The sequence below is a fragment of the Papio anubis genome, chromosome 20 (genome assembly GCF_008728515.1).
Source record: "Papio anubis isolate 15944 chromosome 20, Panubis1.0, whole genome shotgun sequence".
Classification (NCBI taxonomy): Eukaryota; Metazoa; Chordata; class Mammalia; order Primates; family Cercopithecidae; genus Papio; species Papio anubis.
The window spans coordinates 38,267,145-38,336,371 of NC_044995.1; the positions used below are offsets into that span (position 1 = coordinate 38,267,145).

Here is a 69,227-nt window from a genome sequence, read left to right on the forward strand (position 1 = left end):
ATTTTTAGTAGAGACGGGGTTTCACCATGTTAGCCAGGATGGTCTCGATCTCCTGACCTCGTGATCCGCCCACCTCGGCCTCCCAAAGTGCTGGGATTACAGGCTTGAGCCACCGCGCCCGGCCTAGTTTTTGTATTTTTAATAGAGACGGGGTTTCACCCTGTTGGTCAGGCAGGTCTTGAACTCCTGACCTCATGATCTGCCTGCCTCAGGCTCCCAAAGTGCTGGGATTACAGGCGTGAGCCACTGCACCTGGTCTGGTCTGTGTCCATCTTTTAGCTATTGTGAGTAGTGCTGCTATTTACATGGATATGCAAATCTACAAGTGAACACACCTGTCTTCCATTCTTCTGGGAATACACCTAGGAGCGGAATTGCTGGGTCATATGGTAACTCCAGAATGAATTTACTGAAGAACTACTGAACTGTTTTTCCCCTTTAAATAAAAAAATAGCCTGTAATCCCAGCACTTTGGGAGGCTGTGGTGGGTGGGTCACTTGAGGTCAGGAGTTGAGACCAGTCTGGCCAACATGGTGAAACCCCATATCTACTAAAAATACAAAAATTAGCTGGGCGTGGTGGCGCATGCCTATAATCCCAGCTACTCAGGAGGCTGAGGTGTGAGGATCGCTTGAGTCTGGGAGGTGGGGGTAGCAGAGAGCCAAGATCATGCCACTGCACTCCAGCCTGGACTACACAGAGCAAGACTGTCTTAAAACAAACAAACAAACAAAAACAAGCAAAAAAAACCATTGTCAGTCTTGACCGTCACTGTGTGGAACCCAGAAAACACACTTGGGATGGGGTTTGGGGGCAGCTGCTGGTGACCCAGCACCTCTGTCTCCTTGGTAGGTGAGGTGGCCAGGAGAGGGTAAGATAGTAGGGAACCAGTCACCCTGCCCCATCTCAGGGTAGAAGCTGACTGTATGCACAGGTACCACTCCCCAAAGACAGCAGTTCAGTATCACCCTGACTACAGCCCATCTTTTCCCTGTGCTATGACCTTGACCTGGATCCAGCAGAGGGAGAAAAGGTCATCAGACCAGAGATCCCAGAATATTCCATAGGCACTGTGTGGCACAACAGACTCAAACTTTGGAGGTGGAGGAACCCCAGGATGGGCAGAAGTGAATTCTGCTCTTGTGACAGTGACAGGTAGCAGAGGGCCAGCTGAGAGCATGGATCGGGACTCTGCCACCTACAGGTTTAATTCTACTCTGGAATGTTATGCAGGACCTACACAGGGCATCCTGCTAGATGACATGTATAAAGCATTAGAACTGGTGGGGCGTGGTAGATCACACCTGTAATCTCAGCACTCCGGGAGGCCGAGGCAGAAGGATCGCTGGAGGCCACGAGGTTGAGACCAGCCTGGGCAACTTAGCAAGACCCCACCACTACAAAAAGCAATAAATCAGCTGGGCGTGGCAGTGCATGCCTGTAGTTCCAACTACTCGGGAGGCTGAGGTGGGAGGATCACTTGAGCCTGGGAGATGGAGGCTGCAGTGAGCTATGATTGTGCCACTGCACTCTAGCCTGGGCGATAGTGCGGCCTGGCTCACAGGTAGTGATACCGCTGGGTGTCCTGACTCCCTTACAGTTGGCACTTTTTTTTTTTTTTGAGACGGAGTCTCATGTCACCCAGGCTAGAGTGCAGTGGCTGGATCTCTGCTCACTGCAAGCTCCGCCTCCCGGGTTTACGCCATTCTCCTGCCTCAGCCTCCCGAGTAGCTGGGACTACAGGTGCCCGCCACCTTGCCCGGCTAGTTTTTTGTAATTTTTTTTAAGTAGAGACGGGGTTTCACTGTGTTAGCCAGGATGGTCTCGATCTCCTGACCTCATGATCTGCCCGTCTCAGCCTCCCAAAGTGCTGGCATGACAGGCTTGAGCCACTGCGCCCGGCCAGTTGGCACTCTTTATCCCGGTAGCACCACGTGGTTTCCAAATGCATTCCGGTTTAATCAGCACCTTGGTCCTGTGAGGTGGCATCTGACCTACTGATGTCCAGCTTGACTCTGGTTGTGTCCCCAGGGCTGAGGACTGGCCAGGAGGAGGGAGGGAGTCACCCGGGGTTAAATGGAGAAAAGACTCTTTCCCGGCTCTCAGGCTCAGGGCCGGGGGTGCAGAAGCCCAGCTGTCCCCTGGGCATGTGACTGCTAAAGGCGGTGGGGTGGGGTGGGGCACGCCGGGCCACGTCACTCATGGAGTCTTGTGGGCTCACCTGGCCTGCTCACCGGAACACAGGACTGCAAGAGGGATGACAACGCCAGGTTTATTGTTCTGGGTTAAACCTGTGGAGGCAGGACCTGGGAAGGGGCATGGGGACAGATGAAGTTGGTGACTGTATCTTCCTGGTCACTGCTGGGTTCTCAGCACCCTTGGCCCCCACTCAAGTTCTAGGTGAAGCCCAGTGCTGGGGGACGGGGTCCACTTCCTGACAGTGCATCCTGTGGGATCACTTGTAAGATCTCACATGGAGGTAGGGGGTGGGGTGTTGGCCTGCGCTGGGGCCAGCGTCCTCAGGAAGGTGTCTTGGAGGAGGTGGCAGCAGCCGCCCCATTCTTCTTGGCCGGGGCCTTCAACAGGGCCAGCTTCTTGGGCAGGCTGCTGCTGGCTTTCATCACCACGTCATGTTCGATCTTCTTCCGGATCCCGACTTCCAGGTTCTGAGGGACAAGCGCAGGGCAGTCAGACTGTGACCTGGGGCTGAGAGAGGGCCTGACCTGTCACCCTCTTCTCGGCTACAGCTCGCAGGCGGTTAGATCCGCAACTGTCCCCTCGAACTGCCCCGACTGTGGGTCTGGTGGCTGGGGTTTAAGTCCTGCATTCTCCGGGGCCTCCACTGACACACAAAAATCTTCACCTCTGCACCTTGACTTCTAAACCTCTGCTCATGCCCGTTTTATGGATGGGGAAGCAGTCTGCTGCAGCCAGGAGGCACTGCTTGCCCAGGTCCCTAAACCGGATGGGATCCAGCGCGCCCACAGCCTCTGGTCCCAGCCTTTAGGTGGGCGCCTCCTCTGCCCCAGGTCATCTCTGCTTTGCAGACAGCAAGCTGAGGATCTGAGGGGTGGGCAAGGGAACTGGCAAGTTAAGGCAAAGGCGTGGGACAAAACCAGCAGTGTGAACCCCAAACTAGTGGCTCAGTCTCCTTCCCCAGACTGCCCCTGCCCTGCCGCTATGAGTTCCAATGGGCTGGGTGTGGTGGCTCAAGCTTGTAATCTCAGCACTTTTCGAGGCCGAGGCAGGAAGATCACTTGAGCCCAGGAACTTGAGACCAGCCTGGGCAACATAGCGAGACCGCATCTGTACTAAAATAAAAAATTAGCACAGTGTGGTGGTGCGTGCCTGTTGTCTCAGCTATTTGGGTGGTCGAGTCCAGAAGGTCCAGGCCACAGTGAGCTATGATCGTTCCACTACACTGCGGACTGGGGGCCAGCGTGAGACCCTGTCTCAAAGAAAAAAAAAAAAGTTCCCGCTGGGTGCAGTGGCTGTAATCCCAGTACCTTGGGAGGCCACAGCGGGTGGATCACCTGAGGTCACGAGCTTGAGACCAGGCTGGCCAACACGGCGAAACCCAATCTCTACTAAAACACAGAAAGTACCCAGATGTGGTGGCAGGCGCCTGTAATCCCAGCTACTCGGGGGGCTGAGGCAGGAGAATTGCTTGAACCCAGGAGGCAGAGGTTGCAGTGAGCCCAGACCGCAGCACCAAACTCCAGCCTGGGCGATAAGAGCGAAACTCCATCTCAAAAAAAAAAAAAAAAAAAAAAAAGTTCCAATGACCACAATCACCAGCAATGAGACAGCTAACCAGGTACCTGGGCGCAGGGGTCATGGAGCCGGAAGTCAGTGCGTGTACCGGGACAACATAAGCGTCAGTGGCGTGATATGTTACACTGTTAAAGGATGGTAAGCGCTGCTATGGCAAAAAGGAAACAGGAGTGAGGAGGGATGGGTACAGGTCACCATCAAGGCAGAACTCTCTGAAGTGAGCTGGAAGAAGGCAGCAGTGTGGATCATTGGGAGAGGAATCCAGGCAGACGAAACAGCCAGTGCAAAAGTTCTGAGGTGGGACAAGGAGCCCAGGAAGGGCTCCGGGAGGGAGGAGCCAGGGGCCAGTAAGGCTAGAGGGAGTGAGCAGAGAGGGTGGAAGGAGACAAGGGCAGATTCTGCAGGGCTTTGGGGCTGAGTGAGGACTGGGCCTTTTTCCCGGGTGAGGTGGAAGCCATGGAGGATTCTGAGCCAAGGAGGGAAGGAGCCGACTCAGGTGCTCATGGGCACTCTCTGGCTTCTGTGAGAGGACCAGGTGGGATCCAGGAGACAAGAGAGAAGGTAGCTGCACTGGTCCAGGTGGGAAATGATGTGGGTGGGACCAGGTAGGGGCCAAGGAGGTGGGAGGCAGGTGGATTCCGGATTGATTCTAAGGGCAAAATAGGGGCGAGCCCAGTGGCTCATGCCTGTAATCCCAGCACTTTGGAAGTCCGAGGCGGGCAGATCATGAGGTCAGGAGTTCAAGACCAGCCTGGCCAACATGGTGGAACCCCATCTCTACTAAAAATGCAAAATAAATAAATAAATACATAAATAAAATAAAAATAAATTAGCCGGGCGTGGTGGTGCATGCCTGTAATCCCAGTTACCCGAGAGGCAGAGGCAGGAGAATGGCTTGAACCCAGGAGGCAGAGGTTGCACTAAGCCAAGATCACACCATTGCACTCCAGCCTGGGCGACAGACCGAGACTCCATCTCAAACAAAACAACAAAACAAAACAAAACAAAACAAAAACTAAGGGCAAAATGGATGGGATGAGACCGGGATGTGAGAGAAAGGAGGGATTCAAGGATGACCTATGGCATTTGGAAGGAAGTGATCACAGGTGGAGAAGGCCAGAATGGGAAGGGAGGATCAGGAACTTGGTTTTGGACATGTTGAGTATGAGGTTCTCCACCCCATGGAGGTAAGCGGGCCGCTGGGTACCCAGTTCTGAGGAAACCGACACTCTGGGGAGGCGAAACAATTTGCTCAAGATCACTGGGCGGTTTCAAACCAGTTTGAGTACAATTCAAACCCAGGTTTGACTCCCACCACAACCAGTTTTAAATCTCTTTCCAACTTCTTTACAAGTTCAACCTCACCCATCTACACATAAATGTTACACTTAAAAACCACCACAGGGTGGCTCACGCCTGTAATCCCAGCACTTTGGGAGGCAGAGGCAGGAGGATGGCTTGAGGCTAGGAGTTCAAGACCAGCCTGAGCAGCACAGTGAAACCTGTCTCTACGAAAAATACAAAACAAAATTAGCCGCATATTGGCGCGCACCTGCAATCCTACCTACTCGGGAGGCTGAGACGGAAAGATTGCTTGAGTCCAGGAGGTTGAGGCTGCAGTGAGCTATAATGGGGCCACTGCACTCCAGCCTGTACAACAATGAGATCCTGATTTAAAAAAAATTACGATAACCAACGCACCTCACACTTCTTTGAGCCCTCTGCTGTTCTTGGAGGTTTACAAAGCTGGGCTTTCAATTCCCTTCCCATGTCACCTCGCTCCCTTCCTGAGTTCCATTAAAGAAAACAGTAACAGCAAAAGGCTGACATTATTGGAACACTTTTTGCGCCGCAGGTCTTGCTTCTTTTTTTTTTGAGACGGAGTCTTGCTCTGTCGCCCCAGGCTGGAGTGCAGTGGCACAATCTCGGCTCACTGCAAGCTCCGCCTCCCGGGTTCACGCCATTCTTCTGCCTCAGCCTCCCGAGTAGCTGGGACTACAGGCGCCCGCCACTGCGCCCGGCTAATTTTTTCTATTTTTTTAGTAGAGACGGGGTTTCACCATGGTCTCGATCTCCTGACCTTGTGATCCGCCCGCCTCGGCCTCCCAAAGTGCTGGGATTACAGGCGTGAGCCACTGCGCCCGGCCAGGTCTTGCTTCTACGAGGCCCTGTTGAAACGGTAAGTGGTGTTCCTGCACCCCTTGCATAAGGAAGAAAAGAAAGGCTCACAGAGCTGGGAGTCCTCCAGGTTTCATCCCTTGCCCTTTGCCGATCCCTGTGCTCTTTCCCTTGCCAGGCCTCCAGGTTTCATCCCTCGTCCCTAGCACGTCCCCCAGCCCCTATCCCTTGCCAGCTTCCACCTCTTGCCCCCCTGCGCCCCGGGCTCCATCCTCCGCTCCTAACGCGGCCCCTGGCTCTATCCCTCGCTCCTAGCTCGTCCCCGGGATTCATCCTCTTTCCTCACCCACCCCCGGGCTCCACCCCTCGCCCCTCGCCGTCCTCCGGGCTCCACCCCTCGCTGCTCGCCGCCCTCCGGGATCCATCTCTCGCCCTGGCACACCTTCTTGAGCTTTTGCTGCTGCACGACGCGCGCCTTCTTGGGAGCGATAACACGACCTGGGGAAAGATGCGCTCACGTGAGGCCTGGAAGCCGCGGGTCCACCTCGCCCCCAAGTCCCCGGGCCGCTCCTTACCGCCTTTTCTCGGGCCCCGATTCTTTTCAGAGGCCGCCGCTGCTGTCTTGCTCTTTGCGGGCTTGTGCGCCTGGAACTTGCGCTGCCCCTGCGCCATGATCCGGCACGCAACGGAAGAGGCGTGGCAGTAGTAGCCGGAAGGCACAGGGAACCATGGGATACAGCGGGGCGGAAAAACGCAAGAACTCACGGGATACAATGTGGCACAGAGTTAAAGAGACAGTATCCCGTAATAGTAGTGGATCAGCCGGAGTTTTCAAACGTTACGAACAAAAAGGTGACAATGATAAAGCTAACGTTTATTGAGTGCTTATGTGTTTTAGAAAACTTACAACGTTTTATGATCTTTACACATAAAAACTCAGACTAGGTTTAGGGTGCGGCACTCACCTCTGGTGCGGAATTTAAGAAGGTCCAAAAACTTTGGTAATCGTAAACAATATTTTCAAGACTTAAAAAATATTTTAATATCCAAAATAATCAAATTGTCAAACTACATCCTGCAGACCGGCAGCATAATTGTGTAAATAAAATTAGAGTGGAACCAGGGTATTGAGGTCAGTAAGCTCAAGGCACAAGTGCAGGGTTCCAGCCTCTTCAAAATTTTATTTAGGCCGGGCTCGGTGGCTCATGCTTGTAATCCCAGCACTTTGGGAGGCCGCGGTGTGCGGATCACCCGGGGTCAGGAGTTCGAGACCAGCTATGACCAGTATGGTGAACCCGTCTCTAATAAAAATACAAAAATTAGCCGGGCATAGTGCCGGACTCTGTAATCCCAGCTACTCGGCAGGCTGAGGCAGGAGAATCGCTTGAACCCAGGAGGCGGAGGTTGCAGTCAGCCGAGATGGCGCCACTATACTCCAGCCTGGGTAACAGAGCAAGACGCTGTCTCAAAAAAATATCTTTTTTGTTTTGTTCATCATGGATTTTTCTTTTTTTTCAAAGAGATGGGGTCTCACTCTGTTGCCTAGAGTGAAGTGCAGTAGTGCAATCAAAGCACCCTGCATCCTTGAACTCCTGGGCTCAAGCCATCCTCCCACCTCAGCCTGAGTAGCTGGGGCTAGAGGTGTGAGCCACCATGCCCAGCTCATTTTTAAAAAAATTTTGTTTGTAGAGACAAGGTCTCGCTATGTTACCCAAACTGGTCTCAAACACCTGGGCTTAAGCAATCCTCCCACCTTGGCCTCCCAAAGTGCTGGAATTACAGGCATGAGCCACCAAGCCTGGCCTCATCATGAATTTTTGCATTAATTTTGATTTTTAAAAAATACTGCTATACGGTCAGGCGCAGTGGCTCATGCCTGTAGTCCCAGCACTTTGGGAGGCTGAGGTCGGGGGGGGGGGGGGAATCATTTGAGGTCAGGAGTTCGAGACCAGCCTGGCCGACATGGTGAAATCATGTCTCTACTAAAAATAAAAAAATTAGCTAGGCATGTTGGCGCATGCCTGTAATCCCAGCTACTCAGGAGGCTGAGGCAGGAGCATCTCTTGAACCAGGGAGGCAGAGGTTGCAATGAGCTGAGATCACGCCACTACACTCCAGCCTGGGCAACACAGTGATACTCCGTCTCAAAAAAAAAAAAACCAAAAACAAAATATTGCTTTAAAATATTTTTTATCTTGGTTGCTGAGCTTTTTTGGTGTCCTCTTAAAATTCTGCCCTGGAAGTGTCACCCTAGCTCCAGCTCTGACCTTAAGAGGGAGGTACTAGTGTTATCCACATTTATTTTTTATTTTTTAATTAATTAATTAATTCTTTTTTTTTTTTTTTTTTTTGAGACGGAGTCTCGCTCTGTCGCCCAGGCTGGAGTGCAGTGGCCGGATCTCAGCTCACTGCAAGCTCCGCCTCCCGGGTTCACGCCATTCTCCTGCCTCAGCCTCCAGAGTAGCTGGGACTACAGGCGCCTGCCACCTCGCCCGGCTAGTTTTTTGTATTTTTTAGTAGAGACGGGGTTTCACCGGGTTAGCCAGGATGGTCTCGATCTCCTGACCTTGTGATCCGCCCGTCTCGGCCTCCCAAAGTGCTGGGATTACAGGCTTGAGCCACCGCGCCCGGCAATTAATTAATTCTTTTCTTTTCTTTTTTTTTTTTTTTTGAGACGGAGTCTTGCTCTGTGGCCCAGGCTGGAATGCAGTGGCGCGATCTCGGCTCACTGCAAACTCCACCTCCCGGGTTCACGCCATTCTCCTGCCTCAGCCTCCCGAGTAGCTGGGACTACAGGCGCCTGCCACCACGCCCGGCTAATTTTTTGTATTTTTAGTAGAGACGGGGTTTCACCATGTTAGCCAGGATGGTCTCGATCTCCTGACCTCATGATCCGCCTGCCTCAGCCTCCCAAAGTGCTGGGATTACAGGCGTGAGTCACCACACCCAGCCTGTTATCCACATTTTATAAATTACGAAACCAAGGCACAGAGAGGCGAAGTGACTTGCCCAAGATCATATAGTGGAAAAAGTGGCAGAGTCAGGATTTGAATCTGGGCAGCCTGGCTCTAGATGCTGGGCTGTAGATGGAAGGCCCTGTCTGAGCTCCCTGCACTAGGAACAAGTGTGGTCAGGGGCAGGAAGGTCAGCTTTTGGGTAGCCATTCAAGAAATGTATTAAAAAACCTAGAGAGGCAGGCTAGGGAGAGCTGTGTTGGTTACATCTGGGGTCCATCTAGGGTTCCATTCCTGGAAGAGATGGTGGTGGTTAGGGCTGCCCGGAGCTCCTCAGGGGCAAAGACCCCCAGTTCTGTGATGATGCCGCCAGTGATGAGGTCATGGGGGGTGACATCGAAGGCAGGATTCCAAACTCCAATCCCTGCAGGGGAGAGAGGGGAGGCAAGGAGGCAGGAATTTGCTTCTGTGAAAGTTCTCAGGTTGTGGTCACCTGTTTCTATCACAGTGGTTCTTGGTATTAGGGAGTCCTTGAGAACCTAAGGATTCTCACCTCAAAAGTACATGCAGGCACGGACATTGTGTGCAATAGTAAGTTTAGATTCACCACCGCTCTTAGACTGTCACTCCCCAAGGAGAATTCACAGTCCTATACACATCTATCCCACTTATTTTTTTATTTTTTGTGAGATGTAGTTTTGCTCTTGTTGCCCAGGCTGGCGTGCACTGGCGCAATCTCGGCTCACCACAACCTCCACCTTCTGGGTGCAAGCGATTCTCCTGCCTCAGCCTCTTGAGTAGCTGGGATTACATGCATGCACCACTATGCCCTGCCACTATTTTTACTAGTCAGTCCATGTTGGTCAGGCTGGTCTCGAACTCTCGACCTCAGGTGATCTGCCCGCCTCGGCCTCTCAAAGTGCTGGGATTATAGGTGTGAGCCACCGTGCCTGGCCTATCCCACTTATTTTTTTAGTTTTATTTTTAATTATTATTATTGTTTTTTTTTTGAGACGGAGTCTCGCTCTGTAGCCCAGGCTGGAGTGCAGTGGCCGGATCTCAGCTCACTGCAAGCTCCACCTCCCGGGTTCACGCCATTCTCTGGCCTCAGCCTCCCGAGTAGCTGGGACTACAGGCGCCCGCCACCTCGCCCGGCTATTTTTTGTATTTCTTAGTAGAGACGGGGTTTCACCGTGTTAGCCAGGATGGTCTCGATCTCCTGACCTCGTGATCCGCCCATCTCGGCCTCCCAAAGTGCTGGGATTACAGGCTTGAGCCACTGCGCCCGGCCTATTATTGTTTTTTGAGACAGAGTCTCGTTGTGTCACCCAGGCTGGAGTACAGTGGTGTGATCTCGCCTTAGTGTAGTGTAACCTCTGCCTCCTAGGTTCAAGCGATTCTCCTGCCGCAGCCTCCTGAGCAGCTGGGACCACAGACGTCACCACCATGCCTGGCTGTTTTTTTGTTTTTTTGTTTTTTTTGAGATGGAGTTTTGCTGTTATCACCTAGGCTGGAGTGCAGTGACATGATCTCAACTCACTGCAACCTGTGTCTCCCAGGTTCAAGATATTCTCCTGCCTCAGCCTTCCAGGTAGTTGGGATTACAGGTTCTTGCCATCTCGCCCGGCCAATGTTTTTTTGTATTTTTAGTAGAGACGGGGCTTCACCACATTGGCCAGGCTGGTCTCGAACCCCTGACCTCAGGTGATCCGCCCACCTCAGCCTCCCAAAGTGTTGGGATTACAGGCGTGAGCCACTGTGCCCGGCCTTTTTTTTTTTTTTTTTTTTTTTTTGGTGAGACAGAGTCTTCCTCTGTTGCCCGGGCTGGAGTGCAGTGGCGCAATCTCAGCTCACTGCAAGCCCCGCCTCCCAGGTTCACACCATTCTCCTGCCTCAGCCTCCCGAGTAGCAGGGACTACAGGTGCCTGCCACAACGCCCAGCGAGTTTTCTGTATTTTTAGTAGAGACGGGGCTTCACCGTGTTAGCTGGGATGGTCTCGATCTGCTGACCTCGTGATCTGCCCGCCTCGGCCTCCCAAAGTGCTGGGATTACAGGCGTGAGCCACCACATTCGGCAATTTTTGTATGTTTTTAATAGAGACGTGGTGTCGCTCTGTTGGCTAGACTGGTCTGGAACGCTGACCTCAAGTGATCTGCCAGCCTCTGCCTCCCAAAGTGTTGGGATTATAGGCATAAGACACTGCATCCGGGTGCATGGACTAATATTTAAAGGGCCAGTCATTGATCTAAACGTCCTGTGGGTTAATTCACTGATGGCCGTTGGGTTTATGCAGCAGGTTCTAGCCAAAGCCCATTTTACAGATAGAATCAGTGAGGATCTCAGGGAATTAGAGAATTTAGGGAACTTGCTAATGGTTGCACAGCCAGGAAGTATAGGCAGCTAAGAAAAGTCTTGCAGCAAGGCATGGTAGCTCACGCCTGTAATCTCAGTGCTTTGGGAGGCTGAGGCAGGAGGATCGCTTGAGGTCAGGAGTTCGAGACCAGCCTGGGGAACACAGCGACACCCTATCTCTATGAAAATAAACAAATAAAAATAAAAATAAGTCTAGAAATATCTTGTTTTTTCTTTTTTTTCTTTTCTTTTTTTTTTTTTTTGAGACAGAGTCTCACTCTGTTGCCCAGGCTGGAGTGCAGTGGCGCAATCTCAGCTCACCACAACCTCCGCCTCTCAGGTTCAAGTGAGTCTCCTGCCTCAGCCTCCTGAGTAGCTGGGATCACAGGCGGATGCCACCATGCCCAGCTAATTTTTGTATTTTTAGTAGAGATGGGGTTTCACTATGTTGACCAGACTGGTCTCGAACTCCTGACTTTGCGATCTCCCTGCCTCGGCCTCCCAAAGTGCTGGGATTACAGGTGTGAGCCACCTCGCCTGGCCGTCTTGGTTTTTCTTTACCAACACGTGGCCAGGCAGATATTCTTATTTCCTCTTAAGAAAACCTAAGTGGAGATTAGCAAGACAGTCGTTCAAGACCATTCATATAACGGGTTAGTTGTAAATTCTGATGTTGGATCTGACCTCCAGGATGCAACTGTTAGAAGAAGCGGCTTGGGCCAGGCACGGTGGCTCACACCTGTAGTCCTAGCGCTTTGGGAGGCAGAAGCAGACTGATTGCTTGAGGTCAGTAGTTTATAACTAGCCTGGTCAACATGTTGAAACCCCATCTCTACTAAAAATACGAAAATTAACCGGGTGTGGTGGCGCCCACCTGTAGTCCCAGCTACTCAGGAGGCTGAGGCAGGAGGATTGCTTGAACCTAGGAGGTGGAGGTTGCAGTGAGCTGAGATCACACCACTGTACTCTAGCCTGAGGGACAGAGCAAGACTCCATCTGAAAAAAAATAAAAAGAAGAAAAAGTGGCTTGTAGGAGCTGTGTATGTTCCAGAAGGATGACAAGGCCCTGCATATCACCTGCCTCCATGAAGTGCCCAGAAGCTGGGGTGTGGCCTTTCTGAGGGGGTGGCTTACCGGGTGCCGCAATCCGGACCCCATTAACATCAGTCAGCTCCTGGGCTGGTCGCTCTTCAATAATGATCTCCTTGCCGGTCTCCAGACGGAGGTCACATGAGGAGCTGGGGGCAGCCACGTAGAAGGGAATGCCGTGGTGCTTGGCGACAATGGCCAGCTGGTAGGTGCCCACCTTGTTGGCTGTGTCACCGTTGGCAACCACGCGGTCAGCTCCCACGACCACGGCTGGGGAGGGGGTGCATGAGAAGTTGGGGGTCATTACCTGGCCCCATGCCCCAGAGCCCCGCCCCCAGGCCTTACCCCCCAGGACTTACTGTCTGCTTACCTGACACGCCCCTATGGGCCATGGCAGCAGCCACCATGCTGTCGGCGATAAGGGTGGCAGGGATCTGCTCATAGACCAGCTCAAAGGCCGTCAGCCGGGCTCCCTGGTTGTAGGGCCGGGTCTCTGTGCAGAAGGCATGCTCCAGGCGGCCCAGGCTGTGCAGTGAGCGGATCACACCTGCGGGGGCCCCGCACACCAGGAGAGGGCCCCGGGGAGGGGCAAACAGACAAGGTGGTTCCATTGGTTAGGGGTGCAGGCTCCTAGACTAGGCGTGGATTGCCCAAGGCTTACCGAGCACAGTCCCACCCAGGGGCCTTCGCAGTGGCAGTTCTCTCTGCCTGGTATGCTCTTCCCAATGCTCACATACCTCTGTTTCACGTCTGTTTAAAGGACACCTTCTCGGTGAAGCGTTCTCTGATCTCTCGGTTTTGCATAGCAATCCCCACACTTCCAGCGTCCTGCTCTCTGTCCTTAGCATTTATCACTTTTTTTTTTTTTTTGAGATGGAGTCTCACTTTGTCACCCGGGCTGGAGTGCAGTGGCACAATCTCTGCTCACTGCAAGCTCTGCCTCCCGGGTTCATACCATTCTCCTGCCTCAGCCTCCCGAGTAGCTGGGACTACAGGCGCCCGCCACCACGCTGAGCTAATTTTTTGCATTTTTAGTAGAGACGGGGTTTCACCACGTTAGCCAGGATGGTCTTGGTCTCCTGACCTCGTGATCCACCCACCTCGGCCTCCCAAAGTGCTGGGATTACAGGCGTGAGTCACCACACCCGGCCCCAGCATTTATCACCTTCTAACACCTCATGTGTACAGGCAGTCCCCCTTTTCTGTGGGTTCTCCATCCATGGACTCAACTACGTGGACTGAAAATATTTGAAAAGAATCGCTGGAACCCAGGAAGCAGAGGTTTCAGTGAGCCGAGGTCGTGCCATGGCACTCCAGCCTGGGTGATAGAGCAAGACTCTGTCTCCAAAATAAATAACTAAATAAAAAGCAATCCTCCCATCTCAGCCCCCTCCCGAATAGCTGGGACCACAGGTGCATACCACTACACCAGCTCATTTTAGTATTTTTTGTAGAGATGGGGTTTTGCCATGATGCCCAGGCTGGTTTTGAACCCCTGAGCTCAAGTGATCCGCCTGCCTTGGCCTCCCAAAGTGTTGGCATTACAGGCTTAAAAATAGAGACGGGGTCTTGCTATGTTGCCAAGGCTGGTCTAGAACTTCTGAGTTTAAGCAATCCTCCCACCCCAGCCTCCCCATTACAGGCCTGCACCGCCACTACACCTAGCCAATAACAACAATATACATAGTATTTACATGGTACTAGCTATGATATGCAATCTAGAGATGTTTTAAAATATAGGGGTGGGCTGGGCGTGGTGACTCATGCCTGTCATCCCAGCACTTTGGGAGGCTGAGGCTGGCGGATTACCTAAGGTCAGAAGTTCAAGACCAGCCTAGCCAACGTGGTGAAACCCCGTCCCTACTAAAAATATAAAAATTAGCTGGGTGTAGTGGCTCACGCCTGTAATCCCAGACACTCAGGAGGCTGAGGCATGAGAATCTCTTGAACCTGGGAGGCGGAGGTTGTAGTGAGCTGAGATCATGCCACTGCACCAGCCTGGGCGACAGAGCAAGACTGTCTAAAAAAAAACCAAAACCAAACAAACGAACAAAAAATATATATATATGAATGTGCACAGGTTATGCAAATATGATGGCATTTTATATTATGGACTCGCGCATCCATGGATTTTGGTATCTGTGGGAGGTCCTGGAACCAGTCCCCCACGGATATTGAAGGACAACTGTATTTATCTTGCCTGTTGACTGTTCCTGCTGCTTGCCTGGGACCCCTGAAAGCAGAGGTTTTGTCTGTTTTGTTCACTGCTGCGTCCCCGCAAATGGAAGTGTCTGAGGACAGCAGGTGCTTACTAAATGCTGTGTGAGTGAATGAATCAAAGGCAGAGGTCTTGCCATCAAGGCCTCGGTTCCCAGGGATGAAGGTGGGACTCAGGCAGGTAGGGAAATTTCCTGGGGGATTTAGGGTAATGTGGAATCTGCTGCCTTGGCCCCCTACAGCCCACTCCCCCTGTCTCCTGGTCACAGCTACCTGACCTTTCTCTGCTCACTCCCTTCTCCCCAGTTCCTCTTGGACTCCACGTCCTGCCCTGGCTCTAGGCATATGGCTCAGTAAGCGCCCATCGAATGACTGCTCTAGGATGGGCAGTTGGCCCTAGTGGACCCCTGAGATACTTTTCTAGTACAGGAGGCTCTTTTCCTCCTGATTTGAACCCTAACAGCCCCCTGCCAGCTCATGGAACCTGAAGATGAAGGAGGGCAGAGCTGAAGAACAGAGATAGATAGGTCCTGATGCTACTGGTTGAGCCCCTTGATCTAGCCATACCTGAAGCCAACCCTATAAGTGTTTCTGTACTAGAACTAACACCTTCACATTTTTTTGTGGAGAAAGTGGTTGGGGTTTGGGATTCTTTCTCTTGTATCCAAAAAAGGTCCTAGAAGGCCCTCCCCTACCCCCTTAGGAGGCCCTCTCACCTAGGGCTGTACCATAGCCAGCGGTGGCCAGAGCACCGGTGTTACAGTGGGTCAGCACAGTCACCTTGCCACCGCTGGGGGCCACCCGCTCCAGGAGGTGGCGGGCTCCCAGGTCCCCAATGCTTCGGTTGTCTCTGAGGTCTTTCTCCAGCATGTCCTCGGCGCAGCGGATCACTCTGGGGCCGACAAGGAGTTTTAAGCACCAGCCACCAGGCCCCGGGGCCCAGGCCAACCCCTCCTCTCTGCCCAGCGCTGCTGTCCTGGAGCCCTCCTGCTCAAAGCCTCTCATTGCCGTGGGGCCTGGACCCTTCCGCCACGGCCACCGAAGTGTCACTCCATTCATTCATCCAAACACATGTTTACCGAGCAGTTCCAGTGTGACTCGGCAGTAAACACGACAAAAAAATCTCTGCCCCTATGGAGTTGACACTGGGGTGAGGGAACCAGTTGATGAATAATAAAATGAAGGAAAAGACGGTGGAATTACGCAGAGAGCAGTGGCTGCAGAGAGCAGTGGGTGAGCTGGATCATATAGGATGGTGGAGGAGGGCGCTATGGATACCTGGCCTGCACCAATGGCACGTGCGAAGGCTGTAAGGCAGGATTGAGCTTGGTGGGGTAAAGTGACATTGCAGGGAGGGGCTGGAGCAGAAGGGAAGTGGGGGGAAAAAGATGGCAGGAAGGGGACCAGAACAGGAAAAAAAGTTCCTCAAAAGCAGAAATCAAGAGGACAAGGTGACACCAGAAAGGGCGTCCAAGGGCAGATAAGGGGTTGGGTGTATTCAGGGGAGGCACGATTAAGGAGTTGGGTTTCCGGGCCAGGCTGCCCAGGCCAGACTCCGGGCCCCATCTTTGGGGCCCTGGACAAGGGACTTAAGGGCGCCGTGCCTCAGTTTCCCCATCTGTATAATGGGTCACTGTACTTAAAAAGAGTCAATATGATTCCTGCTCAGCACAGTGCCTGGTACCAGATCCCCGTACCTCTCCCGGACCGCCTCCTCCGTAGCGCCCTCCCGCTCGGCCTCCCGGGCTGCAGCGTCAGCCAGGTCGCGGGCGGCGCGGGCCATGTTGACAGCGGTGGGCCGGGCGGTGACGAGGAAGCTCAGCTTGTCGCGCACGAAGGCCACGAGTGCGGCGAGTCCTGGACCCCCGGCGCCCGCCTGCAGCTCCACGGCGAGACTGAGACAGCCCACCAGGGCTATGGCCGGGGCGCCCCGCACCTGCGGGGAGGGATTCGGGCGTCGGAGGCTGCAGGCGCTGGCGCATTCCCACCTCCAGCCCCGCCGCCCCGCCGTCCCGCCGCACCTTCATGGCGCGGATGGCTTCCCAGGCCTGGCGCACCGAGCCCACCGCCTCGTAGCGGCTCTGCTGGGGCAGCAGCAGCTGGTCTAGGATCTGCAGGGAGCCCCGCGAGTAGCGGATCGCCTCCAGGGTCATGGTGCAGCAACCAAGCCCAGCACAACTCACTGGGAGTAAGAGTTCTGCGCACACTTGAGGGGGCGGGACCATGGACGGAGCCGCCCCCGGAAAAAGGGACATGCGCATGCGCATCCAACCCGACCCGCAGGTTCGCAGGACTCGCGGTCCACGTGGCCGAACTCACTGCACGTCTCCCGCCAAACCCGGACGGAGTGTGCCGCCTCCTCGAAACCACAAAAGTGGCAGCATTTATGGGACGCCTACTGGATACCAGGCCCTGTGTTTAGCATCCTGCAGTCTAGAGTTAGGGGTGTATCCCCAGTGGCAAGGTAACATCAAGTGTTCAAACGAAAGAATTTGTTAAATGATCTTCCTTCTCCAAGGTTGAGGGGGAGGCAGTGGGGGGTCGTGTGCCCCTTGATGGAAGCACGGCTGTTTCTGGGCCATTTTCTGCTCGGTTTCATTCAAAAGTAACATGCAGGATGGGCGCTGAGGCTCACGCCTGGAATCCCAGCACTTTGGGAGGCCGAGTCTGGCGGATCACTTGAGGTCAGGAGTTCGAAACCAGCCTGGCCAACATGGCGAAACGCCGTCTCTACTAAAAATACAAAAAATTAGCCAGGCGTGGTGGCAGGCACCCGTAGTCCCAGCTACTTGGGAGGCTGAGGCCGAAGAATCACTTGAACCCAGGAGGCAGAGGTTGCAGTGAGCCGAGATTGCGCCACTGCACTCCAGCCCGGGTGACAGCGAGACTCAGTCTCAAAAACAAAACAAACAAAAATACCCCCAAAAGTAACAGGCATGGGGGGCTTTTCCATGGGCCACCCCTGGGCTGGGGATAATAAAAAGCTCATACCTGTGGGCTCCAGCCCCCACTGCATGTGGCACAGATCCTGGGTACCCCGTGTGCCTTGTCCCTGGCCTTGTGTGTGTGGTTCCTGGCCCCCTTTTCACCCTTCACACTCGGCCCATGCCACCTCCTCCAGGAAGTCTGTCCTGATTCCTGGCCAACCTGAACCACCACCTTGAGACTCTTGTCACTCTGGGAGGGGACCACGTCCATGGTCACAGCTATGACCCTATACTAGAATTTGCTGATGAGAGGCCCGTCAAGCGTGGTCAACTTGGGGCTTGTGGGGGGAAGCCCCAGGGCCCAGCTAACAACCCAAGACAGGGAAGAAGAGACAGGTCTTTAATGTACGGAGTCTCACAAGGCACAAACACCCTCACCAAGACCAAATAAATAACTCCACGGTTGCAGGAAGGCGAGGTCTGGGGAGGGGGTGGCATCTGAACTCTCCCACGGCTGGTGGGCGAGCGGGGATCTGCAGTCTGTGAGGGGCCTCCTGGGTGTGTCCGGGCCTCTGGAGCGGGGCCAGTCCTCAGGATGGGGACTGCTCACTCACTCTCCGAGTCAGAGTAGTCCGCCACGAGGGAGGAGCCGAGGCTGCAGGGGTGCCGCGTGTCTGCGGGGTCGGGGTCAGCTGCCTCCTGGGAGGAGCCTGCTAGTGACAGGGGCTTGTCCTGATGGCTCCCTTCCTGTCCCCTCGGCCTGCTGCACTTGGGGGTCTCAGCTGTTTCTGGAGGACAGTCTCCGGGGGACATGGGCCGGTCCTGGGCAGCCTCCTCTGGGACCCGCGGTTCCCCAGACTTGCGGGTGTCAGCCGCATACTGGGGACTCTCCGGGACATCCCGAGACCTCCGCCGCACGATGCCCAGGTCCCCCACGGTGATGGGGGAGGTGGCAAGCGCGGTTCTGCGGCTCTGGGCCAGCTTCTTCAGGACGCCGCTGACCTTGCTGCTGGAGGCGGATCCGGGGGTGGAGGGGAACCAGGAGCGGCTGATGATCTCGGTTCGCTTCAGTCTCTGCTTGTCCTCGTAGGCTGGAGGAGAGGAGAGGACATTTCAGGGGCGGCAGAGGAGGGGGTCCAGAACTGCCCTACAGTAGACTAGAGTCCACTCAAGGCTGAGGACCCCCCCCCATCTCCAAGCAACTCTGAGCCTCCCCGCCCGCTTTTCCCCATGGCTTTCTACGCACAGTCCAGGGTGTGGAACTTCAGCAGGGCCGCCAGCCTGCGGTCATCTTCCGTCTCGGGCACCAGCGGGATGGTCAGGCTCGCCTTGGCCTGCAAGGCCTGATCTCGCTCCTCCTCCTCCTGGATGGCTTTTTTCTTTTCCTGTGTGGAGGGCCAAGAACACCAGAGACAGGGGGTGTGTGTCAAAGCCCTGTCTCTTCTGTGTGCTAGGGGGCACTGCTGCAACTCTCGGGGTCTCAATTTACTCTTCTTTTTTGAGAAAGAGTCTCATTCTGTCACCCAGGCTGGAGCGCAGTGGCACAATCATAGCTCACTGCAACCTCCAACTCCTGGGCTCAAGCGATTCTCTCATCTCAGCCTCCCAAGTATCCAGTACTACAGGTGTGCACCACCATGCCCAGCTACTTAAAAAATGTATTTTTGTAGAGGCTGGGCCTGGTAGCTCATGTCTGTAATCCCAGCACTTTGGGAGGCCAAGGCGAGTGGATCCCTTGAGGCCAGTAGATTGAGACCAGCCTGGCCATCATGGCGAAACCCTGTCTCTATTAAAAATACAAAAATTAGCCAGGCATGGTGGCATGTGCCTGGGGTCCCAGCTACTCAGGAGGCTGAGGCATGAGAATCACTTCAATCTGGGAGGTGGAGGTTGCGGTGGGCTGAGATCGTGTCACTGCATTCCAGCCTGGGCGCAAGCGGGAGACAGTCTCAAAAAAAAAAAATAATTTTTTTTTTTGTAGAGATGGGGTCTCACTATGTTGCCCAGGCTGGTCTCCAACTCATGGCCTCAAACAATCCTCCCACCTGAGCCTCCCAAAACACTGGGATAACGGGTGTGAGCCACCGCGTACAGCCTCATCCCACAAATATTTCTGGGATACCCACCTTGTGCTAGGCTTTGTTCTAGACACTGGGGATGCAGCGGCAGGCAGGGAAAAACCCTTGCCCTCGTGGAGCTGGCCTCTAGTGGTGAGACAGTGATAAGGAGAAAAAAAAAATGCAGGACAGGTGGGTAGGGGATGGGCTGGGAGGTTCCATTTAAAATGTGGCGGCCAGGTCGGGTGCAGTGGCTCACGCCTGTAACCGCAGCACTTTGGGAGGTTGAGGCGAGTGGATCACATGAGGCCAGGAATTAGAGACCAGCCTGGCCAACATGGTGAAACTCAGTCTCTACTAAAAATACAAATATTAGCCAGGCATGGTGGTGGGCACCTGTAATCCCAGCTACTCGGGAGGCTGAGGCAGGAGAATCGCTTGAACCCAGGAGGCGGAGGTTGCAGTGAGCCGAGATTGCATCATTGCACTCCAGCCTGGACAGTGAGAGTGAAACTCAGTCTCAAAAAAAAAAAAAAAAAAAAAAAAAGGCCTGGCGCAGTGGCTCACGCCTGTAATCTCAGCACTTTGGGAGGCTGAGGCGGACGGATCAAAAGGTCAGGAGATCAAGACCACGGTGAAACCCTGTCTCTACTAACAATACAAAAAATTAGCCGGGCGAGGTGGCGGGCGCCTGTAGTCCCAGCTACTCGGGAGGCTGAGGCAGAAGAATGCCGTGAACCTGGGAGGAGGAGTTTGCAGTGAGCCGAGATCACGCCACTGCACTCCAGCCTGGGTGACAGAGGGAGACTCCATCTCAAACAAACGAACAAAAAAGACAGGGCATGATCACCATGTAGCCGACAGGGAAACTGAGGCTCAGAGGGTCCAGTGGCCTGCTCACAGCTAGGATGTGGTGCAGTGAGGGCTGGACCTGGGCCCTGGCCCACCAAGCATCTTCTCTGACCCTGGGCTGGAGCCCCCCTCACCCGGAACCTTCTCCGCAGCATGCTGTTGAGGGCGAAGTCGTCCTTCCAGGCGCTCTGGGCCTCCTGGATGTGGCTCAGGGTGGGCAGTGCCTTCTTGAGCGTGCTCCGGTCAGCCTCGCCATGCTCCAGCCGGAACATGGCGTCCGTCTCCAGCTTCTGCTTCTTCTCATGCTCTGCAACGACCAGAGCTTGGCTGGGCTTTGGGGACCCCAGCGCAGACTCAGGGCCAGGGACCCCAGGCAGTTAAGTGGGTGGCGCTCACCTGTGGTCAGCACCTGCTCATTGTCCGCCATGTCCCAGCGCTCCTCCTTGCGCTGGGCGCCACTCACGATCACGTAGTCGCAGTTGGCGGGGTCCGTCTGCATCTCGATGTAGTTGACACAGAGGTGGCATTTCATCCGGAACCTGGGAGGAAGCGGTGGGCAGGAGTCAGGAGGCTATGGCTGTGCCCCAGGACAGCCCTGTCACCTCTGCCTGCTTCTTTCCACCCAATGGTGTCATTTGACAAAAATTCACTGAGCACCCACTGTGTGCTGTGTAGAACCATGGGCAAAGGCACACCTCGGCACCCAGAACAGACCTCTGTCAGTGAGGCTGCAGTTGGCTTCTTCATTTGTTCATTCAGCTGTTTGTTCATTCATTCATTGACTCATCCATTGTTTTGGTTCATTTATTCATTAATTCATTTGTTCATTCAGCTGTTTGTTCCATTCATCATTCACCCATCTTTTGGTTCATTTATTCATTAATTCATTTGTTCATTCTAGCTGTTTGTTCTATCTATCTATTCACCCATCTTTTGTTCCATTTTATTCATTACCTATGTGTTCATTCAGCTGTTTGTTCATTCATTCATTCACTCATCCTTTTTTGGTTCATTTATTCATTAATTCATTTGTTCATGCAGCTGTTTGTTCATTCATTCACTCATCCTTTTTTAGTTCATTTATTCATTAATTCATTTGTTCATTCAGCTGTTTGTTCATTCATTCACTCATCCGTTTTTTGGTTCCTTTATTCATTAATTCATTTGTTCATTCAGCAATTTGTTCATTCACTCGTCCGTTTTTTGGTTCATTTATTCACAAATTCATTTGTTCAGCTGTTCATTCATTCACTCATCCTTTTTTTGGTTCATTTATTCATGAATTCATTTGTTCATTCAGCTGTTTGTTCATTCATTCATTCACTCATCCTTTTTTTGGTTCATTTATTCGTTAATTCATTTGTTCATTCATTAGTGCATGTTTGTTGGTTCCCTGATTCATTTGTTAAATTAATTCATACGTTCATTTGCTCATCCATCCATTTGTCCATTCATTCATCATCTGTTCATTCGCTCCTTTGTTCATTCATTCATTCATTTGTCCATTAGTTCATTTATTCCACAAATCCACCCAAGACAGGCTGCTCTGTGGCAGGCTCAGTGTCAGCTGCTGGGGACATTGCTGAGTAGTGGAAAAGCCAGCCTGCGCGTGGCAAGGCTGACGTCCCAGCAGGGGCCACCTTGATAGCAAGGGCACAAGCAACCAGTGTCGAGTCTCACTTTAGAAAAGGTGTCTCTGAGGGGTGGTGTTTGAGCAGAAACCCTGGGTGGTGGAGGAGTCTTGGAGCCACCTGGGGAAGAGCATTCCAGGTGGAAGCACGGAGGTGGGTGTGTCCCTGGGGTGTGTGAGGGACAATGAAGAGGCCAGGGAGGGGGACAGCAGGAGGCGGTTAGGGTGAAGAAAGGACAGGCAGAGTGTGCTGGGCCTTGTGAGCCAGAGGGAGGACTTGGGCTTTTCCTGAGGAAGGTGGGAGCCATGGAGGGTTGGGGGTGGGGTGGGGGCGGGGTGTGCCCTGATTCACGAACCAGGGCGGTTTCCAGGAGAGTCCTGCAGGGAATGGGTTCCCTCCCACTCAGGCTCTTTGTAGTCCCCTCGCCCTGTGGCCACCCCACCTGTTCCCAAGACGCCACCAAGCCGCCCTTACCTGTAGATTGGGGTTGTGTAGTAATTGCCCACCTTCTTCTTTTCTGCGTTGTAACGAACACCTGAAGGGGGTCAGACGTGGGTGGTTATTTCATTGCCATGTGAATTTTGCAGATGGGTAAACTGAGGTACAAAGAGGCTCACTGTCACTTGCTGAGGGTTCCCCAACTGGGAGGAGTTAGAGATGGGACTGGAAGCCAGAGCTTGGCTTCCTAATCCCTCTGCAAAGGAGCTTCCATGGCCAGCCAGTCACTCGGGCGCCCCTCCCACCCACCCCCAGCAGCACCCAGCAGTTAGGGGGTCTGGTGTTTGCGGGACTGAATGGAGGGTGGGCGGAGGCTCACCCATGCCGATGTGGTTCTTGCAGCCATCGCACCAGATGTTATACGGCATTTCGAATCTGCAAAGACACACAGCATCTTACTTGCTCTTGTCTACTTGGACACTCCCTGGGTCTCCACACCTGTGACTGGCTGTGGTTGTGATTTGAGGGGTGGGGTATTAGACTGCCCCCTCTGAACGGGAGTTGCTGCAGTCACATTACACAGGAAATGGATACATAGAAGAAAAAGAATCACAACCATTGTAACTGAGCAGGAACTTCCTGACTGCTCGAAAGCAGACTGACCAGGTCCAGGGACAGCTGCCTTTGGGTGTTGCTGAGACTTTTTTTTTTAATTTTGAGACAGAGTCTTGCTCTGTCCCCGACGCTGGAGTGCAGTGGCGCGATCCCGGCTCACTGCAACCTCTGCCTCCTGGGTTCAAGCAATTCTTATGCCTCAGTCTCCCAAGTAGCTGGGATTATAGGTGTGCACCACCACATCCGGCTAATTTTTTTTTTTTTTGAGACAGAGTCTCGCTCTGTTGCCAGGCTGGAGTGCAGTGGCACGATCTTGGCTGACTGCAACCTCTGACTCCATGGTTCAAGCGATTCTCCTGCCTCAGCCTCCTAAGTAGCTGGGATTACAGGTGTAAGCCACCGCACCCAGCCTAATTTTCTCTATTTTTAGTAGAGACAGGGTTTCACTGTGTTGGCCAGGCTGCTCTTGAACTCCTGGCCTCAAGTGATCCACTCGCCTCACCCTCCCATAGTGCTGGGATTACAGTCGTGAGCCACTGCGCCCAGCCACAATCACTGTATTTTTTGAGAGTCCTGTGTGATCAAGTCCAGGTTGGCCTACCACTGGATGAGATACAACACAGTGCAGAGCCCAGTTGTACAGGTCAAGGCCCCGCTAGACCCGCCAGTCCCCAGCCAGAAATCTCGGAAACACATGGGAGCCCAGCCCAGATCAGGCCAGCCCAGCCCAGCCCAGCCCAGCCCAGCAGAGGTATTTTGCTGAGCTGCAGACATGTGAGCAATAATAAATGCTTATTGTTTTGTTACATGGCAATAACTGACTGATACAGTGACTTTCTGCTTTATGGACTGAAGACCCTGCAGCACTGGGCCAACGAGGGCACTGAACTCTCCTTGAGACTGAAGGATGGGGGCAGGACGGTGGGGTCCTCAGGTGATGCTGAGCCTTACCGGATGATGAGGATGCCCTGTGACAGCTTCCGAGCCCGCTCCCGAAGCGGGTGGCTGTTGTGGTATCGGTTGAGAGAGCCATGCTGTGTGGAGAGGATGAGGGAGCAGATTAGTGCTGTGGAGCTGGGGGAGCTCATGCTTTTCTGCCACCCGTACTGCTTTGGGACAAGTGCCTCATGGGTGGGAGGGGCCTTGATTCTTACGTCCTGCAGGACAGGGTGTTCACAGCAATATGGGAGGCATCCAGGTCTTACGGGAACACATAGGCTTGGAACCAGGAATGTGAGTTTGAACAGTCCCTCTCCTATTTATTTATTTTTTGAGATGGAGTTTTGCTCTTCTCGCCCAGGCTGGAATGCAATGGCATGACCTTGGCTCACTGCAACCTCTGCCTCCCGGGTTCAAGCGATTCTCCTTCCTCAGGCTCCGGAGTAGCTGGGATTCCAGGCACCTGCCACCACGCCTGGCTAATTTTTTTGTATTTGTAGTAGAGACGGGGTTTCACCATGTCACCCAGGCTGGTCTTGAACTTCTGACCTCAGGTGATCCATTCACCTTGGCCTCCCAAAGTGCTGGAATTACAGGTGTTAGCCACTGTGCCCAGCCCCATTCCCATTTATGAGCTGAAAGAGCCAGGGGACCCTGGGCAAGTGACCTCACGTTTTGCCTTCCTGAGCCTCAGTTTCCCCTGTCTGTCAACTATGTAAAATGGTCATTATTACTTCCAGGTTTTATGGGGAGGATGAGGTGAGGTGACAAGACTGGCAAACATTCGCTGGGGACTTCATGTGCATCACCTCATTTTTTTGAGACAGAGTCTTGCTCTGTCACTAGGCTGGAGTGCAGTGGTGTGATCTCAGCTCACTGCAGCCTCCACCTTCTGGGTTCAAGTGAGTCTCCTGCCTCAGCCTCCCGAGTAGCTGGGACTACAGGCGTGGACCACTGTGCCCAGCTAATTTTTTATTTTTAGTAGCGATCGGGTTTACCATGTTGGCCAGGGTGGTCTTGAACTCCTGACCTTGTGATCTGCCTGCCACGGCCTCCGAAAGTGCTGGGATTACAGGCGTGAGCCACCACGCCCGGTTTTTTTTTTTTTTTTTTTTTTTTTTTTGAGGCAGGGTCTGGCTCTGTAGCCCAGGCCAGGATGCAGTGGCATGATTATGGCTCACTGCAGTCTCCACCTCCTGGGCTCAAGCAATCCTCCCACCTCAGCCTCCCGAGTAGCTAGGATTTATCCCTCAATGATTCTGTAAGGTCAGCTCAATTTATTTCCGCCTTCTGACATATGGAGAAACTTTGGCATAGAGAGGCTAAATCCTATACTCAGGACGAGGCAGCTGGGACACTCGGGCCCTTACTGAGCACCTACTGTGTGAGGACACAGCCATAAATAAGACAGACAAACATCTTTGCCCTCCTGGAGAGAATGTTCTAGTGGGGGAGATGGACAAGACACCAATAAATGAGTAAGTGAGGGAGTTACAAGGGCTATGAGGTTATATAAAGTGCTCAGCAATGCAACAGAGAATGAGACAGCGGTCAGGGAGGACCTCTGAGAGAAAAGCACTTAAGGAAGTGAGAGTATGGTCAAATGGAGGAAGAGATTCCAGGTAGAGGGGACAATCAGGATGCCAGAGGCGCTGGAGCTGGGGAAGCCAGGGGATCTGACCCTTCATCCGTGCACTCTGCCTTATCCTGGGGCCCCTGCCGTAAACACACTATACTCTATGCTGGACATGGAGTTACAGGTCCCTGAGGAGAGCCACAGTTACCATCCAAAAGTGAAGATAGCCTCGAGACTCAGGTGACGAGCAGAAGACAAAAAGACCTCGGAGGCCTCCCATCCTTCCATAGCAGTGACCCCAACCCCAGGAGGGGATGACGTGGGTCTTTCTGCTACTGTGGACCCGGAGCGGGGAGCCTGCTCCTTACCTTCTCAGGGTTGAAGTCCGGAGGATAGTACTTGTTGACCCCTTTCCTTTCACCCTGCAAAGCAGAACAGAGACATGACTCAGAGAATGGCTGATATGGTTTGGCTGTGTCCTTACCCAAATCTCATTCAAAACAATTTTTTAACATTTCTTATTTTACTATTAATTTTTAGAGACAGAGTCTTGCTCTGTCACCCAGGCTGGAGTGCAGTGGTGCGATCTCGGCTCACTGTAACCTCCGCCTCCTGGGTTCAGGTGGTTCTCCTGCCTCAGCCTCCTGAGTAGCTGGGATTACAGGTGTGCACTACCATGCCCGGCTAATTTGTGTATTTTTAGTAGAGATGGGGTTTCACCATGTTGGCCAGGCTGGTCTCAAACTCCTGACATCAAGCGACGTGCCCACCTTGGCCTCCCAAAGTGCTGGGATTATAGGCCAAATCTTATCTTGAATTGTAGTTCCCATAATCCCCACGTGTCATGGAAGGGACCCGGTGGGAGGTAACCAAATCGAATCATGGGGGCGGTTATCCCCATGCTGTTCTCGTGATAGTGAATGAGTTCTCGAGAGACCTCATGGTTTTACAAGGAGCTTTTTCCCTTGCTCATTCTTCTCCTTGCTGCCGCCATGTGAAGAAGGACGTGTTTGCTTCCCCTTCCACCATGATTGTAAGTTTCCTGAGGCCTCCCCAGCCATGCTGAACTGTGAGTCAATTAAACCTCTTTCCTTTATAAATTACCCAGTCTTGGGTATGTCATTTTTTTTTCTTTTTTTCCAGACGGAGTTTCACTCTTGTTGCCCAGGCTGGAGTGCAATGGCGTGATCTCGGCTCACTGCAACCTCCACCTCCCTGATTCAAGCAATTTTCCTGCCTCAGCCTCCCGAGTAGCTAGGATTACAGGCATGTGCCACCACGCCCGGCTAATTTTTTTGTATTTTTAATAGACGGGGTTTCACCATATTGGCCAGGCTGGCCTCGAACTCCTGACCTTGTGATCCACCCACCTCGACCTCCCAAAGTGCTGGGATTACAGGCGTGAGCCACCGCGCCTGGCCCTTGGGTATGTCTTTATTAGCAGCATGAGAATGGACTAATACACAGGCTCCCTCCAGGAAACCTACTTGTGCAGCCTCAGGGGGCAGGACCTGGATAAGGGAGACTCAGGGACATTGTAGAGGACAGTGCTGGGCTCAGTGTCTGATTGGGGAAAGGCTACTTGGGCAAAAAACCCATTGTCATTGCTTTGGAAAATTTCATGAGGTTCAGATGCTCCTACGGTGGCTTTCACACTCTTCTGGGGACTGTGATTGATAGTAAGAAATATTGAACATTGTCACTGGGCAGACACACATGTAGTACAGTTGAACACAGGTCTCAAGAAAGAACACTGAGCCTGGCTGAAGAGGAGTCACTCTTGTTTTCTTTTCTTTTTTTTTTTTTTTTGAGACAGAATCTCACTCTGTCACCCAGGCTGGAGTGCAGTGGCGCGATATCAGCTCACTGCAAGCTCCGCCTCCCAGGTTCACGCCATTCTCCTGCCTCAGCCTCCCGAGTAGCTGGTTGGGACTACAGGCGCCCACCACCACGCCCGGCTAATTTTTTGTATTTTTAGTAGAGACGGGGTTTCACCGTGTTAGCCAGGATGGTCTCGATCTCCTGACCTCGTGATCTGCCCGCCTCGGCCTCCCAAAGTGCTGGGATTACAAGTGTGAGCTACCGCGCCCAGCCCTTTTTTTTTTTTTTTTTTTGAGACAGAGTCTTGCTCTGTCACGCAGGCTTGGGTGCAGTGCTGCAATCTTGGCTCACTGCAACCTCTGCCTCCTGAGTTCAAGCGATGCTCGTGCTTTAGCCTCCTGAGTAGCTGGGACTATAGGAATGTGCTACCACATCCAACTAATTTTTGCATTTTTTTTTTTTTGAGACGGAGTTTCGCTTTTGTTGCCCAGACTGGAGTATGGTGGCATGGTCTCAGCTCACTGCAACCTCCATCTCCTGGGTTCAAGCGATTCTCCTACCTCAGCCTCCCGAGTAGCTAGGACTATGGCCTCCCGCCACCATACCCGGCTAATTTTTGTATTTTTAGTAGAGATGGGGTTTCACCATGTTGGCCAGGGTGGTTTCAAACTCCTGACCTCAGGTGATCTGCCCAGCTTGGCCTCCCAAAGTGCTGGGATAACAGGCGTGAGCCACCGCACCCAGCCTAATTTTTGTATTTTTAGTAGAGACAGGGTTTCGCCATGTTGGCCAGGCTGTTCTCAAACTCCTGATCTCAAATGATTTGCCTGCCTTGACATCCCAAACTGCTGGGATTACAGGTGTGAGTCACTGCACCCAGCCTCGCAATGGTTAATTTTATGTTATATGAATTTCACCTTCTTAAAAAAAAATGAAAGAAAGAAAGAGAAAGGAAGGGAAAAGGGAGGGGGAGGGGGAAGGGGGAAGGGGAAATTTAGGTCGAGTGTAGCGGATCACTTGAGGTCAGGAGTTTGAGACCAGCCTGGGCAACATGCTGAAACCCCGTCTCTACTAAAAATACAAAAATTAGTGGGGCGTGCTCACTTGAACCCAGAAGGCGGAGGTTGCAGTGAGCTGAGAGCGTGCCCACTGCACTCCAGCCTGGGCGACAAAGTGAGACTGTCTCAAAAACAAAAGAAAACCAAACAAAAAAACATTGAAAAAGCGCCCCCGGGTGATGTTAGCGCACAGCCACATTTCAGACCCACTGCACCAAAAGATGATGATCCAGAGATTGAAATCATCATCTTAGAGCTCTGGGAGGGGAGGAGGGGCTGCTTTCGGGGTCCTACAAAGACTGGGAGAGAAACCCAGGCACACGCGGCTGTCTACTCACCATCTTGGGAACTGCCTACTGGTCCTCACCCTCAGGGCGGACAATCAGAAACTGGCCTTGTGAACACACTGTCCTGTCCTGACCTCTTGCGGTGCCTGGCAGAGGGTCCACAGGCTTCCCTGAGAAGACGTTGTGGGCCGTGTGGTGGTGCCGGCTCAGACAAGACTCTCGCCAGGCACAGGAGGCATCCAAAAAGCGGCGTGTCTGTTTAGAAAGAGAGAGTCCTGTCCACTCTACAGCCAATATACAGATCACATCTGACACTTTCTTCCCTCTGTGACCCCACCGGGTCCAGCACCCATCATCACTCACGTGGGCCAGCACAGTCTTCTCCTCTCTCCTAACTCTGCCCTTGACACTTGCTCACCCCAAGCTGCCCGAGGGATCTTATTTTTTTTTTTGAGACGGAGTCTCGCTCCGTCACCAGGCTGGAGTGCAGTGGCGCGATCTCTGCTCACTGCAACCTCTGCCTCCTGGGTTCAAGTGATTCTCCTGCCTCAGCCTCCCGAGTAGCTGGGACTGCAAGCGTGTACCACCCCACCCAGCTAATTTTGTATTTTTAGTAGAGGCGAGGCTTCACCATGTTGGCCAGGATGGTCTCGATCTCTTGACCTCGTGATCCACCCGCCTCAGCCACCCAAAGTGCTTGGATTACAGGCATAAGCCACCACGCCTGGCTGGGATCTTTTTTTTTTTTTTGAGGAGTCTCGCTCTGTCGCCCAGGCTGGAGTCCAGTGGCGCAATCTTGGCTCACTGCAATCTCTGCCTCCCGGGTTCACACCATTCTCCTGCCTCAATCTCCCGAGTAGCTGGGAATACAGGCGCCCACCACCAAGCCCGGCTAATTTTTTTGTATTTTTAGTAGAGACGGGGTTTCACCGTGTTAGCCAGGATGGTCTTGATCTCTTGACCTTGGTCTTGATCTCTTGACCTGGTGATCCACCCACCTCAGCCTCCCAAAGTGCTGGCATTACAGGCGTGAGCCACCGCGCCTGGCTGGGATCTTTTAAAATATGAACAAACATGTCACTCTCCTGCTTAAACCCCTCCCATGATTCATATTGTTTTTAGAATCAAGTCAAACCCCTTCCCACGGACTGTGGGGCCCCTGCCTGCATCTCCAAACCCAACTCTTATCCCTCTATCTCTCGCTCACTCTGTTCCAGCAACACTGGCTTCCTGGCTGTCTTCAAAGGCCAAGTGCAGCTGGCCTGCACCTGCTGTTCCTCAGGTTTGCGAGCTCTTTGTTACAGGTTGTTTTTTTTTTTTTTTTTTTTGTGAGACGGAGTCTCACTGTATCACTCAGGCTGGAGTGGGGTGGCATGATCTTGGCTCACTACCTCTGCCTCCCAGGTTTAAGTGATTCTCATGCCTCAGCCTCCTGAGTAGCGGGGATTACAGGTACCCGCCACCAAGCCTAGCTAATTTTTTTGTATTTTTAGTAGAGACAGAGTTTCACTGTGTTGGTCAGGCCAGTCTGGAATTCCTGGCCTGAGGTGATCCACCCACCTAGGGCCTCCCAAAGTGCTGGGATCACAGGCGCAAGCCATTGCACCCAGCCCCTTGTCACAGGTCTTGACCTACATATCATATCCATCAAATACCTCATCCGGCCAGGTGCGGTGCCTCACACCTGTAATCCCAGCGGTTTGGGAGACTGAGGCAGGTGGATCGCCTGAGGTCAGGAGTTCAAGACCAGCCTGGCCAACATAGTGAAACCGCATTTCTACTAAAAATACAAAATTTAGCCAGGCATGGTAGCAGATGCCTGTAATCCCAGCTACTTGGGAAGCTGAGGCAGGAGAATGGCTTGAACCGGGAGGCGGAGGTTGCAGTGATCCAAGATGGCGCCACTGCACCCCAGCTACAAAGTGAGACTGTGTCTCAAAACAAAACAAAAAACAAAAAACGACCTCATCCGACCACCCAATCCATAGTCACTTGTTCCTGGAATTCTGATCACATCACCCTGTGTCTCCCCGGGCAGGTCACACTGTGCCATATCCCCAACACCTAGGACAGTGCCAGGCCGAGATAAATGTCAACTGGGTAAACGACTGAGATAACTCAAAGAGGCTCCATAAGGGTCACCATCAGTGCAGGTGACACAAGTGGAAATACAGGGGCTCCTCGAACTAGAGGTGGTGAGACCCCCTCCCATGTTTGGAAGGGAAGCTTTTAGGTCATATAGAAGGAATTTATTCACGCCTGTAATCCCAGCACTTTGGGAGGCCAAGGCAAGCGGATCATGAGGTCAGGAGATCGAGACCATCCTGGCTAACATGGTGAAACCCCATATCTACTAAAAAATACAAAAAATTAGCTGGGCGTGGTGGTGGGCACCTGTAGTCTCAGCTACTCGGGAGGCTGAGGCAGGCAGGAGAATGGCGTGAACCTGGGAGGCGGAGCTTGCAGTGAGCAGAGATTGCGCCACCGCACTCCAGCCTGGGCGACAGAGCGAGACTCGTCTCAAAAAAAAAAAAAAAAAAAAAAAAAGAAGGAAGTTCTAGTTTACACTAAAGAGAGACTCTGCGAGGCAGTGAAGCGTATTCTAGAACAGAGATTGGCAAAGTTTCTCTGTCGAGGGCCAGAGAGTAAATATTTCTGGCTTTTTAGGCCAGATTATCTTTGCCCCAACAACTCAGTTCTGCCTTCATAGCTAGAAATCAGCACCAAACAATATATAAATGAACGGGCGTAGCTGCATGCCAATATAAATTTTATTGATGGACACAGAAATTTGAATTTCACATAATCGTCATCTATCACAAAGCATTATTATTCTGATTTTTCCCCAACCACTAAAAACTTTAAAACCATTCTTGGGGGCCGGATGTGGTGGCTCACACCTGTAATCCCAGCACTTTGGGAGGCTGAGGCAGGTGGATCACTTGAGGTCAGGAGTTCGAGGCCAGCCTGGCCAACATGTTGAAACCCCATCTCTACTAAAAATACAAAAATTGGCCAGGCCTGGTGGTGTACGCCTGTAATCTGTAATCCCAGCTACTGGAGAGGCTAAGGCAGGAGAATAGCTTGAACCCGGGAGCCAGAGGTTGCAGTGAACCAAGATGGTGCCACTGCACTCCAGCCAAGGTGACAAGAGTGAGATTCTGTCTCAAAAAAAAAAAAAAAGAAAGAAGCTGATGGAAGAGCTTCTGATGGAGTGGGGGTGGTGTAGTGAGGTGGTGAGGCCGTGGTGCAAAGTCCCGGATATAAACTGTTCCACCTTCACCTTAGTCTTGGATGCTGCAACTATAAAGTGTGCCCCTTAGATTGGATTATTCCAAGGTCCATTCCAACCTAAAAACACTTTTGCCAACAAAATAGCTAAGTGCCCCTTGAGGTGTTAGGGGTCACGGTTCCCTGGGCTTGAATCCCAGCTCCACTCATCAGCTGGGTGACCTTGGTCAGTGTCTGCGCTTCCCTGGGCTTGTATTTCGTCACCGGTAAAGGGCGAATGATGACGAAAAGACTGACTTTCTGGGGATGCTGTGAATCAACTAACACACGGGAAGAGCCTGCAAAGAGCAAATACTCCGTTTACAGGAGCTTGAGGGTGTGTGTGTGTGTGTGTGTCTTACGATGGTTTTGTTGACCCGGTAAATGGCAGACGGGGCTATCGGGTGGGCGTGTAGATATCTCCGGTCCTTGCTGCAAAAGTAATTACCGACCCTGTTTGTCCTGGGCGTAAAGCTTGGGCTGGGAGCTCCACCCTGCTGCTTCCTATCTGCTTGATTTGAGGCAAATTGTTTTCTAAGCCTCATTTTCCTTACGTGTAAAATGGTTAAAGCATTTAGGGCAGCGCCTGACTCCCGAGTTAAATGCTGGCATTTTAGTCATTTCTCCTGCTCACGGTTTTACAAGAATCATTTTTATAAAATCTGGTGAGGTAGGGACTTATTGGTCCCATTTTCCCGATGCAAAAAGCCAGGGCCCTTCAGGCATAATATGGATCCGGGCTAGGAAGGGGCCGGGTCCCAGGCACTTGGGTCAGGGGTCTCAGCTGGGGCCTCAGGGACTTTGGTCCTGGCTGGGACTTGGGCCGGCTCCAGGCATCCAGATCGGGTCCTCAGCCCCGCGTCCCCCGACGCAGATGGGCGCGTCGGGCGGCTACGAGGCCAGGGTGAGACGGCTGCCGGACCCCCGGCCCTCCCCGCTCCTCCGCCCGCGGGGACTTACCTGCCCTCCTCCCGACGTCACGCCACGACCGTGCCCGGAAGTGCGCGCTTAGAGCGCAGTGAAGCTGGGCGCCCTCTCCGCACCACCCGGACGCTGGCGTGAGGCGGGGCGAGGCAACAGCGCTGCACTGATTGGCTGAATGCCGATTCGCCGCGCGCTCTGCGACGCCGAAGTGGGCCAATCCGGGCATGCCCCGCCCAACCGCGATGCTCCATCCTCTGTCCAGAAGCCCAATCCGAGGCCCGGCTCCTGGCACCGCCCTCCGAGGAGTGCTGTCCTGCGCGCTGCAGCCAGTCTGCGAGGGTGAGCAAACTGCAGTACGCGGGTCGAAGCACACTATGCCCGTGTTTTTGAACGGCTAGTGAGCTAAGAATTACTTTTCCAGTTTATTTTTTATTTTTGAGACCGAGTCTCTCTCTGTCGCCCAGGCTGGAGTGCGGTGGCGCAATCATAGCTCACTGCAGCCTCGAACTCCTGGGTTCAAGCGATCCTCCCACCTCAGTCTCCCAAGTAGCTGGGACTACAGGCGCAAGCCACCGCGCCCCAATGATTTTTGTTTGTTTGTTTTGAGACGGAGTCTCGCTCTGTCGCCCAGGCTGGAGTGCAGTGGCCGGATCTCAGCTCACTGCAAGCTCCGCCTTTCCGGGTTTACGCCATTCTGCTGCCTCAGCCTCCCGAGTAGCTGGGATTACAGGCGCCCGCCACCTCGCCCGGCTAGTTTTTTGTATTTTTTTAGTAGAGACGGGGTTTCACCCTGTTCGCCAGGATAGTCTCGATCTCCTGACCTCGTGATCCGCCCGTCTCGGCCTCCCAAAGTGCTGGGAATACAGGCTTAAGCCACGGCGCCCGGCCGATTTTTAAAATTATTTGCAGCCAAGCATGGTGGCTCACGCCTCTGATCCCAGCACTTTGAGAGGCCGAGGCAGGCAGATCACTTGAGGTCAGGAGTTCAAGACCAGCCTGGCCAAAACGGTGAAACCCTGTCTCTACTAAAAAAAAGACGAAAATTACCGGCTGTGGTGGCAGGCGCCTGTAATCCCAGCTACTCTGGAGGCTGAGGCAAGAGAATCGCTTGAACCCGGGAGGCAGAGGTTGCAAGGAGCCGAGATTGCGCCATTGCACTCCAGCCTGGGCAACAAGAGCGAGACTCCGTCTCAAAAAACAAAATTATTTGCACAGGCAAGGTCTTACTGTGTTGCCCTGGCTAGTCTTGAACTCATTGGCTCAAGCAATCCTCCTGCCTCCCAAAGTGCTGGGATTACAGGCGTGAGCCACTGGGCCCAGCCTCTCTGATCCTTTTTGGAGTCTCGTATTTTGTGGGGCTCCCCTGCATAGGTACATAATTAAATATGGCTTTTGCCCTGTCTGTTTACATGTCAATTTAATTCGTAGCCCAGCCAAAGAACCTATAAAGGTGAAGGGAAGCCATTTTTCACCTACCTACAACAGCCAGGCCCATTCATTTATATATTGTCTGTGGCTGCAACAGGGCTGAATTCAATGGTTGCCACAGAGTAAGAGCCCAAAGAGTCTAAAATATTTACCATCTGGCCTTTTACAGAAGAAGTGGGTGGACACTTCTCTTACAGCCTTCAGATTAGCCTGGCCCTGCCTTCTGCACAGGTGAATGGCTTTTGAATTTATTTATTTTTTTGAGACGGAGTCTCACTGTCACTCAGGCTGGAGTGCAGTGGCGTGGTCTTGGCTCACTACACCCTCCGTCTCCCAGGTTCAAGTGATTCTCCTGCTTCAGCCTCCCAAGTAGCTGGGACTACAGGTGCCCACCACCACGCCTGGCTAATTTTTGTATTTTTAGTAGAGACGGAGTTTCACCATGTTGGCCAGGCTAGTCTCGAACTCCTGACCTCGACTGCCCACCTTGGCCTCCCAAAGTGCTGGGATTACAGGTGTGAGCCACTGCGCCCAGACTGAATTTACTTGTATGCCTTGTAGGGCCTAACAGAATATATTTGTTCATTCAACAGCTAAGCTGTTCATTGGACACCTGCTATACGTCAAGTCCTGGGGATTCAGAGAGGAAAGAGCACACCCTTTTCTCAGTGATGAAGCAGACACTTCAATTGGCAATTTATCAAAGACAGGGTGAGAAGTGATGACAATATTACTACTATTCCTCCTGATGTATATATATATTTTGAGACGGAGTTTTGCTCTTGTTGCTCAGGCTGGAGTGCAAAGGCGCGATCTCGGCTCACTGCAACCTCCACCTTCCTTCCGGGTTCAAGCAATTCTGCCTCAGCCCTGGGATTACAGGCATGCGCCACCACACCCAGCTAGTATTTTTAGCAGAGACGGGGTTTCTCCATGTTGGCCAGGCTGGTCTTGAACTCCTGACCTCAGGTGATCTGCCCACCTCGGTCTCCCAAAGTGCTGGGATTACAGGCGTGAGCCACCGCGCCCGGCCTCCTCATGCTATATTATTCGGCGCTAGGTTCCATCTCTGTTCTAAAGCCAGGCTCTAACAAGTGAATTCTTATGTAATCATGGTGCTGCATACTGAGTGCTCACCACCCACTAGGCACCACTGAGCAATGCTCGGTACTCACTTACATGCATAATCTCATAGAATGCCCCCTAGAAGGTATACTTTTCATCATTTCTGTTTTACAGATGATGAAACAGGCCTAGAGAGGTTAAGTCGCACAGTTAGTGAAGGGTGGAGGAGCTGACCTGCAACTGCTCATGCTAAACCTTGTTCCCTTATCCTCTGAGCTATACTGTTTTGGGTTGTGTGCATTCGACTTAAAGACCATGAGACGCCAGAGAAATCTTTAACGAGGGTAGGGTGTTTGGGAGTGGGCGGGAGTGAGGGTCAGTGAGACCCTGAGACAGAGCAGGGATCCCCTTCCTTACAGGACCCTAAGCATGGAAATCAAGGAAATTTCTAAGTTCCTTCAAGGGAAATTCCAGGCCCCCAGCTAGCCCTGAGAAGTACATCAGTAACTTGTTAAACAAAAAAATCATAATGACCTAAAACAAAAGCTAAGGAAGTTAGAGTCCCAGAGATGTTTGGTTTCCCTATAGAAATTAAAGATAACATCTTAACATATGTCCCTGCATTGTCTTTCAGAGTCTTGGAAACCCCAGATAAGGGGGGAAGTGAAGACTAAACTTTAGCTATGCCCCTTTTGTTCCAAGTTTCCTCCTGAGGGGCTTAGAGAAAATTACTTCCCCTAACCAGTTGACATTTTTCTACTGACTCAAAATTTGAAATTTTTAAATAAAGCTTCTCTTCCTTAATCCATTGCAAATCAGAAGATGTTTAAATCTTTTTCTTTTGAGATTAAGTCTCACTCTGTTGCCCAAGCTGGAGTGCTGTGGCACGATCTCAGCTCACTGCAACCTTCACCTCCTGGGTTCAAGTGATTCTCCTGCTTCAGCCTCCCGAGTAGCTGGGATTACAGGCACCCGCCATCATGCCCAGCTAATTTTTGTGTTTTTAGTAGAGACGAGGTTTCACTATGTTGGCCGGGCTGGTCTTGAGCTTCTGACCTCGTGATCCACCCGCCTCAGCCTCCCAAACTGTTGGGATTACAGGCGTGAGCCACCGCACCCGGCCTTTCTATATATATGTATATTTTTTTTCTTTTTTCTGAGACTGAGTCTTGCTGTCACCCAGGCTGGAATGCAGTGGCGTGATCTCGGCTCACTGCAACCTCAACCTCCCAGGTTCAAATGATTCTCCTGCCTCAGCCTCCTGAGTAGTGAGGATCACAGGCATGTGCCACCACACCTGGCTAATTTTTGTATTTTTAGTAGAGACAGGGTTTCATCATGTTGGTTAGGCTGGTCTCGAACTCCTGACCTCAGATGATCCTCCCACCTTGGCCTCCCAAAGTGTTGAGATTACAGGCGTGAGCCACCGCGCCCTGCCTAGAAGATGTTCAAATCTATCTACAAACCTGTAAGCCCCCACTTTAATATATCCTTCCTTTTTAAGTGGAAGCCAATGTGTAATCTCCATGCATTGATTTATGATTTTGCTTGTAGCTTCTGGTTTCCTGAAATTTATACCTGCTTTTAACAACTCCCACCTGCAAGCTATTGGTGATTTCAGGTCTTAAGCATGAGCTGCTCCGATTCTCCTTGCATGGCGCCCTGCAATAAACACCTTCCTTTCTATCACTGCAAAGATCTTAGTGTGGGTATCTGGTTTTACTGTGCTGGGTGAGCAGACCTCAGTTGGGTTCTGTAAGAACTCCTGTAAGGAGGGACCTCTGACCTGGATGAGGCGGAATGAGTCAGGTGGGGGGTGTGCAGTAGAGAGGCGTGCTCGTGGATCCCCAGGAATGGCATTTCACCCCAATGATCTCACTCAGTCCATCTGGATTTTGATTGAGCCCTTGTCTTGTACCTGAACCAAGAGGTAGTGACGGAAAAGGCACAGAATGATGTCATCTTTGGAGCAGTACTTCGCAGGGAGAGTGAGAAGCCTTGGCGTGTAGAGTCTCACTGTTACTACTTAATGCACAGGGCAAGTGATGGAGCCTGAACATCAGCCTGGGATACAAAGAGGCTGTTCTATAAAGATGCCAAATGCAGGCCAGTTCTGGTGGGGCCAAAGGAATTGATACAGGAAGGGGAAGGCATAGGGCGAAGGGAAAACTTCCCTTTCACCTTCTGAAGTTTCACTGAAATGAAATGACGATAGACAAATTAATAAGAGAAAGGGCATAGAAATCGATGAACATGCATAATCGTGGGAGCCATATAAAATGTGAGACTCGTAATTCCAGCTACTTGGGAAGCTGAGGCAGGAGAATCACGTGAACCTGGGAGGTGGAGGTTGCAGTGAGCCAAGAGAGATTGCACCACTGCACTCCAGCCCTGGCGACAGAGTGAGACTCCATCTCAAAAAAAAAAAAAAATAAATAAATAAATAAATAAATAAATTGAGACTCAAAGAAGGGCCAGATGGTTGTGGCTTAAATACTCTCTTCCTAGAGGAGAGAGAAATGGAGAGTGTAGGCAGCTTTGAGGGGAAATGAATGATTTTCAGGGGGATTGTAGGAGCCCAATGAACAGACAATGGCCTGGGACAAAATTCCTCTGAACTCTGAGGGAGGCGACAGAAAGGTGAGGGGCAGAACTTTATATTGAATAAAGGCTGTCTTATTATACAGATAAAGTCTCCCATGTAATCTCCAAGCTGCCCACAGAAGAGTAGATGAAGTCTGTTGACAATATTTAGTCTTTTCTCTTTGCCAGTGGTTAATATTTCCTGGATATTTGATGAGATTCTTAGGGAGGGGTCATCTTTTTTTTTTTTTTTGAGACGGAGTCTTGCTCTGTCACCCAGGCTGGAGTGCAGTGGCCGGATCTCAGCTCACTGCAAGCTCCGCCTCCCGGGTTCACGCCATTCTCCGGCCTCAGCCTCCCGAGTAGCTGGGACCACAGGCGCCGCCACCTCGCCCGGCTAATTTTTTGTATTTTTAGTAGAGACGGGGTTTCACCGTGTTAGCCAGGATGGTCTCGATCTCCTGACCTCGTGATCCGTCCGTCTCGGCCTCCCAAAGTGCTGGGATTACAGGCGTGAGCCACCGCGCCCGGCTGGGAGGGGTCATCTTAAGACAACTGCATTTCTTTTGGAAGAAGTTTTCATCAGTCACATAAGGGAACTATAAAAAGAGAGCCCCTCCCTGTGCTTGGGAGATGGGGAGAAACAAGAGAAAGTTAGGAAGTCCTTGGTTCTGAGGCAGCTTGTAAGGCCTTCCAATTTCCTTTATTTTTTTATTTTTGGTTTTTGCTTGCTTTGTTTTTTTTGAGACAGGGTCTCCACTGTCACCCAGGCTGAAGTGCAGTAGTGCAATCACAACTCACTGTAACCTTGAACTCCCGGGTTCAAGCCATCCTCATACCTCAGCTTCCTGAGTAGCTGGGACCACAGGCATGTACCACCATGCCTGGCTAATTTTTTTTTTTTATAATTTGTAGAAATGAGTTCTTCCTATGTTGCCCAGGCTACTCTTGAGCTCCTGTGCTCAGGTCATCCTCCCACCACTCCAGCCTGGGTACCATAGCAAGACCCCGCCTCTTAAAAAAAAAAATTTCTGGCCAGGCATGGTGGCTCACGTCTGTAGTCCCAGCACTTTGGGAAGCCAAGGCGGGTGGATCACGAGGTCAGAGGTTTGAGACCAGCCTGACCAACACGGTGAAACCCTGTCTCTACTAAAAATACAAAAATTAGCCAGGCATGGTGGCGTGTGCCTGAAATCCCAGCTACTCGGGAGGCTGAGGCAGGAGAATCACTTGAACCCAGGAGGCAGATGTTGCAGTGAGCTGAGATCGCACCATTGCACTCCAGCCTGGGTAATAAGAACGAAACTTCGTCTGAAAAACAACAACAACAACAACAACAAAAACTCTATAAAAGCCAAAATCCTCCAGCCAGCACAAAGAAAGAAACAGACATCTGGAAAGACTAATTAAAGCCTACCTGGTTTTGACAATATGTTAGTGATCTCTGGTTGCATAACAAATTACCCCAAAGTATAGAGGCCTAAAACATTTATTATCTCACTGTTTCTTTGGGTCAGGAGTCTGGGTGTGGCTTAGCTGAATCCTCTGCACAGGGCTGCCAATTGAGGTGGTGGATGTTCTCATATAAAGAGGAGGGTAGGGCTGGGCAGACATCCCAAATGGCTTTGGTCACAGCCACAAATCAAATATAAAAATGTCTAAGGCCAGGCGCGGTGGCTCACGCCTGTAATCTCAGCATTTTGGGAGCCCGAGGCAGGCAGATCGCAAGGTCAGGAGTTGAAGACCAGCCTGACCAATATGGTGAAACCCCATATCTACTAAAAATATAAAAATTAGCCAGGCGTGGTGGCACATGTGTTGGGACTACAGTCCCAGCTACTCAGGAGGCTGAGGCAGGAGGATTGCTCGAGCCCAGGTGTTTGAGGCTGCAGTGAGCTATGATTGCAGCACAGTACTTCAGTATGGGTGACAGGGAGACCCTGTGTCTTAAAAAAGTTAAAGACAACGGAGAGCTATATGTATTGGAGCGCAACTGATTTATATAAATAACTATAAATCCATTTATTTGTTTGTTTATTTATTTAGAGATGGAGTCTTGCTCTGTCGCCCAGGCTGGAGTGCAGTGGTGCAATCTCGGCTCACTGCAACCTCTGCCTCCCCGGTTCAAACAATTATCCTGTCTCAGCCTCCCAAGTAGCTGGGATTACAGGTGCCCACCACCATGCACAGCTAATTTTTTTTTCTTTTTTTTTTGAGATGGAGCTCGCTCTGTTGCCCAGGCTAGAGTACAGTAGTGGCTCGATCTCAGCTCACTGCAAGTTCCGCCTCCCGGGTTCACACCATTCTCCTGCCTCAGCCTCCCGAGTAGCTGAGACTACAGGCGCCTGCCACCACGCCTGGCTAATTTTTGTATTTTTAGTAGAGACGGGGTTTCATCGTGTTAGCCAGGATGATCTCGATCTCCTGACCTCATGATCCGCTTGTCTCGGCCTCCCAAAGTGCTGGGATTACAGGTGTGAGCCACTGCACCCGGCTTTTTTTGTATTTTTAATAGAGACAGGGTTTCACCACGTTGGCCAGGCTGATTTCGAACTCCTAATCTCAAGTGATCCGCCCGCCTTGGCCTCCCAAAGTGCTAGGATTACAGGTGTGAGTCACCTCCCCCAGCCTTATTTTGTTTTTATCTGGCAAAGGAACTTAACACAAGAAACTTCTGTTAGGTAAGCAGTCAGTCAAAAGAGTTTTAAACACATGTGAAGAAATGGGTACCAAGAACTCAGGAGAAAATGAATCCGTAACAGTGATGATCTATGATGGCAATGATGTTATGGCTGTGATGATGTCATAATGATGGATGATGCCATTCCACATGACTTTTCATCCCCTTTTCCACTTCTTCTGTTCATCCACTGAAATTTCCCGGGGGCCCAAAGGCCACGATGAAGAGGAAACTTCCCAGAACAGACATGACGGAAAAGTCATGCTTCACTAATTAGTGGAAAGTTAGGTGTTGAGGGACAGTCCAAAAGACACCCTGAGCCTTTTTGGTTGAGGAGGAACATTTGAATCATAAGAATCAGTGTGGCCAGCTTTGTCTAGAATCCAATGGCTACTGGGATACTCAACACCAAGTGGCAGATGCCCTGTTTCGAAACAGGGAAGGCCAGAAGAGTGATCATTCTGATAGATTCGTCCATACAAAGAGCTAGCAGCACTTCGTTGGCATTCCTGAAGCTTATTTACCTTTGGAAAACTGTCTCATTTATATTATTTCCCAAGGGCATGGAATATGCTCTAGAACTGTCCAACAGGAGAATCACCAGCTACATATGGCTACTTAAATTTATTTATTTATTTTTTGAGATGGAGTCTTGCTCTGTCGCTCAGGCTGGAGTGCAGTGGCACGATCTCGACTCACTGCAACCTCCATCTCCCGGGTTCCAGCGATTCCCCTGCCTCAGTCTCCTGAGTAGCTGGGATTACAGGCACTTGCCGCCTTGCCTGGCTAATTTTTGTATTTTTAGTAGAGACGGGGTTTCCCCATGTTGCCAGGCTGGTCTTGAACTCCTGACCCCAGGTGATCTGCCTGCCTCAGCCTCTCAAAGTGCTGGGATTACAGGTGTAAGCCACCGTGTCCCGCCAGCATCCACCTGCTTTTTTTTTTTTTGAGACGGAGTCTCGCTCTGTCGCCCAGGCTGGAGTGCAGTGGCGTGATCTCGACTCACTGCAACCTCCACCTCCTGGGTTCAAGCAATTCTCCTGTCTTGGCCTCCTGAGTAGCTGGGATTACAGGTACGTGCCACCACACCCAGCTAATTTTTGTATTTTTAAGTAGAGACAGGATTTCGCTATATTGGTCAGGCTGGTCTTGAACTCCTAACCTTGTGATATGCCTCAGCCTCCCAAAGTGCTGGGATTACAGATGTGAGCCACCGCACCCGACCCCACCTGCTTTTCTATGTACTCTGCAGTTGCTGGATTGGGACAAAGGGCCAGAAGTTTCTATGAACTACCTGGGAAGAGCAGGAACTTGAATAATTGGGATCCTGCTCCTAGAAAATGGTCTGACCAGTATCATCCACACTGAAGACACTAGAACAAAAGCTGAAGAAAGCAAAGAAGTGGCCAGGCATGGTGGATCATGCCTGTAATCCCAGCATTTTTGGGAGGCTGCAGTGGGAGGATCCCTTGAGCCCAGGAGTTCAAGACCAGCATGTGAAACCTAGCGAGATGCTCTCTCTTCAAAAAAAGTTTAAAAACTAGGCTAGGTGTTCTCATGTGCTTGTAGTCACAGATACTGTGGAGATTGAGGCAGGAGGATCACTTGAGCCCTGGAGTTCGAGGCAGCAGTGAGCTATGACTGTGCCACTGCACTCCAGCATGGGTGACAGAGTGAGACCCTCTCTCTCTCTTTTTTGTTTTTTTAGAAAGAGTCTTGCTCTGTTGTTCAGGCTGGAGCACAGTGGTGCAATCTCAGCTCACTGCAACCTCCGCCTCCTAGGTTCAAGCAATTCTCCTGCCTTAGCCTCCCGAGTAGCTAGAATTACAGGTGGCCACCACCTGGCTAATTTTTGTATTTTTAGTAGGGACGGAATTTAACCTTGTTGGCCAGGCTGGTCTTGAACTCCTGACCTCAGGTGATCCACTTGCCTCGGCCTCCCAAAGTGCTGGCACTACAGGCGTGAGCCACCGCGTCTGGCCGAGACCTGTCTCTTAAAAAAATGGAAAAAAGAGAGCAAAGACTGCCTATTTTGTTTATCACTGCATCCCCAACATTTAGAGCTATGTAGTAGCACTCAGTAAATACACTGAATGAATGAATTGATAAATGAATGAGGGAGTACTTAGAAGATTTGGGTAAGTACGAAATAAAATTAGGCTGGGTGTGGTGGCTCACGCCTGTAATCCCAGCACTTTGGGAGGCCAAGGCAGGTGGATCACTTGAGGTCTGGAGTTCAAGACCAGCCTGGCCAACATGGTGAAACCCTGTCTCTACTAAAAAATACAAAAATTAGCCGGGCTTGGTGGCAGGTGCCTGTAATCGCAGCTACTTGGGAGGTTCAGGCAGGAGAATCACTTGAACCCAGGAGACAGAGGCTGCAGTGCGCCGAGATTGCACCACTGTACTCCAGCCTGAGCGACAGAGTGAAACTCCATCTCAAAAAAAAAAAAAAAAAAAAAAAAGCAGGTGGAGGCTCTAGAGAATTAATAAAAGGGAGGAGCTATGGCTTTTTGTATGCATATTAGCCAGGTCAGAAGAACTAATGATAATGGTATATCCTATAATTTACTTGGATATTCCTATATTCCAGACTTGGGATATTCCTGAAATACGCACCACAACATAGAGAAAGAGGCCAGTTTTAAATTTTATTTTTCCTCAGGCAAACCCCAGCGTGTCTTGTGCTTAAACACCGTAATTTCCCACAAAGGAGCCCCTGCCACTGCTGTGTTAACCGCCACCATAATTTACTCGTTAGCATCAGGAATAACAATGAGTTTGAGTGGTAACAACAGCTTGGAAGAGCTGACTCCAAAAGATGTGTTTACGGGACCGGGCTGGGGGCTGGAGAAAAAGAAAAAAAAGACAGGACACTGGGGCAGCTGGGTGGCTTAAACAACTTCTGGTAGGGGACAGGGAGGGAGCATCCTGTCAGAATCTGGGTGTTTATAAGTCCTTAGAAATCACCTCCGCCGGGCGTGGTGGCTCACGCCTGTAATCCCAGCACTTTGGGAGGCCAAGGTGGGTGGATCACGGGGTCAGGAGATCAAGACCATCCTGGCTAACATGGTGAAACCCCGTCTCTACTAAAAACACAAAAATTAGCTGGGCGTGGTGGCGGGCGCCTGTAGTCCCAGCTGCTGGGGAGGCTGAGGCAGGAGAATGGTGTGAACCTGGGAGGCGGAGCTTGCAGTGAACCGAGATTGCATCACTGCACTCTAGCCCAGGTGACAGAGCGAGACTACATCTCAAAAAAAAAAAAAAAAAAAAAGAAATCACTTCAACATCCTCATTCGACACAAGGGAAAACAAGTCCAGGGAAAAGTTAAGTGATAATGTCACAGAGCTTATAATGGCAGAACTGGGAACAGACTCAAGTCTCCTGATTGTTTGAGACAGAGTCTCGCTCTGTCTTCCAGGCTGGAGTGCAGTGGCACGATCTCGGCTCACTGCAACCTCTGCCTCCGAGGTTCAGGCGATTCTCCTGCCTCAGCTGGGAGTAGTTGGGACTACAGGTGCCCACCACCATGCCCGGCTAATGTTTTGTATTTTTAGTAGAGATGGGGTTTCACCATGTTGGCCAGGCTGGTCTTGAACTCCTGACCTCAGGTGATCTGCCTGTCTAGGCCTCCCAAAATGCTGGGATTACAGGCATGAGCCACTGTGCCCCGCTGAGGTCTCCTGAATCTTGGCCAGGGCTAGTTCAACTCAGTTGAACTGTTGATTACATTCATCCATTGTGTTTCATATAATCCAACTGGGTCAACTAGTTTCCAGAAAATCTGACTGTTTTAAGAATCTTGGCTGAGTACAGAGGCTTATGCCTGTCATCCCAGCACTTTGGGAGGCTGAGGTGGGAGGATCACTTGAGCCCCAGGGAGTTTGAGACCAGCCTGGGCAACAAAGTGGGGCCTCACTTCTACAAAACAGAACCAAAACTAAAACCAAAAACCAATTAGCTGTGCATGGTGGAGCACACCTGTAATCCCAGCTACTTGGGAGGCTGAGGTGAGAGGACCCTTTGAGCCCAGGAGGTTGAGGCTGCAGTGAGCTATGACTGCAGCACTGCACTCCAGGCTAGGTGATAGAGTAAGAATCTGTCTTAAAGCAAACAAACAAAAGGGCTGGGCATGGTGGCTCACACCTGTAATCCCAGCACTTTGGGAGGCCAAAGCAGGCGGATCACTTGAGGCCAGGAGTTCAAGACCAGCCTGGGCAAACATGGTGAAACTCTGTCTCTACTAAAAATACAAAAATAGCCAGATGTGGTGGTGCATCCCTGTAATCCCAGCTACTTAGGAGGGTGAGGCAGGAAAATCACTTGAACCTAGTGGCAGAGGTTGCAGTGAGTGAAGATCGTGCCATTGCACTCCAGCCTGGGCGACAGAACGAGACTCCATCTCAAAAAAAAAAAAAAAAGAATCTCTACAGTGAGAGAATTAATATAGTATACACTTTCTGGTAGAGGACAATGGTTAAAGAATTCAAGACCAGGAGTGCTGGCTCACGCCTGTAATCTCGACAATTTGGGAGACAGAGGTGAGAGGGTCTCTTGAGGCCAAGAGTTTGAGACTAGCCTGGGCAACATAGTGAGACCGTGTCTCTACAAAGGATACAAAAATTAGCCAAGCAGGGTGGTGCATGCCTATAGTCCCAGCTACTAGGGAGGCTGAAGTGGGAGGATCCCTTGAGCTCAGGACTTGGAGGCTACAGTTAGTCATGATTGCACCACTGTACTCCAGCCTGGGGGACAAAGTGAGATCCTGCCTCTCAAAATAAAATAAAACAAAAACAATAAAATAAAGAATTCAAATCTATTTAGTGAAAACTAACAGATTTCTCCCTTTTTTTTTTTTTTTTTTTTTTTGAGAGGGAGTCTCGCTCTGTCGCCCAGGCTAGGATGCAGTGGCCGGATCTCAGATCACTGCAAGCTCCGCCTCCCGGGTTTACGCCATTCTCCTGCCTCAGCCTCCCGAGTAGCTGGGACTACAGGCGCCCGCCACCTCACCCGGCTAGTTATTTTTTGTATTTTTTAGTAGAGATGGGGTTTCACCTTGTTAGCCAGGATGGTCTCGATCTCCTGACCTCGTGATCCGCCCGTCTCGGCCTCCCAAAGTGCTGGGATTACAGGCTTGAGCCACCGCGCCCGGCAGATTTCTCCCTTTTAATTCTTGGCTCGTGGCCAGTGTTTCTCAACAGGCGCCCTCTTCACCCCTCCAGGGGCAATGTCTGGAGACATTTTTGGTTGTGACAAATTGGGTTGGGAGGGAGTGTTCATGGCATCTAATATTTGTTTTTGTTTTTTGAGAAGGAGTTTCGCTCTTGTTGCCCAGGTTGGAGTGCAATGGCACAATCTCGGCTCACTAGGACCTCTGCCTCCTGGGTTCAAGCGATTCTCCTGCCTCAGCCTCCTGAGTAGCCCGGATTAGAGGTACGCGCCACCACGCCTGGCTACTTTTGTATTTTTAGTAGAGATAGGGTTTCTCCATGTTGGTCAGGCTGGTCTTGAACTCCTGACCTCAGGTGTTCTGCCCACCTTGGCCTCCCAAAGTGCTGGGATTGCAGACGTCAGCCACTGTGCCTGGCCATGGCTTCTAATGAGTAGAGGTTGGATATGCTGCTCAGCTTCTCACAGTGCACAGGGCAGCCTTTGCACTACAAAGAATGATCTAGCCCCAAATGCCAGTAGTACCAAGGTTAACAAACTCAGAAATCAAAATAGGAGCTCAGTTTGAACAGGAAGTTGGTGGGCCGTTTGACTAAGATGGAGATGCCAGGTGGGTTTAAGAATTTTCCAGCAAAGGTACTGTTTCAAAAAGTATGCATTTTTTAGGCCGGGTGCAGTTGCTCATGCCTGTAATCCCAGCACTTTGGGAGGAAGAGGCAGGTGGATCACTTGAGGTTAGGAGTTTGAGACCAGCCTGGCCAACACGGTGAAACCGGTCTCTACTGAAAACACAAAAATTAGCTGAGTGTGGTGGCGCGTGCCTGTAGTCCCACCTACTGGGAGGCTAAGGCAGGAGAGCTGCTTGAACCCGGAAGGTGAAGGTTGCAGTGAGCCAAGATCGTGCCACTGTACTCCAGCCTGGGCAACAGAGTGAGACTCTGTCTCAAAAAAAAAAAAAAAGTATGCACTTTTTTTTTAAGGAGACAAGGATCTCACTCTGTTGCTCAGGATGGATTGGCACCCCTGGGCTACGGCGATCCTCCTGCCTCAGCCTTCCAGGTAGCTGGGACTACAGACTTGGGCCACCAGGCCTGTGAAGGTTAGCATCTTTGAGCTCCTAAGTCCAACACTATCGCCATCACTTTTATGGTCCGGATGGCGTTTGGGGCATTTTGGGCATTCTATCTCTTGCCTTCATTCCTTCTCCTCACTCATAATATTTAAATATTATCCGCCTCCCTCTGCTGAGATAGGTACAAAGCTCATCCTACCTCTGGATTCTCCAGTGAGGGTTACTCCAGGGCGGGCCCCTTCCCCTTCACGTCCTGCCAGGCGATCCCCTTGGGGCGAATCATAACTTTTCTGGACCTCAGTTTCCTTCCCTGTAAAATAAGAACAATAATAATACGTCCTTGGGCTGTTGTCGGGACTCTTCAGCCCAGCACTCCCAGCCCGAAGTCCTACCCAGCGCTCACCACAAAGCCTACCCTCTTCTGAGTTTTCTGAATCCTCAAAGCCTCCTCTGAGGTAGAGGCTGGGAACCCCTTTCCTACTAATGGGGAAACTGAGGCTGGGAGACGCGAGAACTGGACCATGATCTCAAACTTTTGAGGGAAGGAGCTACCCCGGAAGGCGATGGTCTTCTCCAGAGCCCTCCCAAGGGCGCTCAGTACCAAGTGGGCACCCAGACAAGTTTTCTTATCCCTCCTGGGCCCTTCGGAGCTTAATTCTCCGCTCAGCGAGGCTCCCGGAGGCGGATTCAGCCTTCGCTGGTTGACGCCAGTTCCGAGGCGCAAGCGCAAGGGAGCGCGCGCGGTGGCCTGTGGGAGGCTGACTGTGAGCCTGAAGCTCAGCCCAGACGCCGGCGCTGTTGTCAGGGCGACCGGGGTGGGGCGGGGCCAGAACATGGCCACGCCTTTATTTGCTCTTCAATGGCCCCCTGCTTTCACTGGGCCAACCTTCTCTTAATTGTTCTTTGTTGTCAGTTCGTTCCCTCCCCAGTTGGACAGAAGCTGACTTGTAGCGTGTGTCGACCGAAGGACAAGCACAAGCAGGAGGATCTCGGCCATGATTAAGCGCCGGTGGAGACCTCTGTGTCAATTCTGTTCATATACACGTGTCATTTTTTTTTTCTTTCCTCTTTTGCCTTTGAGTACTCTAATTTATTAGCGACATCTGTAATTTATCTACTTCTCCGGCCAGATCGTGCTTAGGCAAAACCGCAAACCTGAAGTTTGCAGAAATGACTCAGTGGTGACTAATTCCATTAGGAAAGCATTCTTCACAAAAGAGTTCACAGCAGGATTTCTTTAAATAGAAAACTTCCTCAGTGCACTGAAAACGATTCATTTTATATAAAACACATTTGGATACCGGATCCTCTTTCACTTTTTTTTGAGACTGAATCTTGCTCTGTCGCCTAGGCTGGAGTGTAGTGGTGCGGTCTCGGCTCACTGCAACCTCTGCCTCCCAAGTTCAAGCGATTCTCCTGCCTCAGCCTCCTGAATAGCTGGGACTACAGGTGCCTGCCACCGTGCCCAGCTAATTTTTGTACTTTTAGTAGAGACGGGGTTTCACCATATTGGCCAGGCTATTTTCGAACTCCTGATACTCTGATCCGCCTGCCTTGGCCCCCCAAAGTACTGGGATTACAGGCGTGAGCCACTGCGCCCGGCCTATTGTTGTTTTTGTAGTTGTGTACAGACCTAGTCAGGGCCACTGTGTACGGTTGTGCACGTTGTGCCCTGAACAAGTGTGCCTGGCTAAGAGCATGAGAATGGGGCTGAAGCCCAGCCTAGGCTGTGTTCTCCAAGTTGGAGTATAGGACACCTACTTCTAATTTGTCTTTTAGACAGGTACTTTATTCTATTTGCACGAAGTTTCCGTGTGTGCCAGCTGTCTTTCTGCACACGATACTTTTAGTGTCAAAAATGTAATCAGGCCGGCCGGGCGCAGTGGCTCAAGCCTGTAATCCCAGCACTTTGGGAGGCTGAGACGGGTGGATCACGAGGTCAGGAGATCGAGACTATCCTGGCTAACCCGGTGAAACCCCGTCTCTACTAAAAAAATACAAAAAAACTAGCCGGGCGAGGTGGCGGGCGCCTGTAGTCCCAGTTACTTGGGAGGCTGAGGCAGGAGAATGGCGTGAACCCGGGAGGCGGAGCTTGCAGTGAGCCGAGATCCGACCACTGCACTCCAACCTGGGCGATAGAGGGAGACTCCATCTCAAAAAAAAAAAAAAAAAAAAAAAAAAAAGTAATCAGGCCTGGCGCGGTGATTTTATATATATATATAAAATCAGATATAGTTAGAAAAAATTTAAAAGTTCTTTGTCATACAGCAAGTACATGTCTTGATCTAGGAGATGTCAAATCAAGTGGTAAGTTCTCTTACAAAAGTTAGGGCAAGTTTATAAGGCAAAAAGGAAGAAGTATTTTGAGCTTTTTTTTGGTGATTGGCTGTTTTACATTAACTTCTTTTTAAGGCAAATAGAGACGTTTAAGCTCATTTGTCTACAGCGGATTGGTTTAATTTCACTGAATCATGCTGACAAGGATGTAAAACTTACATTTTCGTGTTTCATTTATGATTAGAGCTAGCGTTTCAGGGGAATCAGGATGACAAACTTTGATTGTGTGGTTATGGGTGGTTGGCCTTGGGTAGGGGGGATGAATCTAAACTACAGCCTTCATTTTAATGTTTTTTTTTTTTTTTTTTTTTTTTTTTTTGAGACTGAGTCTCACTCTGTCTCCCAGGCTGGAGTGCAGTGGTGTGATCTCAGCTCACTATAATAACCTCCTCTTCCCAGGTTCAAGTGATTCTTGTACCTCAGCCTCCCCAGTAGCTGGGATTACAGGTGTGCGCCACCAAGCCTGGCCCACAATATGCTCTTAATTCCAGAAAGTGGCACAAAAATATATAGCCGAGGAGAAAAGAGGCTAAAGTGTTGAAATGTCCCCATCTCATTGCTATTAGAAAAGTATGTTGAAACCATGCCTATCATTTATCCTCTTGTGAGCAAGAGACTTAATTTAATTTATTTTGACTATTGTTGTTATTATTTTTTATTTTATTTGACTATTGTTGTTATTATTTTTTATTTATTTATTTTTCTTTTTGAGATGGAGTCTCGCTCTGTCGCCCACACTGGAGTGCAGTGGCACGATCTCAGCTCCCTGCAACCTCTGCCTCCCAGGTTCAAGTGATTCTTCTGCCTCAGCCTCCCGAGTACCTGGGAGTACAGGTGCACGCCACCATGCCCGGTTAATTTTTGTATTTTTAGCAGAGACGGGGGTTTCGCCATATTGGCCAGGCTGGTCTCAAACTCCTGACCTCATGATCCGCCCGCCTTGGCCTCCCAAAGTGTTCGGATTACAGGCGGGAGCCACCATTCCCTGCCCTTAATTTTATTTTTTAAAAATTTACTATTATTTTTTTCCCTAAGATGGAGTCTTGCTCTGTCGCCCAGACTGGAGTGCAATGGCACGATCTTGGCTCACTGTGACCTCTGCCTCCTGGGTTCAAGGGATTCTCCTGTCTCAGCCTCCAGAGTAGCTGGGCTTAAAGGCTTGAGCCACCATGCCCAGCTAATTGTTGTATTTTTAGTAGAGATGGCGTTTCACCGTGTTGGCCAGGCTGGTCTCGAACTGACCTCAAGTGATCTGCCCGCCTTGGCTTCCCAAAGTGTTGGGATTACAGACGTGAGCCACTGGGCCTGGGCAAAAAAGACAGTGATATTGAATGAAGTCTACTTAATAGTATTGTACCAATGTTAATTTCATAGTTTTGACAAATGTGGTGTGGTTATGTAAGACACTCAGATTAGGGGAAGCCGGCATTGTCCAATATTTGCTTGCTTGCTTTCCTTCCTTTCCTTCCTTCCTTCCTTCCTTCCTTCCTTCCTTCCTTCCTTCCTTCCTTCCTTCCTTCTTTCCTTCCTTCCTTCCTTCCTCTCTCTCTCTTCCTCTCTCCTCTTTCTTTCTTTCTTTCTTTCCCTTTCTTTTCCTTCCTTCCTTCCTTCCTTCCTTCCTTCCTTCCTTCCTTCCTTCCTTCCTTCCTTCCTTCCTTCCTTTTCTTTCTTTCTTTCTTTTCTTTTCTTTTCTTTCTTTCTTTCTTTCTTTCTTTCTTTCTTTCTTTCTTTCTTTCTTTCTTTCCTTCCCTTCCTTCCTCCCTCCCTCCCTCTCTCTCTCTCTCTCTCTCTCTCCCTCCCTCCCTCTCTCTCTCTCTCTCTCTTTCTTTCTTTCTTTCTTTCTTTCCTTCCTCCTTTATTTTCTTTCTTTCAGAGTTTCACTCTTGTTGCCCAGGCTGGAGTGCAATGGAATGGCACGATCTCGGCTCACTGTAATCTGTGCCTCCTGGGTTCAAGTGATTCTCCTGCCTTAGCCTCCTGAGTAGCTGGGATTACAGGTGCACGCCACCACGCCCTTTGTATTTTTAGTAGAGATGGGGTTTCTCCATGTTGGTCAGGCTGGTTTCAAGCTACTGACCTCGTGATCTGCCCGCCTCGGCCTCCCAAAGTGCTGGGATTACAGGTGTGAGCCACAGTGCCTTGCCCAAAATTTGCTTTCTTTTGCTTCCATAGCAGTGGTGGTGTTTCTGCTTGGTGGCCCAGTTAAGGGGTCACTTGTCCCAGCCTTCATGGCAGCCAGGTGTAGTAGCCATGGAGGGCACCGTCTGTGCAGTGAAAAATGAATAGTGATGAGACATGGCATTTCCAGGTATGGGCCTTCAAACACCTAGTGTGGGCTATTCTCTGCTCTTTCTCCTCTATGGAGTGGAAACAGGGACATTCCTCCAACCCAGCACCAACCCTGCAGTGGGGACAGTGCTCGAGGTGATGGCTGTTCGGAGTTACCTTGTGTCCCCTCAAAGATACGTCAGAGTCTTAACCCTCAGTGTCTGTGAATGAGACCTGATTTGGAAATCTATTTGCAGATATTACCAAGTTAAATGATGTCAGTAAGGTGGGCCCCAGTCCAAAATGACTTCATGCTTGGATATTCTTGAAATTGGTACATTCTTGGGTCTCTATTATATAACAGCTTATTTTTTATTTGTTTTTTATTTTTATCTTTTGAGATGGAGTCTCACTCTGTTGCCCAGGCTGGAGTGCAATGGTGCAATCTCGGCTCACTGCAACCTCCGCCTCCTGGGTTCAAGCGATTCTCCTGCCTTAGCCTTCCGAGTAGCTGGGACTACAGGCACCTGCCACCATGTCTGGCTAATGTTTGTATTTTTAGTAGAGACAGGGTTTCACTATGTTGGCCAGGCTGGTCTTGAACTCCTCAAGTGTTCCTCTCGCCTTGGCCTCCCAAAGTGCTGAGATTACAGGCGTGAGCCACCTCGTCCAGCCATAGCTTAGTGTTTCTGTTTATTTGTTTTTGGAAATATTGGACTAGTGTCTTTTTATTATTATTATTATTTGTTTGTTTGGAGACAGAGTCTCGCACTGTCGCTCAGGCCGGAGTGCAATGGCGCGATCTCGGCTCACTGCAACCTCCGCCTCCCGGGTTCACACAATTCTGCCTCAGCCTCCTGAGTAACTAGGATTACAGGTGCCTGCCACCATGCCCAGCTAATTTTTTGTAATTTTTAGTAGAGACGGGGTTTTACTGTGTTGGCCAGACTGGTCTCGAACCCCTGACCTCGTGATCCACCCGCCTCATCCTCCCAAAGTGCTGGGATTATAGGCGTGAGCCACTGCACCTGGCCTTATTATTATTATTCTTTTTAAAGAGACAGGGTTTCCCTCCTGTTGCCCAGCTTGGAGTGCAGTGGCATGATCATGGCTTACTGAAGTCTAACTCCTGGGCTCCAGTGATCCTCCTGCTTCAGCCTCCCAAATAGCTGGGACTACAGATGCATACTACTATGCCTGGCTAATTTTTTATTTTTGGTAGAGACAGGGTATCACTATGTTGCTCAGGTTGGTCTTGAACTCCTGGCCTCAAGCCAGGATCCTCCTACCTTGGCCTCCCAAAGTGCCGGGGTTACAAGTGCCATCCACCATGCCTGACCTGACTAGTGGCCACTTTACAAGAAGAAGAGATGACAGAGAGAGATAAAGGGAAGATGGCCATGTGAAGATGGAGGCAGAGATTAGAGTGATGCAACCGCAAGCCAAGGAACACCAGGGGCTACCAGATGCTGGAAGAGGTAAGAAAGAGCCTTCAGAGGGAGTGTGGCCCTGCCGACACCTTAATTTCTGACTTCTGGCTACTTCATAGTTTTGACAAATGTGGCACGGTTATGTAAGACACTCAGATTAGGGGAAGCCGGCATTGTCCAAAGAACTGTAAGCGAATACATTTCTGTTGTGTTAAACCACCCAGTTTGTGACACTGTTATGGCAGCCCTTGGCAATGAAAACCTTGGTAGAACAAGAAATATCAAGAAGCTACGTCCCAAGTGATCCAACAGAAAGACGCTCTTGGCCGGGCAAGGTGGCTCATGCCTGTATTCCCAGCACTTTGGGAGGCCGAGGAGGGTGAATTGCTTCGGCTCAGGAGTTTGAGACCAACCTGGGCAACATGGTGAAATTCTGTCTCTACTAAAAATACAAAAATTACCTGGGGCCGGGCGTGGTGGCTCACGCCTGTAATCCCAGCAGTGTGGGAGGCTAAGGCGGGTGCATCACCTGAGGTCAGGAGTTTGAGACCAGCCTGGCCAACATGTTGAAACCCCGTCTTTACTAAAAATGCAAAAGTTAGCTGGGCATGGTGGCGGGCGCCTGTAATCCCAGCTACTCGGGAGGCTGAGGCAGGAGAATCACTTGAACCCGGGAGGCAGAGGTTGCAATGAGCCGAGATTGTGCCACTGCACTCCAGCACGGGCAACAGAGTGAGACTTTGTCTCAAAGAAAGAGAAATAAAAGAGAAGCTTTCATGCCCTTTGGTACCACTTACCTCAAGGTAGTTACCCGAGAAAGAGTCAAGCTTGGATGTTCTCCCTTTTAGAGTCTCTGTTATAGCAGCTTAGTTTAGTTTAGGTTAGTTTTTTTTTTTTTTTTTTTTTTTAAGACAGAGTCTTATTCCTCAGTTACCCATACCGGAGTGCAGTGGCACGATCATGGATCACTGCAGCCTCAACCTCCAGGGCTCAAGTGATCCTCCTGCCTCAGCTTCCCAAATAGCTGGGACCACAGGTGCGCACCACCATGCCTGGGTAGTTTAAAGAAAATTTTTTTCGTAGAGATAGGCGTCTTGTCATATTTCTCAGGTTTGTCTTGAACTGGTTTCACGCAATCCTCCTGCCTAGCTCTCGCAAAGTGCTGAGATTACAGATGTGAGCCACCGTGCCTAGTCAGCTTTATTATTATCATTATCATTGTTTTCTTTTGAGATGGAGTTTTGCTCTTGTTGCCCAGGCTGGAGTGCAATGGTGCGATCTTGGCTTACCGCAACCTCCGCCTCCGAGGTTCAAGAGATTCTCTTGCCTCAGCCTCCCGAGTAGCTGGGATTACAGGAACCCACCACCACACCCAGTTAATTTTTGTATTTTTAGTAGAGACAGGGTTTCGCCATGTTGGTCAGGTTGGTCTCGAACTCCTGACCTCAGGTGATCCTCCTGCCTTGGCCTCCCAAAGTGCTGGGATTACAGTCGTGAGCCACTGCACCTGGCCTATTTTTTTTTTTTTTTTTTTTAATACTCTACTAATAGACTTTGTGACACTGAACACTAATGTGTCTTTCTCCCGGAAGCTCCTCCTTCATTTTCCTTCTTTTTCCTTTTTGGCTCTTTCCATCTGTTTTGGGAAAGTTAACTTTCTCCTGTCTTGGAACATCCCTTGTTGAGCACCCTATCTTTGTGACTGTCTGCTTTTGAGTACTGCTTTCGAGAGAGAATAGTAGAAGTTGTAAGAGACGTATGTGACAAATTTGGCATCCTGGAACACCAAGAGGATTACCAGTTTTTTAGAAAGCAGCATGAATCAACCTCAATTATTCGTAAGTAAAATTAGAGTAGTTTCAAGCTGTCACTTCTTTCTGTCCTACACACGTTATTCAAATAAGTTGGTGGAAGAATGTTGTTTGGGTTTACAATAGGGAAGTATGGGGACATAAATCTGGGTCTAAATTAGTGAAATTTAAAATGGGAAGTTGCTTAACTGTTAGAGGCAGCAGACTGGAATGATTGAGAGGGTAGACTGTGACACTGGGTTGTCTGGTTGGAGCCTTACCTCTGCCATTTCTTGGCTGTGTGACCTTGGGAGAGCTCCTTAACTTCTCTGGTCCTGATATGGTTTGGATCTGTGTCCTCTCCAAATCTCATGTCAGAGTATAATCCCCAGTGTTGGAGGTGGGTCCTGGTGGGAGGTGATCGGATCATGGGGGTGACGTCCTCATGGTTTAGTACCATCCCCCCGGTGCTATATAGTGTGTGGATTATCATGAGATCTGGTTGTTTGGAAGCGTGTAGCACCTCCTACCTCATTCTCTCTTCTCCTTCTTTGGCCATGTAAGATGTACCTGCTTCCCCTTCCCCTTCTGCCATGATTGTAAGTTTCCTGAGGTCTTCCCAGAAGCCGAGTAGATGCCAGTATCATGCTCCCTGTACAGCCTGTGGAACCATGGCTGTACTGCGGGTAAAAGAGCCAATGAAACCTCTTTTCTTTGTAAATTACCTAGTCTCAGGTATTCTTTATAGCAACGCGAGAATGGACTAATACAGGGCCTCATCTCCTCATCTGTTACATGGGCTTGTCTTACGTCTTGGCTCACTGCATCCTCCGCCTCCTGGGTTCAAGGAATTCTCATGCCTCAGCCTCCGAAATAGCGGGGATTACAGGCATGTGCCACCATGCCTGGCTAATTTTTTTTTTTTTTCTTGAGGCAGAGTCTCGCTCTGTTGCCTGAGCTGGAGTGCAGTGGCACGATCTCGGCTCACTGCAACCTCCGCCTTCTGGGTTCAAGTGATTCTCCTGCCTCAGTCTCCTGAGTAGCTGGGACAACAGGTGCATGGCACCACACCCGACTAATTTTTTGTATTTTTGGTAGAGATGGGGTTTCACCGTGTTAGCCAGGATGGTCTCAATCTCCTGACCTCAGGTGATCTGCCTGCCTTGGCTTCCCAAAGTGCTGGGATTACAGGCGTGAGCCACCACGCCCGGCCCAACAATTCTTCCTCTTTCTAACTGTGGCAAAATACACACAATATAAAATGTACCATCTTAACTTTTTTTTTTTTTTTTTGGAGATGGGGTCTCACTATTGGGAGATGGGGTTGCCCACGGCGGTCTCAAACTCCTGGCCTCGAAAAGCCTTGACCTTCTAGAGCACTGGGATTACAGGCATGAACCATCGCCTCCAGCCCGTCTTAACAATTTTTAAGTGCACAGTTCAGTGACATTAACTACATCACATTGTTGTGCAACCATCACCACTATTCTGCTCCAGGATCTTTTCATCTTTCCAAACTGAAGCTCTGTAGCCACTGAGCAATAATTTCCTACTCCCTGCTTCCTCGCAGTCCCTGGAAAGCACTATTCTACCTTTTGGTCACTGTGGATTTGACTACTCTGCATATGAGGTTATGCATTTCTGGCAGGAATTCCACAGAAATGATGCGTCCTTTTGAGTATAGCCTATCAGGGCACATGTGATACGATGTGCTGATATTAACTGTGATCAATTACACCCTGGGTTTTTTTTTTTCTTTTTTTTTTTTTTTTGAGACAGGGTCTCTGTTGCCCAGGGTGAAATGCAGTGGTGTGATCATAGCTCATTGCAGCCTTAATCTTCCACCTCAGCCCCTGAGTAGCTGGGACTACAGGTGCATGCTACCACACCTGACTTTTTACAATTTGTATTTTTAGTAAAGACAAAGGCCGGGCGTGGTGGCTCAAGCCTGTAATCCCAGCACTTTGGGAGGCCGAGATGGGTGGATCACGAGGTCAGGAGATCGAGACCATCCTGGCTAACACGGAGAAACCCCGTCTCTACTAAAAATACAAAAAACTAGCCGGGTGAGGTGGCGGGCGCCTGTAGTCCCAGCTACTTGGGAGGCTGAGGCAGGAGAATGGCTTGAAGCCGGGAGGCGGAGCTTATAGTGAGCTGAGATCCGGCCACTGCACTCCAGCCTGGGCGACAGAGCAAGACTCTGTCTCAAAAAAAAAAAAAAAAAAGACAAGGTCTGCCTATGTTACCCAGGCTGATCTTGAACCCCTAGGCTCAAGTGATCCTCCCGCCTCAGCCTCCCAAAATGCTGGGATTACAGTCATGAGCTACCATGTCCAGCTCACCCTGGGGTCTTTAGCCCCAAACTTTTGGGCTGCCTTGAGGGGTTGGAGAAGGCTGAAGAAAGCCAAAAGATGTGTGGTCCAGGCTTGAGGTGGGACAGGTAAGTCAGGTCTCTCAGGGAACTATCTCCTGCAGATACAGAGAGGGGACTTGAGGCATCAGAGGGACCGCTGCATAGGTGGTGATAAAACACCCCATCAGGCCAGGCACGGTGGCTCACGCCTGTTATCCCAGCACTTTGGGAGGCCGAGGCGGGTGGATTACCTGAGGTCAGGAGTTCGAGACCAGCCTGGTCAACATGGTGAAATCCCATCTCTACTAAAAATACAAAAATTAGCCGGGCGTGGTAGTGCATGCCTGTAATCCCAGCTACTCCGGAGGCTGAAGAAGGAGAATTGGTTGAACCTGGGAGATGGAGGCTGCAGTGAGCCAATATCGCGCCATTGCACTCCAGCCTGGGTGAGAGAGCGAGACTCCGTATCAAAACAACAACAAGAACAACAACAAAACCCCAGCCCATCAGCCCACAAGGCTATTGTCAGGATTAAATACATTAATGCAGTGCTTGGGACGTAGCAAGTGTGCAGTGGCTGTTAGCCCGTTCTAGAAGATTTCCAACAGCTGGCGATATCATGCTGAGACTATCAAGTTGCTCACCACTCCAGCTTGCCTGGTAATAGTACCTTTATTTCTTGGCATTTCCCAAGACTCGAGAAATTCAGCAGCCCTGCTGGCACTGAGACCAAACATTCTGTGTCCCTCAAGAAATATTTCATAAATAGGACAGGGTAGGGTGGCTCATGCCTGTAATCTCAACACTTTGGGAGGCCAAGGTGGGAGGATCGCTTGAGCCCAGGAGTGTGAGACCAGCCTGAGCAATATAGCGAAACCCTATCTCTAAAAAAAAAAAAAAAAAAAAAAAGCCAGGCATGACGGCACACATCTGTGGTCCCAGCAACTTGGGAGGCTGACGTGGGAGGATCACTTGAGCCTGGGAAGTAGAGGCTGCAGTGAACTATAATTGCACCACTGCACTCCAGCCTGGGTGGCAGAGGGAGATCTTTTCTCAAAAAAAAAAGAGAGAAATATTTCTTTTATTTATTTATTTTTTTTGAGACAGAGTCTAGCTCTGTTGCCAGGCTGGAGTGCAGTGGTGTGATCTCGGCTCACTGAAACCTCCGTCTCCCGGGTTCAAGCGATTCTTCCGCCTCAGCCTCCTGAGTAGCTGGGACTATAGGCGTGTGCCACCACCCCCAGCTAATTTGTATTTTTAGTATAGACGGGGTTTCACCATGTTGACCAGGATGGTCTAGAACTCCTGACCTCGTGATCCACCTGCCTCGGCCTCCCAAAGTGCTGAGATTACAGGCGTGAGCCACCACGCCCAGGTGAGAAATATTTCATAAATCATAGAACTAAGGGAAGTAAAATAACTGAAGTTCAAGAACTGAGGAACACCCTACAGCTTTCTCATGACCATCACAATCCACTTCTGCCTCATGGTGTGGTCTATTCTCCACACTGCAGCCAGAGGGAGCCTTTGTTTTTCCTTTTTAGCAAAAGTTTTCACATTTATATATCAGTTTTTCTCTTTTAGAAATCGAACTAGGCAGGGTGGCTCTTTCCTATAATTTCAGCACTTTGGGAGGCCAAGGCAGTAGGATCACTTGAGACTGGGAGTTCGATACTAGCCTGGAAAACACAGTGAGACCTCATCTCTACAAAAAATACAAAATGTTAGCTGGGAGTGGAGGTGCGTGCCTGTAATCCTGGCTGCTCAGGAGGCTGAGGTGGGAGGATGACTTGTGCCCAGGAGTTCGAGGCTGTAGTGAGCCAAGATCACGCCACTGCACTCCAGTCCACTGCACTCCAGCCTGGGTGACAGAGAGAGACCCTGTCTCAATAAACAAACAAAGTTGAACTGAAATTCACAAAACATAAAATTAAGTTTTAGGCTGGGTGCGGTGGCTCACGCCTGTAATCCCAGCACTTTAGGAGGCTGAGGCGGGTGGATCGCCTGAGGTCAGGAGTTTGAGACCAGCCCAGCCAACATGGTGAAACCCTGTCTCTACTAAAAATACAAAAAATTAGCTGGGCGTAGTGGCGGGTGCCTGTAATCCCAGCTACTCGGGAGGCTGAGGCAGGAGAATTGCTTGAACCTGGGAGACGGAGGTTGCAGTGAGCCAAGATCGTGCTACTATACTCCAGCCTGGGCGACAAGAGCGAAACTCTGTGTCAAAAAAAAGAAAATAAATTAAGTTTAAAAGGAACAGTTCAGTGGCAGTACGTTTGCAATGTTATGCAACCGCTACAACATTAAAAAAAAAAAAACACACCGACACACACACACACACACACACACACACACACACACACACTCAAAATGAGACATGTTCTCACTATGGTTCCGAGGCTGATCTCAAATTCCTGGGCTCTAGTGATCCTCCCGCCTTGGCCTCCCAAGTAGCTGAGATCACAGGCAGCTGATCACCTCTAGTTTCAGAATATTTTCATCATCACCAAAGCAAATCTGATGTCAGTAAACTTGTGTTGAAGGCCATGGCCAGAATTCCTATAGTATGGGGGTTTTTGGGGAGGTGTTCTATGCATGATGTTGTGGGGGCATCCTTTACTGTGCCCTCATATTATCCTACTTTGCTTTCCCCCTCTTCCCATTTAGGTCTGAGCTGGGTAAACAATTAATTGAATCACTCATTGATTTGTTCATGGATGGTCATTTATTTTGTGTCAGGCATTAGACCAGATGGTAAGGCTACCAGGATGGAATCACTTGCCCTTGCACTCAAGGTAGTTTCATTTGATAGAAGAGATGAAACAACACGCTATTATATGTGGTATAGGCCAAGCATGGTGGCCCATGCCTGTAATCCCAGTGCTTTGGGAGCCTGAGGTTGGAAGATTGCTGAAAGCCAGGAATTTGAGACCAGCCTGGGCAATATAGTGAGACCCCTGTCTCTAAAAAAAAAAAAAAAAAAAAATTAGTTGGGTATGGTGGTACGTGCTTATAGTCCCAGCTACTGGGGAGGCTGAGGTAGGAGGACCCCTTGAGCCCAGGAAGTTGGGGCTGCAGTGAGCTCTATGATCATGCCACCCCAGCCTGGGTGACAGAGCAAGATCCTGTCTCAAAAAAAAAAAAAAAAAAAAAAAAGTGGTATATATTAGAGGCCTGCAAAGTATTGCCTGAGGGCCAAATCTGGCCCCCTGTGTTTCCTTGTAAATAAAGTTTTATTGGCACAGAGCTGTCAGAGGTGTTTGAACCAGAGCAACTCCATCTTGAATAGGGGCTGGGTAAAATAAGGCTGAGACCTACTGGGCTGCATTCCCAGGAGACTGAGGCATTCTAAGTCACAGGATGAGATAGGAGGTTGGCACAAATACAGGTCATAAAGACCTTGCTGATAAAACAAGTTGCAGTAAAGAAGCCGCCAAAATCCACCAAAACCAAGAGGGCGACAAGAGTGACCTCTGGTTGTCCTCACGGCTGCACTCCCACTGGCACCCTGACAGTTTACAAATGCCATGGCAACGTCAAGAAGTTACCCTATAAGTTCTAAAAAGGGGAGGTATGGGCCGGGCGCAGGGGCTTACACCTGCAATCCCAGCACTTTGGGAGGCCGAGGCGGGCGGATCACCTGAGGTCGGGAGTTGGAGACCAGCCTGACCAACATGGAGAAACCTCGTTTCTACTAAAAATACAAAATTAGCCGGGCATGGTAGTGCACGCCTGTCATCCCAGCTACTCGGGAGGCTGAGGCAGGAGAATTGCTTGAATCTGGAAGGCAGAGGTTGCGGTGAACCGAGATTGCGCCATTGCACTCCAGCCTGGGCAACAAAAGCGAAACTTCATCTCCAAAAAAAAAAAAAAAAAAAGGAGAGGTATGAATAATGCACCCCTTGTTTAGCATATAATCAAGAAATAACCGTAAAAATGGGCAACCAGCAGTCCTCAAGGCTGCTTTGTCTACAGAGTAGCCATTCTTTTATTCCTTCTCTTTCCTAATAAACTTGCTTTCACTTTACTCCATGGACTTGCCCTGAATTCTTTCTTGCACGGGATCCAAGACCCGTCTCTGGGGGAGTCTGGATCCGGACCGCTTTCCGGTAACAGCCCTGAGCATTTGTTTACGTGTTGTGTATGGCGGCTTTCTCGCTGCTATGGCAGAGTTGAGTTGCTGGGGAAGAGACCATCTGGCCTGCAAAACTAAAAATACTTACTACCTGGCCCTTTAAGGAAAAAGGTTTGCTAACCCCTGGTATATATAATTAGGGCAAATTTAATTTTTTATTTTTATTTTTTTTTGAGATAGAGTCTCGCTCTGTCACCCAGGCTGGAGTGCAGTGGTGTGATCTCGGCTTATCACAACCTCCACCTCCCGGGTTCAAGTGATTCTCCTGCCTCAGCCTCCTGAGTAGCTGGGATTACAGGCATGCGCCACCACACCCAGCTAATTTTCGTATTTTTAGTAGATACCAGGCTTCACCATGTTGGTTCGGCTGGTCTCGAACTCCTGACCTCGTGATCCACCCACCTTGGCCTCCCAAAGTGCTGGGATTACAGGCGTGAGCCACCGTACCCAGCCTAATTAAGGCAAATTTAAAGTGTGGATGGAAAGCTTTGGAGACTGAGAGGGTCCATTAATAGCTGGGGTTGGGGAAAGTTGCAAGGGTAGAAAAGTTTTGCTGGTGCTAAAACTTAGATAAATAAATGCATAAACCTTAAGCATATGGCTTGATGAGTGGTTTTTTGCATATGTATATGCCATGTAACCACCACCAGTATCAAGAGATAAGACATTTTGGCCAGGTGAGGTGACTCATGCTTGTAATCCCAGCACTTTGGGAGGTTGAGGCAGGAGGATCACTTGAGGCCCAGGAGATAGAGACCAGCCTGGGCAACACAGTGGGGTCCAGTCCCTAGCAAAAAAAAAAAAAAAAAAAAAAAAGAATTAGCTGGTTGCAGTGATGTGCGCTTGTAGTCCCAGCTACCTGGGTGGCTGAGTGGGGAGGATTGCTTGAGCCCGGAAGGTCGAGGCTGCAGTGAGCCATGGTCGAGCCACTGCACTCCAGCCTGGGTGACAGAGCGAGACTCCATCTCAAAAAGAAAAATAAATAAATAAAATAATAATAATAATTTATAAATAAATAAATAGTTAAATAGATAAATAAATAAAATGAGATAGGGCATTTTCAGCCCTAGAAGTCTCTCGGAATCATTTGTTTAACGCACACTGTGCTGTCATTTGAGTGCTACATCCAACCTTTTTCTTTTCCTTTCTTTCTTTTTTTTTTTTTGAGACAGAGTTTCGCTCTGTCGCCCAGGTTGGAGTGCAGCAGTGCAATCTCAGCTCACTGCAACCTCCGTCTCCTGGGTTCAAGCGAATCTTCTGCCTCAGCCTCTTGAGGAGCTGGGATTACAGGTGCCTGCCACCACGCCCAGCTCAGTTTTGTATTTTTAATAGAGACGGGGTTTCACCATGTTGGCCAGGCTGGTTTCCAACTTCTGACCTCAGGTGATCGGCCCGATTCGGCCTCCCAAAGTGCTAGAATTACAGGTGTGAGTCACCACGCCCGGCCACCATCTCTATTTGTTTAATACAAAATGAAAATAAATTTTAAAAACACATTTAATGTATTCCTTCTATCTTACTGTATATTTGTACCCTTTAACCCACTTCCCTTCATCCTCCTCCCACCCTTGCCAGTTTCTGTTATCAATTTTTCCAGGGAATACATTTTTGAGATCTCACAGCATGGTGACTGCAGTTAATAATAACATATATTTCAAAATTGCTAACAGAGTAAATTTCAAATGTTCTTACCCCCCCCCCCCCACACACACACAAGAGTACGTGAGGTGACGGATATGTTAACTAGCTTGGTTTAATTATTCCACAATGTATACATCTATCAAAACATCACCTGGCATCCCACCCATATATATTATTGCAATTATTTTTTAGGTCTGGGTTGGGTAAACAATTAATTAAATCACTCATTGATTTGTTTATGGATGGTCATTTATTTTGTGTCAGGCATTAGACCAGATGGTAAGGCTATAAGGATGGAATCACTTGCCCTTACACTCAAGGTAGTTTCATTGGATAGAAGAGGAAAAAAAGAAGGCTGGGCATGGTGGCTCACGCTTGTAATCCCGGCACTTTGGGAGGTTGAGGCGGGTGGATCTCCTGAGGTCAGGAGTTCGAGACCAGTCTGGTCAACATGGTGAAACCCCATCTCTACTAAAAATACAAAAATTAGCTGGGTGTGGTGGTGCATGCCTGTAATCTCGACTACTCGGGAGGCTGAGGCTGGAGAATTGCTTGAAGCCAGGAGGCGGAGGTTGTAGTGAGTCGAGATTGCGTCATTGCACTCCAGCCTGGGCGACAGAGTAAGACTCCGTCTCAAAAAAATAAAAAAGGTTGTCGGCTGTGTTGTCCAGGCTGGTCTTGAACTCCTGGGCTCAAGTGATTTTTACGCTTTGGCTTCCCAAAGGTGAAGGCAAAGTAATCCTTGCCTGCTATGGTTACCGGCACGATCCACGGTGCCTGGCCATATTCCATGTTTGATAGCAGAGTAGAATGACTATACTTAAAAAAATGTATTGTACTTAGGTGATGACTACCCTGGATACCCTAAATACCTTGATTTAATCACTATGCATTATATACAAGTAAAAAATTTCTCATGTACGCCATAATTTGCACAAATAAAAGAAGTATTCCTTCTCGGCCAGACGCGGTGACTCATGCCTGTAATCCCAGCACTTTGGGAGGCTGGAGGGGCGGATCACTTGAGGTCAGGACTTCGAGACCAGCCTGGCCAACATGGTGAAACCCTGTCGCTACTAAAAATACCTGTCAGTACTAAAAATACAAAAATTAGCCAGGTGTGGTGGCACGTGCTTGTAGTCCCAGCCACTTGGGAGGCTGAGGTACGAGAATTGCTTGAACCTGGGAGGCGGAGGTTGCAGTGAGCTGAGATCACACCACTGCACTCCAGCCTGCATGACAGTGAGACTCAGGTGATGGATATCCTAAATACCCTGATTTAATCACTATGCATTATATACATGTAAAACATTTCTCATGTACACCATCATTTGCACAAATAAAAAAAGTATTCCTCCTGTCTAACTGCAACTTATACTCAGACAAAAATCTCTCCACTTGCCACCACTTCCCATTCAGCCCCTGGTAACCATCATTCTTCTCTTCACATCTTTGAGTTCAACTTCGTTAGAACTCAAAAAGCAGTGAGATCATGGTCTTGCTGGGCCTGGCTTTTGCACTTAGCATAACACCCTCCAGCATTTTGCTTGCATGCTAATGCTGGCCTTGGGGCCTGGAATTCCACTGATGGATGCATGCTTGTGTCTGACAAGCTTCTCCCAGCTGCGCCTAGAGCTGCTCTCCCGATCTGAGGCATGATGCCCAAGGGAGGGCACAAGAGTTCCGTCATCACATCTAGGTTTTAGGCGTCACCTCAAGGGGAGTTTTTTTTTTTTTTTTTTTTGAGATAGAGTCTTGCTCTGTTGCCCCAGGCTAGAGGCCAGTGGCGCGATCTCGGCTCACTGCAACCTCCACCTCCCAGGTTCAAGCGATTCTTCTGCCTCAGCATCCCTCAGCATCCAAGCCGGGTGCGTACCACCATGTCCGGCTAATTATTTTTACTTTTTGTAGAGATGAGGTCTTGCTATGCTGCCCAGGCTGGCCTTGAACTCCTGGACTCAAGTAATCTTCCCCTCTTGGTGTCCCAAAGTGTTGGGATTACAGGTGTGAGCCACCGCGCCCGGCCCACCTGGATTTTTTTAGAGGATAAATTGTATGTTTAGTCTTTGCCTTAGAATGGGTACAGGTGGGACTGGCTGGCTCTCTAGGCATTAACTCATATAAGGATGGTTTCCTATGGGTTTTCATGTCCTTAGGAACTTTGTTTTCTTTAATATCTTCAATAACCCCACTCATGAGTTGGGAGGACAGAAATTAGGCAGAGATAAATGGGAACATGTTGATTTGCTTTCTCTGTAAATTTTAATTAACACAGAAACTATTTTTAGAAAAATCACTAAACCAATCACTTCTCCAATTACTTCTCCTTTTGTCCTGAAAGTAGTTAATGATTTGAAATGGCTTTCCCCAAGTCTCAATTCTTTTTTTCCCGCCCCCCCGCCTCTGTCTCACTCTGTTATTCATGGGCTGTCTGCTTTTATTTGACATCATGTGCACTCCTGGTTTTTCCAAGTGTTCTCTCTTTTTTTTTTTTTTGCTGAGAAAGAGTCTTGCTCTGTCCCCCAGGCTGGAGTGCAGTGGCATGATCTCGGCTCACTGCAACCTCCGCCTCCTGGGTTCAAGCAATTCTCCTGCCTCAGCATCCTGAGTAGCTGGGATTACAGGCGTGCGCCACCACGCCTGGCTAATTTTTGTATTTTTAGTAGAGACAGGGTTTCACCATGTTGGCCAGGCTCGTCTTGAACTCCTGATCTTGTGATCTCCCTGCCTCGGCCTCCCAAAGTGCTGGGATTACAGGCGTGAGCCACTGCACCCAGCCCCAAGTGTTTTCTTCGATTGCGTCTTCATTTTGCTTTTCTGATAGTTTATTTGGAAAATGGCTTCAGGAAGCAGTAACAGGGATATTGGGAGAGGCAGACAGGTTAGGAGGAAAAGCCAATAAAGCGTGCATTATTGAGCTACTCCTGCAAGTAAATAGTGCAGAAAAAACGTCAGAATGGTGCCTCTAGCGGATGAGGGTGGGGAGTGACATTCATTTATTGACTCTCATTCTGCACTGGTTGAGAGTTACCTCCTGGGGGCTTTATCTCTTCTTAACTTCTGGCAGCGTCTGCACGCAGGCAGCCTTCAATAGCTGCAAAAAAGCTCCGAGGCAGAAAAATGAGTAAAATGAGTTACTGTGGCTAATACTTGAGGTGGGAGGCAGTCTGGGTACATGGAACTTTTGCCACTTCTACAGGCATGAGCCACCTCACCCGGCCCAGGGCAGGGATTTTTCCCTGTTGTGTTTACTGACACATTCCCATTGCCTTAGACAAAATCTGAGGACTTAATACAATAAATCCTAAAGAAATGCTTGATAGATCCTAACTGCTAATGCTTTAGTTCAAGTCTTCGTGACTCATCTGGATGCTGTCGAAGAGACAGAGCTGGACACCAGTTAAAAGTGGTAAAGATAGTTTTATTCAGTACTATTGTAATAGGGGAAAAGAGACTTCAGCAGAGAAATGAGCTCAATTTCCAAAACAGCAAAGACAGATTGGCATTTACAGCCGATGAGCAGAGTGAGGGGTTTAGTGGATGAAAAATGACTAAGAGGAAGCATCAAGCATAGGGGGATTCTTTTTTATTTTTAATAGACACAGGGTCTTACTATGTTGCCCAGACTGGTCTTGAACTCCTGGCCTCCAGCAATCTTTCTGCTTCTCCCTCCCAAAGTGCTGGGATTGCAGGCATGAGCCACTGCACTCGGCAGATAGGGGGATTCTTGCCAAACCAATTGCTGTAGACAATGTTTGTGTCTCCTTCAAATTCATGGGTTGTTTTTGTTGTTGTTGTTGTTTTTGTTTTTTTTGTTTTTAATTTTATGGAATCTTGCTCTGTTGCCCAGGCTGGAGTGCAGTGGCATGATTCTTGGCTCACTGCAACCTCTCTCTGCCTCCCGGGTTCAAGTGATTCTCCTGCCTCAGCCTCCCAAGTAGCTGGAATTACAGGCACATGTCACCGCACTTGGCTAATTTTTGTATTTTTAGTAGAGACAGGGTTTTTCCACATTGGCCAGGTTGGTCTCGAACTCTTGACCTCAGGTGATCTATCTACCTTGGCCTCCCAAAATGCTGAGATTACAGGCGTGAGCCACTGTGCCCAGCCCAAATTCATGTGTTGAAACCTAATCTGCAATGTGATGGTGTTGGAGGCAGGGCCTTTGGGAGGTGATAAAGTTATGGGACTGGAGCCCTCAAGAATGGGTTTAGTGCCTCTATCAAAGAGACCCCAGAGAGGTCCCTCAACCTTCCCACCATGTGAGGAGACAGTGAAAAAATGGCCATCTATGAACCAAGAAGCAGATTCTCAGCAGGCACTGAATGTGCTGGTGCCTTGCTCTTGGACTTCCCAGCCTCCAGAATTGTGGGAAATGAATTTCTGTTGCTTTTAAACCACTCAGTCTATGTTATTTTGTTAGAGTAGCCCAAATGGATTAAGATGCTAACTTAAAAGGATTCTTGCTGAAGGCTGGCCAGGGTGATAAAATACTAAGGGTTGGGGTGTAATTTAGCAGGATTCTTTGCCAAGACTGACAGAAGCAGGCTAAGGACAGGACCCAAGAATGATGCCTAGTTGAAAAGAGGGGTCAGGCACGGTGGCTCATGCCTGCAGTCCTAGCACTTGGGGAGGCTAGTGTGAGGCTTGCTTGAGCCCAGGAGTTCAAGACCAGCCTAGCCAACATAGAGAGTCCCCATCTTTACAAAAAAAAATTTTAAAAATTAGGCGGGCATAGTAGTGCATGCCTGTGGTCCCAGCTACCCAAGAGGCTGAGCCAAGAGGATCGCTTCAACTCTGGTGGTTGAGGTTACAGTGAGCTGTGATCACCGCTGCACTCTAGCCTGGGTGACAGAGCGAGACCTTGTTTCCAAAAAGAAAAAGAGTCTATCAGTGCTTTCACGGCCTCTTTTTTTTTTTTTTTTTTTTTTTTTTTTTTTAGATGGAGTCTGGCTCTGTCACCCAGACTGGAGTGCAGTGGCATGATCTCCGCTCACTGCAAGCTCCGCCTTCCAGGTTCATGCCATTCTCCTGCCTCAACCTCCTAAGTAGCTGGGACTACAGGTGCCCGCCACCATGCCTGGCTGATTGTTTTCTATTTTTACTAGAGACGGGGTTTTACCGTGTTCGCCAGGATGGTTTCGATCTCCTGACCTCATGATCCACCCGCCTCGGCCTCCCAAAGTGCTGTGATTACGGGCGTGAGCCACCAATCCCTACCTTTTTTTTTGAGACAAGGTCTCACTTTGTTGCCCAGGCTGGAGTGCAGTGGCACAATCTCACCTCACTGCAACCTCTGCCTCTCGGGTTCAAGCAATTCTCCTGCCTCAGCCTCCCAAGTAGCTGGGACTACAGGTGTGCACCACCATACCCGGCTAATTTTTGTATTTTTAGTAGAGATGGGATTTCACCATGTTGGCCAGGCTGGTCTCAAACTCCTGACCTCAAGTGGCCTGTCTCAGCCTGTCTCAGCCCTCAAAAGTGCTGGTATTATAGGTGTAAGCCACAGTGCCCAGCCCTTTCATGGCCTCTTAACTGGAATTTTTGCATTGTATCCCCCTTCCAATCCTCCACATACTACAGATGGATCTTGCTGAGGTACAAATATAATCAGATCATCTCCCTCTTTAGCCAGGCTTGAATCAGATCTGCACTACGTCTTCATTCTCATTTTTTGACACAACTCATGCTCACTGTATGGGCCAGCCACACTGAACTATGGGCTATGTCGTTCATGCCCATGGGCCTCTGCGTAACCTTTCCAACAGCCTTCACTTTCTCTTAACTGTCAGGTCAAGCATCACTTCTTTCTGGAAGTGTTTTCCAATCCTCACAGTTAGGTCCACCCACTTCTGTGAATTAATAGCATTTATCACAATGTCGTGATCTTTAGGCTTCTCCTCTAGGAGAAGTAGAGCACGGTGCTGAGAACCTAACTCCGGAGTCAATCTGGATTTGAATTCTGACTTTACTCCTTACTGGCTCTTCACATAACCTGTGTGGTTCTGTTTACTTGGGTCTGCCACATAGTGAATGCAATATAAATGCTACTTATCATAGCAATCAGCTATTGCTGCACAAGAAAAGAGACCCCAAAACTCAGCATCTGAAATAACAATACCTTAAGCTTTTTTTCATTTTTCATATAGGCATTCAAAGCTATGCCTTTCCCTCTCAGCACTGCTTTAGCTGCATCCCACAACATTTTTTCAGGTATGTTCATTAGCACTCGGTTCAAAATATTTTCTAATTTCCACTCTGATTTTTTTTTTTTCTCTGACCTAGGAGTTATTTAGAGATGTGTGGTTAAATCTCCAAACAATCGTAAATTTCGAGTTATCTTTTTTGTTGTTGACTTCTAGTTTAATTCCACTG

At 50.1% G+C, this 69,227-nt stretch overlaps 3 protein-coding genes across 13 annotated transcripts; all 3 read right to left on the minus strand.

Annotated features, from left to right (window-relative positions):
- Positions 1–2,247: 2,247 nt before the first annotated feature.
- Positions 2,248–7,274, minus strand: C20H19orf53 (chromosome 20 C19orf53 homolog). Its single transcript, XM_003915020.5, has 3 exons — positions 6,468–7,274; positions 6,335–6,390; positions 2,248–2,666 (listed from the first exon to the last, which is right to left on the minus strand). Exons 1-3 carry the CDS (start codon positions 6,562–6,564, stop codon positions 2,520–2,522), a joined length of 300 nt encoding a protein of 99 aa, XP_003915069.2. The 5' UTR covers positions 6,565–7,274; the 3' UTR covers positions 2,248–2,519.
- Positions 7,275–9,052: 1,778 nt separating this feature from the next.
- Positions 9,053–16,742, minus strand: MRI1 (methylthioribose-1-phosphate isomerase 1). Of its 2 annotated transcripts, none has more exons than XM_017952257.3 (6): positions 16,527–16,742; positions 16,203–16,441; positions 12,950–13,038; positions 12,659–12,835; positions 12,334–12,558; positions 9,053–9,270 (listed from the first exon to the last, which is right to left on the minus strand). In XM_017952257.3, exons 1-6 carry the CDS (start codon positions 16,728–16,730, stop codon positions 9,110–9,112), a joined length of 1,095 nt encoding a protein of 364 aa, XP_017807746.2. In that variant the 5' UTR covers positions 16,731–16,742; the 3' UTR covers positions 9,053–9,109. The 2 variants fall into 2 exon arrangements, with proteins under 2 accessions (XP_017807746.2, XP_003915067.2); XM_003915018.5 differs by lacking the exon at positions 12,950–13,038 and adding an exon at positions 15,222–15,397 and having other exon boundaries at positions 16,527–16,739.
- Positions 16,743–17,816: 1,074 nt separating this feature from the next.
- CCDC130 (coiled-coil domain containing 130) lies at positions 17,817–47,629 on the minus strand. 10 transcript variants are annotated; one of them, XM_031659825.1, is made up of 12 exons: positions 47,451–47,609; positions 47,098–47,208; positions 32,937–33,231; positions 28,758–28,961; positions 25,909–25,962; positions 23,977–24,059; positions 22,790–22,845; positions 22,447–22,507; positions 20,738–20,880; positions 20,476–20,663; positions 18,679–18,817; positions 17,817–18,523 (listed from the first exon to the last, which is right to left on the minus strand). In XM_031659825.1, the coding sequence occupies exons 4-12, from the start codon at positions 28,758–28,760 to the stop codon at positions 18,039–18,041; spliced, it is 1,212 nt and encodes a 403-aa protein (XP_031515685.1). In that variant the 5' UTR covers positions 28,761–28,961; positions 32,937–33,231; positions 47,098–47,208; positions 47,451–47,609; the 3' UTR covers positions 17,817–18,038. The 10 variants fall into 10 exon arrangements, with proteins under 10 accessions (XP_031515685.1, XP_031515684.1, XP_031515683.1 ...); XM_031659824.1 differs by having other exon boundaries at positions 47,314–47,609; XM_031659823.1 differs by having other exon boundaries at positions 47,302–47,609.
- Between the last annotated feature and the right edge of the window lie 21,598 nt (positions 47,630–69,227).

Coding starts and splice junctions, on each gene's coding strand:
- CCDC130 (XM_031659829.1), bottom strand. Junction 24,060..25,908: donor CGGACTTCAACCCTGAGAAG/GTAAGGAGCAGG, acceptor CTCTCCACACAG/CATGGCTCTCTCAACCGATA. Junction 22,846..23,976: donor CAGGGCATCCTCATCATCCG/GTAAGGCTCAGC, acceptor GTGTCTTTGCAG/ATTCGAAATGCCGTATAACA.
- C20H19orf53 (XM_003915020.5), bottom strand. CDS start 6,564: ATGGCGCAGGGGCAGCGCAAGTTCCAGGCGCACAAGCCCGCAAAGAGC. Junction 6,391..6,467: donor TCGGGGCCCGAGAAAAGGCG/GTAAGGAGCGGC, acceptor ATCTTTCCCCAG/GTCGTGTTATCGCTCCCAAG. Junction 2,667..6,334: donor AGCAGCAAAAGCTCAAGAAG/GTGTGCCAGGGC, acceptor CTTGTCCCTCAG/AACCTGGAAGTCGGGATCCG.
- MRI1 (XM_003915018.5), bottom strand. CDS start 16,730: ATGGTCCCGCCCCCTCAAGTGTGCGCAGAACTCTTACTCCCAGTGAGT. Junction 15,398..16,202: donor GAGGAGGCGGTCCGGGAGAG/GTACGGGGATCT, acceptor TGTCGGCCCCAG/AGTGATCCGCTGCGCCGAGG. Junction 9,271..12,333: donor GGTCCGGATTGCGGCACCCG/GTAAGCCACCCC, acceptor TCTCCCCTGCAG/GGATTGGAGTTTGGAATCCT.